Source organism: Triticum urartu, chromosome 5A (genome assembly GCF_056163025.1).
Source record: "Triticum urartu cultivar PI428250 chromosome 5A, HENAU_Tu73, whole genome shotgun sequence".
NCBI lineage: Eukaryota > Viridiplantae > Streptophyta > Magnoliopsida > Poales > Poaceae > Triticum > Triticum urartu.
The window spans coordinates 274169448-274240685 of record NC_141877.1 but is presented as its reverse complement, the minus strand read 5'-3'; the positions used below and the strand labels follow the sequence as shown (position 1 = coordinate 274240685).

The 71238-nt window shown below is 44.5% G+C and overlaps 4 protein-coding genes, 1 long non-coding RNA gene and 1 pseudogene across 23 annotated transcripts; 3 read left to right on the top strand and 3 right to left on the bottom strand.

Annotated features, from left to right (window-relative positions):
* Positions 1–35376: 35376 nt before the first annotated feature.
* Positions 35377–36167, top strand: LOC147971044 (protein FAR1-RELATED SEQUENCE 11-like). Its single transcript, XM_087523797.1, has 2 exons — positions 35377–35571; positions 35700–36167. The coding sequence occupies exons 1-2, from the start codon at positions 35377–35379 to the stop codon at positions 36165–36167; spliced, it is 663 nt and encodes a 220-aa protein (XP_087379923.1).
* On the top strand, positions 35585–38254 carry LOC125508318 (protein FAR-RED IMPAIRED RESPONSE 1). 2 transcript variants are annotated; one of them, XM_048672997.2, is made up of 4 exons: positions 35585–36390; positions 36491–36948; positions 37053–37349; positions 37630–38254. In XM_048672997.2, exons 1-4 carry the CDS (start codon positions 36234–36236, stop codon positions 38242–38244), a joined length of 1527 nt encoding a protein of 508 aa, XP_048528954.1. In that variant the 5' UTR covers positions 35585–36233; the 3' UTR covers positions 38245–38254. The 2 variants fall into 2 exon arrangements, with proteins under 2 accessions (XP_048528954.1, XP_087382013.1); XM_087525887.1 differs by lacking the exon at positions 35585–36390 and having other exon boundaries at positions 36477–36948.
* Positions 38255–38557: 303 nt separating this feature from the next.
* On the bottom strand, positions 38558–39633 carry LOC125531385 (uncharacterized). Its single transcript, XR_015604470.1, has 2 exons — positions 39153–39633; positions 38558–39067 (listed from the first exon to the last, which is right to left on the bottom strand). It is a non-coding gene; the product is annotated as an uncharacterized LOC125531385 (long non-coding RNA).
* A 6589-nt stretch (positions 39634–46222) lies between these two features.
* Positions 46223–58004, bottom strand: LOC125508314 (replication protein A 32 kDa subunit B). 18 transcript variants are annotated; one of them, XM_087525876.1, is made up of 13 exons: positions 57782–58004; positions 57571–57701; positions 55138–55297; positions 54814–55011; positions 54610–54694; positions 47921–48009; positions 47726–47833; positions 47550–47647; positions 47403–47444; positions 47237–47309; positions 47050–47132; positions 46848–46981; positions 46223–46576 (listed from the first exon to the last, which is right to left on the bottom strand). In XM_087525876.1, the coding sequence occupies exons 4-11, from the start codon at positions 54889–54891 to the stop codon at positions 47112–47114; spliced, it is 594 nt and encodes a 197-aa protein (XP_087382002.1). In that variant the 5' UTR covers positions 54892–55011; positions 55138–55297; positions 57571–57701; positions 57782–58004; the 3' UTR covers positions 46223–46576; positions 46848–46981; positions 47050–47111. The 18 variants fall into 18 exon arrangements, with proteins under 18 accessions (XP_087382002.1, XP_048528939.2, XP_048528937.2 ...); XM_048672982.2 differs by having other exon boundaries at positions 46848–46975; XM_048672975.2 differs by lacking the exon at positions 46223–46576 and having other exon boundaries at positions 47232–47309.
* LOC125508315 (uncharacterized) lies at positions 55257–57564 on the top strand. The gene is made up of 7 exons (XM_048672996.2): positions 55257–55330; positions 55417–55744; positions 55854–56049; positions 56137–56229; positions 56326–56588; positions 56686–56761; positions 56851–57564. Exons 3-7 carry the CDS (start codon positions 55951–55953, stop codon positions 56974–56976), a joined length of 657 nt encoding a protein of 218 aa, XP_048528953.1. The 5' UTR covers positions 55257–55330; positions 55417–55744; positions 55854–55950; the 3' UTR covers positions 56977–57564.
* Positions 58005–58591: 587 nt separating the features above from the next.
* Positions 58592–59580, bottom strand: LOC147971043 (NDR1/HIN1-like protein 1 pseudogene; annotated as a pseudogene).
* Between the last annotated feature and the right edge of the window lie 11658 nt (positions 59581–71238).

Below are 71238 nucleotides of genomic sequence, written 5' to 3'. Positions count from 1 at the left end.
AGCATGCATCTAATGTATTAAGTTCATGGAGAAACGGAGTAATGCAATAAGAACGATGACATGATGTAGACAAGATCTATCTATCTAGAGATAGACCCCATCATTTTATCCTTAGTAGCAACGATACATACGTGTCGTTTCCCTTTCTGTCACTGGGATCAAGCACCGTAAGATCGAACCCACTACAAAGCACCTGTTCCCAATGCAAGATAAATAGATCAAGTTGGCTAAACAAAACCCAAATATCAGAGAAAAAATACGAGGCTATAAGCAATCATGCATATAAGAGATCAAAGAAACTCAAATAACTTTCTTGGATATAAAAAGATAGATCTGATCATAAACTCAAAGTTCATCGGATCCCAACAAACACACCGCAAAAGAGTTATATCATATGGATCTCCAAGAGACCATTGTATTGAGAATCAAGAGAGAGAGATGAAGTCATCTAGCTACTAACTATGGACCCGAAGGTCTACAAAGAACTACTCACGCATCATCGGAGAGGCACCAATGGAGGTGGTGAACTCCATCCGAGATGGTGTCTAGATTGGATCTGGTGGTTCTGGACTCTGCGGCGGCTGGATGAATATTTCGTCGACTCCCCTAGGGTTCTAGAATTTTTGGGGTATTTATAGAGCAAAGAGGCGGTCCGGGGGGCACCCGAGGTGGTCACAAGCCACCAGGGCGCGCCTGGGCCTCCTGGCGCGCCCTGGTGTGTTGTGCCCCCCTCAGCCCATAAAAATTCTCCGTAAAGGTTCGTGGCATTTGGACTCCGTTTGATATTGATTTTCTGTGATGTAAAAAACACGGAAAAAATAGGAACTGGCACTTGGCACTATGTCAATAGGTTAGTACCAAAAATGATATAAAATGATTATAAAGCACCCAAGATTGATAATATAATAACATGGAACAATCAAAAATTATAGATACGTTGGAGACGTATCAAAGAGCTGAACCAGAAGCTTCACGAGGAAGCCACAAGCCTCCTTGGCACGCCCCAGGGGGGCGCCCCCTGAGGGCTTGTGGGCCCCTCGGGCACCTCCTTGACGTGAGACCAACGCCAAAAATTCTTTTAAATGCCAAATCCCCCTAAAAGAACCCTAGATTGGAAGTTCCGCTGCCGCAAGTCTCTGTAGCCATGAAAAATCAATCTAGGCCCTCTCCGGCACCCTGCCGAAGGGGGCCATCATCACCAGATGCCATGGAGGAGGAATTCGGAGGGAGCCATCATCACCATGGAGGCCAAGGACCAGAGGGAGAACCTCTCCCCATCTAGGGGGAGGCCATGGAGGAGGAAGCACAAGGGGAAGACTCCCCCCCCTTCGCTCGGTGGCGTTGGAATGCAGCTGGGGGAACCATCGCTGCGGTGATCGTCTTCATCAACATCACCATCTTCATCACCTTCCTCGTCTCTTTTAATTAAGTGGTCCACTCTCCCGCACCCCGCTATAATCCCCTACTTGAACATGGTGCTTTATGCCACAAATTATGATGCAATGATGTGTTGCCATCCTATGGTGTTTTGAGTAGATTTCTTTTGTATTTTTGGTTCATTGATGATCTAGATTGGTTTGAGTTGTATGTTTTATTTTGGTGCTATCCTATGGTGCCTTCCGTGCCGCACACATGTGAAGGATTCTCGTTGTAGGGTGTTACAATACATTCATGATTTGCTTATAGTGGGTTGCTAGAGTGACAGAAGCTTAAACCCGAGTAAGGGGGTTGTTGCGTATGGGATAAAGGGGACTTGATACTTTAATGCTATGGTTGGGTTTTACCTTAATGATCTTTAGTAGTTGCGGATGCTTGCTAGAGTTCCAATCATAAGTGTATATGATCCAAGTAGAGAATGTATGTTAGCTTATGCCTCTCCCTCATATAAAATTGCAATAATGATTACTGATCTTGTTAACAATTGCCTAGGATAATTCCGCACACCAATCCATCATTATTCCACACTCGCTATTTGTATTATATAGTAATATATTCTAACTTTATGTTTACAGCATCTATTTTTATATTTTAGCTCTCCATATCATGAAAAGCTTTCCTCTTTATACCCACAACATACTTTTATTTCTCGTTTCTAGATGGAATCAAATGTTTGGTGTACGTAGAGTCGTATCAGTGGCAGATGGGACTTGAGAGAATATTGATCTTACCTTTAGCTCCTTGTGGGTCTAACACTGCATACTTATCACTTTCATCGACAGGCCATCATGGGAACGGGGTTCCACCTGATAGGGGTGACGTCAAGGGCGGGATGGCAACAGTGCCGTGCCATGCGGAGATCTCGGCCGGTACGGGGCACTGTGGCCGCGCCCCGCCCTGGATATGGGGGTGATGGGCTACACTGTAGCCACATCCTATCTTGTCTTCTTTATGGGGGCGCAGACTTTGAGGGCGCCGTGGGCCGCCTGCCAGGAGCCGGCCTCCCTTGGGGGCCTGGGAGTTGGCCCGTCTTGGGGGCCGTCTTTTGGTGCTTGGTCGTCCTATGGCAGTCGGCCGCTTGAGCTAGCCAGCCACCAGAAGGCGCCGCTTCGTCCTTGACGCTTGAGGGGCGCAGCCGGCCCGATGTCTTGAAATTCCCACGGACTCGGGTTAGGCTACCCGTGGCCCATTACTCCGACAGTAGTCCCCGAAGCTGGTGAGGCGTCGCGGCTGACAAGTCGAGGTGCCTTGGCAATTTCCTTCTCTGAGTGCTCTTGCTGAATGCTCCATCCGTCTTCTGGTATGCCGCCCACTTGGAGTCGGCCATGACCAGGTGGATTTGACTGGTGATTTTGAAATGTCAAGGCGGGAATCAGGTGGCGTGCCTTCTAAGCCTCTAGCCCGCCGCCCGTTGCGAGCACGCCACGCAGCGCCGGCTAGCCGGGCCAGCCTGCCAGCCCACGCACGCGATGGGACATGACATCAGGCTGGGCCCGCCACAACTGGGCCTTGATACGTCAATTTTGCATCATGCTTTTATATTGATATTTATTGCATTATGGGCTGTTATTACACATTATGTCACAATACTTATGCCTATTATCTCCTATTTTACAAGGTTTGCATGAAGAGGGGGAATGCCGGCAGCTGGAATTCTGGGCTGGAAAAGAAGAAAATATTAGAGATCTTTCTGCACATCTCCAAAAGTCCTGAAACTTCACGGGAGCATGTTTGAGAATATATAAAAAATATTGGGTGAAAGAAGTATCAGAGGGGGGACACCCACCGTCCATGAGGGTGGGGGGCGCGCCCTACCCCCTGGGCACGCCCCCTGCCTCGTGGGCCCCCTGGTGGCCCTCTGATGCCCCTCTTCTGCTATATGAGGCCTTTCGTCCGAGAAAAAATGATAAGCCAGCTCACGAGATGAAACTCCGCCGCCACGAGGCGGAACCTTGGCGGAACCAATCTAGGGCTCCGACAGAGCTGTTCTGCCAGGGAAACTTCCCTCCGGGAGGGGGAAATCATCACCATCGTCATCACCAACAGTCCTCTCATCAGGAGGGGGTCAATCTCCATCAACATCTTCACCAGCACCATCTCATCTCAAACCCTAGTTCATCTCTTGTATCCAATCTTTGTATCCAAACCTCAGATTGGTATGTGTGGATTGCTAGTAGTGTTGATTATTCCTTGTAGTTGATGCTAGTTGGTTTACTTGGTGGAAGATCATATGTTCAGATCCATTATGCATATTAATACCCCTCTTATTTTGAACATGAATATGCTTTGTTAGTAGTTACGTTTGTTCATGAGGACATGGGAGAAGTCTAGCTATAAGTAGTCATGTGAATTTGGTATTCGTTCGATATTTTGATGAGATCTATGTTGTCATCCCTCTAGTGGTGTCATGTGAACGTCGACTACATGACACTTCACCATTGTTTGGGCCTAGAGGGAGGCATTGGGAAGTAATAAGTAGATGATGGGTTGCTAGAGTGACAGAAGCTTAAACCCTAGTTTATGCGTTGCTTCGTAAGGGGCTGATTTGGATCCATATGCCTCATGCTATGGTTAGGTTTACCTTAATACTTCTGTTGTAGTTGTGGATGCTTGTAATGGGGGTTAATCATAAGTGGGATGCTTGTCCAAGTAAGGACAGTACCCAAGCACCGGTCCACCCACATATCAAATTATCAAAGTACCAAACACGAATCGTATGAACGTGATGAAAACTAGCTTGACAATAATTCTCATGTGTCCTCGGGAGCGCTTTCCTTCATATAAGAGTTTGTCTAGGATTGTCCTTTGCTACAAAAAGGATTGGCCCATCTTGCTGCACCTTATTTACTTTTATTACTTGCTACTCATTACAAATTACCTTATCGCAAAACTATCTGTTACCGATAATTTCAGTGCCTACAGAGAATACCTTACTGAAAACTGCTTATCATTTCCTTCTGCTCCTCGTTGGGTTCGACACTCTTACTTATCGAAAAGGCTACGATAGATCCCCTACACTTGTGGGTCATCAAGACTCTTTTCTGGCGCCGTTGCCGGGGAGTGAAGCGCCTTTGGTAGGTGGAATTTGGTAAGGAAAAATTTATATAGTGTGCTGAAATTTACTGTCACTTGTTACTATGGAACATAATCCTTTGAGGGGCTTGTTCGGGGTATCTTCACCCCAACCAGTAGAGAAAAGAGTTTCTCCTCAACCTACTGAACCTGCTGAAAATGTTTACTTTGAAATTCCTTTGGGTATGATAGAGAAACTGCTAGCTAATCCTTTTGCAGGAGATGGAACATTGCATCCCGATTTACACTTAATCTATGTGGATGAAATTTGTGGATTATTTAAGGTTGAAGGTATGCCCGAGGATTTTATCAAGAAGAAGGTCTTCCCTTTATCTTTGAAGGGAGAGGCATTGACATGGTATAGGCTATGTGATGATATGGGATCATGGGACTATAAACGATTGAAATTGGAATTTCATCAGAAGTTTTATCCTATGCATCTTGTTCATCGTGATCGTAATTATATATATAATTGTTGTCCTCGCGAAGGAGAAAGCATCTCTCAAGCTTGGGGGAGGCTTAAGTCAATGTTATATTCATGGCCCAACCATGAGCTCTCAAGAGAAATGATTATTCAAGATTTTTATGCTCGGCTTTCTCTCAGTAATCGCTCCATGCTCGATACTTCTTGTACTGGATCTTTATCATGAAGACTATTGAATTCAAATGGGATTTATTGGAAATAATTAAACACAACTCTGAAGATTGGGACCTCGACGAAGGTAAGGAGTCAGGTATAACACCTAAGTTTGATTGTGTTAAATCTTTTATGGATACTGATGATTTCTGTGAATTTAGCACTAAATATGGACTTGACTATGAGATAGTAGCTTCTTTCTGTGAATCCTTTGCTGCTCATGTTGATCTCCCTAAGGAGAAGTGGTTTAAATATAATCCTCCCATTGAAGTAAAAGTAGTTGCACCTATTAAAGTTGAAGAAAATACTATCACTTATGATGATCCTGTTGTTCCTGCTGCTTATATTGAGAAGCCACCTTTCCCTGTTAGAATAAAGGATCATGCTAAAGCTTCAACTGTGGTTAACAAAAGTAATATTAAGACACCTAAACCCCCTGAGAAAATTAAAGTTGAACCTAGTATTGCTATGGTTAAAGATCTCTTGGCCGATAATATTGATGGGCACGTTATTTACTTCTGCAATGAAGCTGCTAGAATTGCTAGACCTGATGCTAAAAATAAACATAGGCCTGTTGTAGGCATGCCTGTTATTTCCATTAAAATAGGAGATTATTGTTATCATGGCTTATGTGATATGGGTGCTAGTGCAAGTGCAATACCTCATTCCTTATACGAAGAAATTATGCATGATATTGCACCTGCTGAGATAGAAGATATCGATGTTACCATTAAACTTGCCAATAGAGATACTATTTCACCAGTTGGGATTGTTAGAGATGTTGAAGTCTTGTGTGGGAAAGTTAAATATTCTGCTGATTTTCTTGTTCTTGGTTCCCCACAAGATGACTTTTACCCCATTATATTTGGTAGATCCTTCTTGAATACTGTTAATGCTAAGATAGACTGCAATAAGGATATTATTTCTGTTGGTCTAGTGGATATGTCTCATGAGTTTAATATTGCTAAATTTCATAGACAACCCCATGATAAAGAATTGCCTAGTAAAGATGAAATTATTGGTCTTGCTATTGCCGTGCCTCCTACTGATACTTTAGAACAATATTTGCTAGACCATGAAAACGATATGTTTATGAATGAAAGAAGGGAAATAGATGAGGTGTTCTTTGAACAGGGACCTATTGTGAAACACAACTTGCTTGTTGAAATTCTAGGGGATCCTCCTCCACCCAAGGGTGATCCCGTGTTTGAGCTTAAACCATTGCCTGATACTCTTAAATATGCTTATCTTGATGAAAAGAAGATATATCTTGTTATTATTAGTGCTAACCTTTTAGAGAACGAAGAAGAGAGATTATTGAAAACTCTGAAGAAGCACCGTGCTGCTATTGGATATACTCTTGATGATCTTAAGGGCATTAGTCCCACTCTATGTCAACACAAAATAAATTTGGAGAAAGGCGCAAAACCAGTTATTGATCACCAACGATGGCTAAACCATAAGTTGAAAGAAGTGGTAAGAAAGGAAATATTAAAGCTCATTGAAGCAGGTATAATTTATCCCATTGCTGATAGTCAGTGGGTAAGTCATGTCCATTGTGTCCCTAAGAAAGGAGGTATTATTGTCGTTCCTAATGATAAAGATGAATTGATTCCGCAAAGAATTATTACAGGTTATAGGATGGTAATTGATTTCCGCAAATTAAATAAAGCTACTAAAAAGATCATTACCCTTTGCCTTTCATTGATCAAATGCTAGAAAGATTATCCAAACATACACATTTTTGCTTTCTAGATGGTTACTTTGGTTTCTCTCAAATACCTGTGTCAGCTGAGGATTAAGAAAAGACCACTTTTACTTGCCCTTTCGGTACCTTTGCTTATAAACGTATGCATCTTGGTTTATGTAATGCACCTGCTACCTTTCAAAGATGCATGATGGCTATATTCTCTGACTTTTGTGAAAAGATTTGTGAAGTTTTCATGGATGATTTCCCTGTTTATGGATCCTCTTTTGATGATTGCTTGAGAAACCTTGATCGAGTTTTGCAGAGATGTGAAGAAACTAACCTTGTCTTGAATTGGGAGAAGTGCCACTTTATGGTTAATGAAGGTATTGTCTTGGGGCATAAAATTTCTGAAAGAGGTATTGAAGTTGACAAAGCTAAAGTTGATGCTATCGAAAAGATGCCATGTCCCAAGTACATCAAAGGTATAAGAAGTTTCCTTGGTCATGCTGGTTTTTATAGGAGGTTCATTAAGGACTTCTCAAAAAATTCCCGACCTCTAACTAACCTATTACAAAAAGATATTCCTTTTGTCTTTGATGATGATTGTGTAGAAGCATTTGAAATACTTAAGAAAGCCTTGATTTCTGCACCTATTGTTCAGCCACCAGATTGGAATTTACCATTTGAAATTATGTGTGATGCTAGTGATTATGTTGTAGGGGCTATTCTAGGACAAAGAGTTGATAAAAAATTAAATGTTATTCAATATGCTAGTAAAACTCTAGACAATGCCCAGAGAAATTATGCTACTACTCAAAAAGAATTCTTAGCAATTGTATTTGCTTGTGATAAGTTCAGACCTTATATTGTTGATTCTAAAGTAACTATTCACATTGATCATGCTGCTATTAAATATCTTATGGAAAAGAAAGATGCTAAACCTAGACTTATTAGATGGGTTCTCTTGCTACAAGAATTTGATTTGCATATTATTGATAGAAAGGGAGCTGAGAATCCTGTTGCAGACAACTTGTCTAGGTTAGAGAATGTTCTTGATGACCCACTACCTATTGATGACAACTTTCCTGGTGAACAATTAGCTGTCATAAATGCTTCTTGTACTGCTCCATGGTATGCTGATTATGCTAATTACATTGTTGCTAAATTTATACCACCTAGTTTCACATACCAACAAAAGAAAAGGTTCTTCTATGATTTAAGACATTACTTCTGGGATGACCCACATCTTTATAAAGGAGTAGATGGTGTTATTAGACGTTGTGTACCTGAGCATGAATAGGAACAGATCTTACGCAAGTGTCACTCCGAAGCTTATGGAGGACACCATGCTGGAGACAGAACTGCACATAAGGTATTGCAATCTGGTTTTTATTGGCCTACTCTCTTCAAGGATACCCGTAAGTTTGCCTTATCCTGTGATGAATGTCAAAGAATTGGTAATATTAGTAAAGTGCCTATGAATTATTCACTTGTTATTGAACCATTTGATGTTTGGGGCTTTGATTATATGGGACATTTTCCTTCCTCTAATGGGTATACACATATTTTAGTTGATGTTGATTACGTTACTAAGTGGGTAGAAGCTATTCCAACTAGTAGTGTTGATCATAACACCTCTATTAAGATGCTTAAAGAAGTTATTTTTCCGAGGTTTGGAGTCCCTAGATATTTAATGACTGATGGTGGTTCACATTTTATTCATGGTGCCTTTCGTAAAATGCTTGCTAAGTATGATGTTAATCATAGAATTGCATCTCCATATCACCCACAGTCTAGTGGTCAAGTAGAATTGAGTAACAGAGAACTCAAATTAATTTTGCAAAAGACTGTTAATAGATCTAGAAAGAATTGGTCCAAGAAACTTGATGATGCATTATGGGATTATAGAACTGCATATAAAAATCCTATGGGTATGTCTCCGTATAAAATGGTTTATGGTAAAGCATGTCACTTACCTCTTGAACTAGAACATAAGGCATATTGGGCCATTAAAGAGCTCAATTATGATTTCAAACTTTCTAGTGAGAAGAGGCTTTTTGACATTAGCTCACTTGATGAATGGAGAACCCAGGCTTATAAAAATGCCAAGCTGTTTAAAGAAAAAGTTAAAAGATGGCATGATAAAAGGATACAAAAATGTGAGTTCAATGTAGGTGATTATGTATTGTTATACAACTCTGGGTTAAGATTTTTTGCAGGAAAACTTCTCTCTAAATGGGAAGGTCCTTACGTCATCGCGGAGGTCTATCGTTCCGGTGCCATAAAAATCAACAACTTCGAAGGCACAAATCCGAGGGTGGTGAACAGTCAAAGAATCACACATTATATCTCAGGTAATCCCATAAATGTTGAAACTAATATTATTGAAACCGTAACCCCGGAGGAATACATAAGGGACACTTTTCGGAACATTTTAGACTCCGAAAAGGAATAGGTATGTGGTACGGTAAGGAAACCGACTCCAAAACAGTTCTAATGGCAATATTTCTCCGTTTTGGAATATATAAAAAATAGGAAAATAAGAAGCACACCGGAAAGGACACGAGGCTTCCACGAGGGTAGAGGGCGCGCCCTACCCCCTGGGCATGCCCCCTGCCTCGGGGGCACCTCGTGTGCTCTCCGTACTCCATTTTCTTGCACGATACTTCTTTTGGTCGGTAAAAATTCACTATATAATCTCCCGAAGGTTTTGACCACCGTATCACGCAAATATCTCTTGTATTTGTTTCGAGCTGTTTTTCTGACAGATCTAGGTCACCATGTCGTCTTCAAGTGCCCCCAAGGACAAGTTCTTCGAGAAGGTCATCAACCCCTACCTCGCGGAGGTGCTGCAACACCCTCAAACCATCGAGATGTGTGAGGGGTTGTTGCACATCCGCGATGTTGAGGGACCAACGAGGACCGGAAGCGTGGAGACAAGGCTCGAGGCAATGGAGCAACAAGTTTTCAAGTGTCAGGAGATGGTGGAGCGTGGACTCGATTCCAGTCACATAATGATCATGGAGTTCACCAACAACCACAAGCTGGACGCCAAGGACATTGGAGAGGCCATCTTCAAGCTTCATGAGAAAATTGAGCACCTCCAAGCCCAGATCTATGACCTGCAAAATCAAAACTGTTAGTATGAATATAGATTCAAGAGGATGAGTTTGGCTGCAGATTTAAGGATCCCGGAGACTCGATCATCCTTCTATGATGGTGAGCCTATGCCTTGGAAGAGGGACGACAAGCCTACATCATCAACAACTCCATCTCCTTCACCGGCAAAAGAGACATAATCACATGGGTATGGGCACTCCCCTTGGCAACTGCCAAGCTTGGGGGAGTGCCCCGGTATCGTATCACCATCACACCTTTTATCTTTACCCATTACTTAGTTCAATCCTTTTGATAATATCTTGATCTAGTAGAATAAAGTTTTAGTATGATCTAGTTGTGAGTTTTGCTTTATGATCTTTCTATGTAATCGAGTCCGTGAGCTATATATAATAAAGATTAGTGTTGAGTCAAGGGCTTGATTATTTTGCTATGATCTTGAGGGAATAAAATAAAGAGAAGAAATAAAAATAAATAAAGAGATCATATGGATCTTATGGAGAGTAATGAGCTCACATATAGAGAGTATGATGAATAAAAGTTGTTGAGAGTTGACAAACATAGTTTTGGTCATCGTTGCAATTAATAGGAAGTAATAAAGAAAGAGAGGTTTTCACATATAAATATACTATCTTGGATATCTTTTATAATTGTGAGCACTCATTAAAGTATGATATGCTAAAGAGTTGATGTTGGACAAGGAAGACAACGTAATGGGTTATGTTTTCTTACATCTGAGATAAATTATATTGTCATGGATCATCAAACATGTTGAGCTTGTCTTTCCCTCTCCTGCTAGCCAATTTCCTTGCACCAAGTAGAGATACTACTTAAGCTTCCAAATATCCCTAAACCCGTTTTTGCCATGAGATTCCACCATATCTACCTATGGATTGAGTAAGATCCTTCAAGTAAGTTGTCATCGGTGCATGCAATAAAAAATTGCTCTCTAAATTGTATGACTTATTAGCATGGATAAAATAAGCTTTATACGATCTTGTGATATGGAAGAAATAAAAGCGACAGACTGCATAATAAAGGTCCATATCGCAAGTGGCAATATAAAGTGACGTTCTTTTGCATTAAGATTTCATGCATCCAACCATAAAAGCGCATGACAACCTCTGCTTGCCTCTGCGAAGGGCCTATATTTTATTCTTGTATTATACTTCATGCAAAGAGTCATGGTGATATTTGTTGGATCACGGGTTCCAGCAAAACCCTTATGGTTTGAACACTGGGGTGCGCGCGAAGATTTCCCCCTACCGATCCACGTCCTAACTCAGCTGACATCTTACGAACTAACTTGACGAACTCGCAACACAAAGGACACAAGATTTATACTGGTTCGGGCCACCGTTGTGGTGTAATACCCTACTCCAGTGTGGTGGCGGTGGATTGCCTATGGGGCTGATGATGAATAGTACAAGGGGAAGAACAGCCTCCTGAGGTTGAGGTGTTCTTGTGCTTGGTGAACTTGTGTGTGTGAGGATCCGATTCACTCTCTCCTAGCGATGGTGGTGGCTAGTCCTATTTATAGAGGCCCTAGTCCTCTTCCCAAATATTGAGCGGGAAGGTAGCCAACAACAGCCAATTTGACAGGCGACAGCTAGTACAGCTTATCCTGACAAAAGTGGTATTCACCTGCAAAAGGCTCTGGTGGTGACGCCGCCTTGGGCTCCATGGTGTCCTCTGTCTTGCCGTCCTGCTGGTCTTGGTCTTGTTGCACCAATATGGAAACCTTTGCTTGATGCCTCGGTACTCCACGCCTGTGCTTGCCCCCTTAGCACCAAAGAGGAAACAAGGACGCTGCGTGCGCTGGCGCCCCCTGGCGCCCGCCTGGTCTCGATCGTCATTGCTTACGTCATGAGAACCTCGCGAGGTTTGCCGTGCTTGATCTCTCCGCCCCTCGTGAGCCTGCCTGGCGAGGCCGCTCCTGAGGAGGTCTTGTGTCGTTCGCCTCGCGAGGCTTGGCCCCTCGCGCGGGGTCTTGATTCCTTGCTGGTGAAGATGGGCCGTACAGGCCTGCTACCAAAGCCACGCCATGGGCCGCAGGCAGGCAAGTCTGGGGACCCCCATTCCCAGAACACCGACAGTAGCCCCGGGGCCCAAGGCGCGCTCGGGCTTGGCTTCGAGGCGAAGCCAAAGGTCAAGTGCATAGCACCGCGGGCCCCAATAGCCTGCGGCCTTGGTCGACGTGTGGCGGTTGATTGGGCGTGGGCGTCTCCGTTTCCCCACGCTCCCTCGGCAACTGCCCGACTTGACAAGTCCCTGCGACATGCAAGGAAAACCATCATTACCTATGATCATGGGGGGCGCTGGTTGGCCTTCTCCTGGTATAAATGGGAGGGGGCGGAGCCCCCGTCGCCCATCTTTCCTCTGCCTCTCCCACTTCTTCTCCTTCCCTGCTCCACTCCTTGCTTGTGCAGGCAAGTATTCGAGACTTGCATGTATCGCTATTTTCAAGATGATGACGAGATACCACTTTGTGTTGGATGATGATTATGATGAGACTATTTGTATGTTTATGCTATGATTACATTTGTGGTCTCGCAACCATTGGTATGTGTATCATGATGACATTTGTATCTGCTAAAGATTCTTCTATAAAGCCTGTTCAAATACAAAACAAATGTGCAGAAAAAACAAAAACTACTAAAATTAGCAGTACCGAGTGGAGAAAAGTTAGTAGCAGCGCCACGATAGCAGTAGCACGTCCAGGCAAAGCGCGCTAGAGCTATTAGCAGTAGCGAGCTTCCATGAAGCACGCTGCTGCTACACTTGTGTAGCAGTAGCGCTGGTGAGCACGCGCTACTGCTACGTGTTAGCTGTAGCGCCTTATTAGTAGCGCCGGTCCCCACGCTACTGATACACCTAAAACCAGCGCTACTACCAACCTTTTCCCTAGTAGTGATTACTCCACACATCGACCGTTATCCAGCATGCATCTAGAGTATTAAGTTCATAAGAACAGAGTAACGCATTAGGCAAGATGACATGATGTAGAGGGATAAACTCAAGCAATATGATATAAACCCCATCTTTTGATCCTCGATGGCAACAATACAATACGTGCCAGTTCCCTTTCTGTCACTGGGATCGAGCACCGCAAGATTGAACCCAAAGCTAAGCACTTCTCCCATTGCAAGAAAGATCAATCTAGTAGGCCAAACCAAACTGATAATTTGAAGAGACTTGCAAAGATGTCAAATCATGCATATAAGAATTCAGAGAAGAATCAAATATTGTCCATAGATAATCTTGATCATAAACCCACAATTCATCGGATCTCGGCAAACACACCGCAAAAAGTATTACATCGAATAGATCTCCAAGAACATCGAGGAGAACTTTGTATTGAGAACCAAAGAGAGAGAAGAAGCCACCTAGCTAATAACTATGGACCCGAAGGTCTCTGGTAAACTACTCACACATCATCGGAGAGGCTATGGTGTTGATGTAGAAGCCCTCCATGATCGAATCCCCCTCCGGCAGATCGCCAAAAAAGGTCCCCAGATGGTATCTCACGGGTACAGAAGGTTGCGGCGATGGAAAAGTGGTTTTGTAGTTCCCCTGGATGTTTTCAGTGTATAAGAGTATATATAGGAGAAAGAAGTTGGTCGGTGGAGCTACGAGGGGCCCATGAGGGTGGGGGCGTGCCTGCCCCCTGGGTGCACTGCCCTACCTCGTGGCCACCTCATGGCTTTATTGACCTCCACTCCAAGTCTCCTGGATTGCATTTGTTCCAAAAAAATATCCTCGTGAAGGTTTCATTCCGTTTGATATTCCTTTTCTGCGAAACACTGAAATAGGCAAAAAACAGCAATTTGCACCGGGCCTTCGGTTAATAGGTTAGTCCCAAAAATAATATAAAAGTGCATAATAAATCCCATTAAACATCCAAAATAGATAATATAATAGCATGGAACAATCAAAAATTATAGATACGTTGGAGATGTATCAGTACCTCGTGCACACCCGACTAGACATCATATTTGTTGTCGGGTACCTGTGTAGGTTCATGGAAGCCCTGGCCAGCGATCACTCGTTGTCGTCAAGCACCTATTCCGGTACATCGCGGGTACACTCACGCATGGATGCATGTATCGTCATGGCAATAGTGAGAACTTGCTCGCCTACAGTGACCCCGACCAGGCTTGGTGACGTGGAATCCCGAAAAAGTACCTTTGGTGTGCTATTCCTTCTCGGGAGTAGTCCCGTCAGTTTGCCATTCTCGCCACGTCTTCGTGCGAGGTGGAGTACATCATGACAGCTACAGCGGCATGTCAAGGCATCTAGCTTGCTCGCCTTCTTGGCGAGATGCTGAATCAAGACACCGCCCATGTACTCATCTTCGTCGACAAGAAGTTTATGATTTCTCTCTGCAAGAACCCAGTGCCTCACGATCACAACAAGAACATCGATCTCCGATATCACTTCATATGTGACTATGTCGAGAAAGGCACGCTGGTTGTGGAATTCATTCGCATTGGTGAGCAGAAGGAGAGCATCTTGACGAAGGCACTTGATCGCATCCGGTTCCTAAAGCTACGCGACAAGGTCGGCATCATCAGTATCAAGCTCCTTTGACAAGGTTGAGGGAGATTGTGGGCTCAACCATGTCTCCGATGGCATGCAACACTAGCGGTAGTGCTTACTTAGCTAGGAAGTAGCAGCAGTAGGTCGGCCAATTGTTTTTACTATTTACGAGATGAGGTCTGAAGTGATGTACCATCAACAAATAGGTAAGCCGCCCCATAGTTGGTTTGGTTTTTCCTATATAGTAAAATGCATCGGAAGTCACTGTTTTTGCGCCGTCTGCTCACTTCGGTCACCGTACTTAGGGATACACGCAATACAGTCACTATATACGACAAGACGTGATTATACGGTCACTGTAGCATGTATTGAGCTCGTACATCGCCTGTTGACCATGTGTTGACTAGTCGACCGCGCCAGGTGGTAGGGAGCGGCCGTCCGCGCGTCCATTTTGCACAAAACCCCCCATGTCATTGGAAATGGATCAAATCCCCTTGCATGTTCGTCTTCGTTACCACCGAAGCAGAGGGAGCCGCGCAGGGGAGAGGGAGGCAATCATCGCAGCGCATCGTCTCATCGGCGTCGGACGCGCCGGCGCGGGTGGAGACGCGTGGTTCATCAACCCCTGTTCGTCGGGGGTGCGCATAGGCGTGGCGGCGATGGCACCAGTTCGTCGCCCTGACGGCGCGCCGCCCCCAAAGTACAGTAAGTCCCAAATTTTCCCCTTTTGTCTTGGATTTTTGGGTTGTTAATCTCCAATATCTCGTTTGGGCATAAGAAATCTTTAGTTAGTTTTAGGGTTCCTCGCATTGGAGTCCATATTTCAGTAGGCTAGGGTTTTGTGCGTGATTTGGGGGTTCAGAGTAGGGTTTTAGGTTTAGTCTTGATTGTGACGAATTTATACCTACTTGGATGGGAGTAGGGCTTGGGCATCGTCAATATTGGGTTAGTTACATAGGACCAGCTGCACTGGACTTCTGATTCCGCTAGGGTTTAGGGTTCTGATTTGGGGGTTTCGGAGAATGGGTTTAAGGGTGGAAGGGTGATGCCTTGTTGATGTTTTTGATACTTCTGTAAATGTTTTATTTTTGCAAGGCGCACAGAGCAAAAAAAATTCAGTTCAGATTAACCATGGAGGATATTTCCTTGGGCGTGGTAGCAACCGTTCTTATGTGAATGCTCATGTTGTGTGGTATGATGATCTTGATGAAGTGACATGGTCTCCACTTATGGTTGAGAACATAGTGGAGAGATTGGGTGGGAAATGGCAGGCGGATTGAAGGTGTACTACTTGATTCCTATACTGTCAATCACACAAAATGGATTGAGAGAAATCAGAGGAGATGCATACACTAATCAGATGCTGACATTTTTGTCTCTTGGTCATACCTCTTTCAGTCTTTATTTGGACCACGATAACATCTTGGATTCCAACCGTTCTGAGGATGATGTGGTGAATTTCCCAATAGCTCACCTGCCTCCACTATTCAATCCTAGAAAAGCATGTAACAATGAGCCAGAGACTATTGAAGAAACAAATGTTGAAGCAGAGCATCCTATTCCTATACAGGTGGTCTACCCAGACAGTTTAGCAGATGATGTTAGCAACTATGTGTTTGCAAATAGGAACTGCTCTGTTGTCAATGATGAAGATGCAAATGTGGAAGATGCAGAGACTGTTGACATTCAACCAGCATAACCTAAGGCAGATAGACCAGAACCTGTGGCAGAAGAAGCACAACCTGAGATGGAACAACCACAACATGAGGCAGAACAACCACGACATGAGGCAGAAGAAGCAGAGGAGGAAAATGTGACCACCAAAACAAGAAGGCAGTGCAATTCTTCATATGCAATGGCAGAAGAAGAAGAAGAAGATACAGATGATGACAGTGATTCAGATTTTTATCCTGGTGCCATAGTAGATAGTGATTATGACATGAATGATGGTGATGATGATCTATATGCAGATAATGTTAACATGGATGAACCTGAAGACAAACAAGTGAGAGGGAAACACTCAGTTAAATATAGTGCAAAAGAAAAGGATTCAGATAAAGCTGGAGACAAAGGCAAAGAGAAGCAAGAGGATGAACTGTATGAGTCTGAAGGTGATGATCTATGGCCACCAAATGAAGATGATGAAGAATTGTACATGAAGTTCAATGCATTTAGGGAAGAGGACCTACACTGTCCTAAATTTCATGTTGGCCAAGTTTTCCAAACAGTTGAGCTACTGAGGACAGCCATAAAAGAGTATTGCTGCAAGAATAGAGTTGATGTTAAGTTGCCTGTGAATGATAAAAAAAGATTGAAGGCCAAATGTGATGATAACAGTACTTGGTATATGTGGGCATCTTATGATAGTAGAACCCAGTGCTTTATGGTCAAGAAGTATGTAAGTGAACACACCTGCACAAATAAGTGGAATATCAAGGCTTTCACTACTCCATTCATTGCCCAAAAGTATTTGGAGAGCTTCAGAGCTGACCAGGATATGAACTTGAGAAACTTCTCCAGGGTTGTGCAGAAGGAGTGGCACATGACCCCAACAAGGACCAAATTTCAGAGGGCTAGGTGGCTGGCTATGAAGATCATACATGGTGATGAGAAAGGGCAATACAAATTGCTATGGGACTATGGCAATGAGATCAGAAGGATTAACCCACGCAGCTCTTTCTTTGTGGCACTTGATGAACAAGCAAGGTTCAATAAGGCCTATATGTGTCTGGATGCTTGCAAGAGAGGGTTCCTTCAGGGGTGTAGGCCTATCATATTTCTAGATGGGTGCCACATTAAGACAAGGTATAGAGGACAGTTGCTATGTGCTGTGGGAATAGATCCAAATAATTGTATTTTTCCAATTGCAATAGCTGTTGTTGAAGTAGAGGACAAACCCAACTGGTGTTGGTTCTTGGAGAGATTGAAAATGATCTGGCAATCATCAACACTGCCCCATGGTCAATTATTAGTGACAAACAGTAGGTACAATACTTGTTTCTCTGACTTCTTGTCCATGAGATTCTTTCTGGCACTTTGTTTTTGATTGCTTCTATTTAACCATTACAGGGACTAATCAATGCTATGGATGAGGTGTTTCCAGAATCAGAACATAGATTCTGTGTGAGACACATGTGGCAGAACTTTCAGCAGCTGCACAAAGGTGATTCACTAAAGAATCAGTTGTGGAAGATTGCTAGAAGCAACACCGCTACTAAATATGAGCAACATATGAATGAGATGAAGGAGTTGAGTATGGATGCATACACTTGGTTGCATGAACTGGAGCCAGACACATGGGTCAGAGCTTTTCAAAGTGATTTACCAAAGTGTGATATCCTACTAAATAACATCTGTGAGGTCTTCAACAAGTATGTGCACTTCTTACTCATGTTCTTACAAATGTGAACTTCTTACTTCTTCATAGATATATCCTAGAGGCAAGGGAGCTTACTGTGTTATCCATGTTAGAAAGGATCAAAGGTCAATTCATGACAAGGCACTATACCAAACTGCAAGAGGTCGAGAAGATGGCAGGAAACATCTGCCCCAAGATCAAGAAACAGGTGGAGAAACTGATAGAGTGGGAAAGTACATGCTATGTGCATGGGGCAGGAGATGGAGTGTTTCAAGTTGGAGACAGAGGAACATACTACATTCTGGACTGGCATAACAGTGAATGCAACTGCAAGAGATGGGAGAAGAGTGGGGTCCCCTGTGTACATGCCATAGCTTGTGCAAGACATGAAAGAGTTGATCCTTTACAAGTAGTGAATGGATGCTACTCTGTTGAGATGTTCAAGAAAGCCTACAACAACATCATATACCCTTGCAAAGAAAGGACAGAGTGGGAGAAGATGAATGGCCCCCCACTTGAGCCCCCACTTTATGAAAAACAAGTAGGCAGACCAAGCACAAGCATAAGGAAAGCTCCAGGAGAGGTGATTTGCGGCACTGGTGGTAAGAAGTTGTCTCGGCATGGTGTGATCATCCATTGCAGCTATTGTGGTGAGGCGGATCACAACAAGAAGGTTTGCCCACACTTGAAGGCAGGGCTGCCTCCTCCACACATGCAGGCAAATCATGGGGAGAGTAGTCAACAAGAAAATCCAAACCAAGAAGCAAATCCAAACCAAGAAGCTAATCCAACTCAAGAAGCAAATCCAAATCAAGAAGCCAATCCAATTCAACAATCAAATGCCCAGGTCTTACTTTTATTTCATGGTTACTCTTATGGGTTAACAGCAAATGCATGCAGTCAAAAGTAGCTAACTTGGATAACTTACTTTTGTATTGACAGGAGGAGATCTCTACAGAAAACAATGCAGTCATTGAAGATCTTATGGTGGATCACTTGATGCAGCAGGTAAGGCTCACTAGTGTCTACAGAAAACAAGTAGGCATTCATTGATATTGCATTCATTCCTTCACTACTGTCTTATGTTGTTTGTTTTAACTTCATGTAGAGGCCAGTTCAAAGAGTGACTCAAGCAAGGCCTGTTCCAGAGTCCACATTCATCTCAGCTGTACAGGTTTTGATGAACCAATCATATCCAAGCTCTAGCACAACCACCATTCAGCAAGGAGAGTTAGCTAAGAAGTTGCTAGCATTGAAGAAGCAGAGGGACAAAGAAGTGGAGGACAAAAAACAAGCTCTGCTTGCAGCAAGGAGAGAAGAACAGCAGAAGAAAGCAGAAGGTATTGCCAGGAAAAGGCATGAGCAAGCTGAGAAGAAGGCGACAGTTGCAGCAAGGAAGAGGCAGGCACCAGCTCAAGAAAGGGAGAGGAGGAGAGAAGAAGCTGAACTAAATAAGAAGGCAGCACAAGAGACAATGAAGGTCATTTCAGCTGAGAACAAAGAAAAACAGGAAGCTAAAAAGAAGGCTGAGAGAGAAGCAACAGCTGCAAAGAAACTTGCAGAGAGGCAGGCTGCTGCTGCACAGAGAGAGGATGATAGACAAGTTGTTGCTGCAAAGAGAGAAGCAGAAAGACTAGCTGCTGCTGCAGAAAGAGAAGCTGCAAAGAAGGAGGAGATGAGAAGAAAAGTTGTTGCTGCAGGTAAGAGAAAGGTTCATGAAGACCAAGTGTTGCCTAACAAAGCCAAGAGAACATCTATGTTTGATGTTTTTAGGTGAACATACCAATGCTGGGCTGGGCTGGGCTGTGTTAGAATGATATGGTGTCTTTTGTGTGACTCAGGATGTAGTTCTATGTTGAGTACTCTTCTATCTTTATGTAAGACTGTCAAACTTGCAATGTTGTGTTTTGGTCACTCAGGATGTAACATTTGATCCATACTGATGTCAGTTTGTGAGTTTGGATCAATTGTTATGAATTACCCTTCAATGACTAGAGCCATTGTGCAATGAGCTTCTTTGAACTAGTATCAAAATATTTTGCAATGAGTTTGTTTGCTATTAAAAGTTTGAAATATTAAGTTTCCTTCTGCGTGTGCATGGTGTTCTTCTCACCTTTCAGCCACAAGTTGTTGGCAAATACACATCTTGTATTTGCTGATCACCACAAACTAAGAACAACACCAGTTTTAGCAACTTCTTATTTGCTGATGAGTACTCTTTCTTGGTCACCAGTGCATGGTCATCATCAAGCACAACAGCCACACTTTAGCCAGCAATATTGAATGTTAACTAACAGCCATCAGTTAACTATCAAATGAACAGCCATCAGTTAAGAGAAAAGTTAACATTTAACTTAACATGTCACATATCATTACCAGCTTCCTTTCAAAGCCACTACATCATCCCCAAAAGAGGTTTACATCCTGACCAAGCATTACAAACTGACAAAAAGAGTTTTGCAACCTATATAACAACTAGTCTAACAACTACATTACATCCTAACCAAGCATGAGTTGACATCATTTCTTCAGAAGAGAGATACCAAACATGACACACAACACTAAGACTGATCCCATCATTGCCTTCAAAACCAGAAGCATCTCTCTACCTAAACATAAAAGAGCATTTGCCTGTTGCTTGGTCATGGGACTGCCTGAAGGCCTCCTGTCATATATACCAGCTCCAATACCTGCAAGCCTAGCCCTTTCTTCCCTTTCTCGCAAGAGTTGTTCCCTCCTATCCTCTACAGTGCCAATTGCATCCACTGCTTCATTCCCATTGAGGAAATGATTGTCAACAAGATATACAATATACTCCAACTCCCAGTGCCAGAAACCACAAGGACCCTAGGTACACCACAAAAGAGAAAAACTTAAGCACACCAATAGATCCAACAAAAAAGGATGAAGAAAGGATGAAGATCTTACATTGATGCACTTGTAGAACACCCAACCCTCATGCTTGTCTGTGTTCGGCAGGTAGAACTTCACACGCGTGCGGCAATGAGGGCATCGGATGAGAGGGACCACCACAGCCCGGCCGCCAAGAGATGACATCGCCGAGCTCACGGACATGGCGGCAACGGCGGCAGCTGCGGGCAACTAATGTGGCGGCGGCGGCTGGAGAAGGGGAGGGGGGAAAGAGCAGGGGAGCTAGGGATTTGGAGAAGTGGAAGGGAATATAGAGCGGGGTGGAGAAGGGGAGGGGAACAGAGAGTGGGAATAAAAGACTTGGCGTTTTTGCACAACCCCCCCTGCATGCAAAGTGGGCCATATGGTGTGGAACCTGCGGACTAGTCAAGCGGGGCGGTGTATGAGCTCAATACGTGCTACAATGACCGTATAATCACGGCTTGTCATATATAGTGACCGTATTGCATGTATCCCTAAGTACGGTGACCGAAGTGAGCAGACGGTGCAAAAACAGTGACTTCTGATGCATTTTACTCTTTCCTATATAAGAAGCACCACACTCCGATTGTAAATTAGTCCATCCAGCTTCAATAACAGCCAAGCAGCCATTTGAGCTATACAAACTAGTACTACTTCATGAAGCAACTCACTGAGAGAATGAGAGAGAGTGAATTTCACTAGTGTGCCAAATAGTCTGCTTTGCATACTTAGGAACCTGTGTGACTCTTAGAATGGTACTAGCTGGTAAGCTACGTAGAAAAATAGTTCGGGATAAGAGGCCTCGCCCATCTCTTGACAGTAGGCGGGGCTTAGTTGAACTCTACCCGAGGTTCCACCTGACGCGACCTCGGGGTTTTTGATGGGCAGATCTGAAGCATGGTCCGACGGGGTAATGCTCAGGTCCGAGATGCCTGATGCTAGGACAGTTGCATTGGTGATATCCTTGGTTTGGTCTAATTAACACACAACCTGAAAAATCAAGTTCACCACGGGGGTGGGTGGCATATGTACTCCAGATTGCCAAACCTAATGGTCTGGCCTAGATTCTTGACATGGAAGAGGTGGCTAGTCGAATAGGCATGTAACACGATGCCTGCCGAGGGCAAAGGGTTGTTCGGGGAAGAATGTCTAGCCAATGTTGACATCAATCCAGAGATGAGCCATCGAGCCTTCGTGACCACATAGTGGGACCTATATGGGCCACCATTATCGGAGCTAAATCCGTCAGATCTCGGGTAGGGGGTCCCGAGTTGGTGATCTCGACTTGATGGTAATAAGAAGTAGAGAGACATAGTATTTACCTAGGTTTGGGCTCTCTCGAAGAGGTAAAACCCTACATCATGCTTGTATTGTATTGATTCTGGATGGGGTACAATGTACAAGATGATCTACCCCAAGATCGTCTAAATGAATCTAACTTGCTTCTACAGACCCAAACCCTCGGCTAATATAGGGGCCGAGGGGCACCTAGGGTTACACATGGTCAGTTACATCTGGAGATAAACATGCCTATTATTTGAATATGCCTTGAAGTACACGCCAAGTCTTCGGAGGATTCTATCTTGAGTACGCCGAGGGCCATCGCTTACGTGGCCCATTATTCAGTTGTCAATGGTCCTCGGGCCGACCAATGAAGGATAGGCTGACGTGATGAGAACCCCCTAATCCAGGACACCATTACATGCTATGAACAAATGGCATATTATAAATAACAAAGGTTGTACTATGAAAGATGAAACAAATAAAATCATTACCAGCAGTTTCTTCTTAATGTTCGTCTCGATTAAAGTGTGCATCAGTAGCTTGTACGGTGCAGAACTTGGTTCATGTGCGTATATTTGCACAAGTGAGTCAACGGAGTCAACAAAAGTGACAACATACCGCATCTCTTTTCACGTACATGTGGTTCCAACAGGGAGTTGCATGTTGTCCATTATCTCTTGTGTTTCTTCCGACATAGCATAGTAAGCTGAGCAGATATACATAAAAAAGATTGAGAACATGTGCAGATATTCATATTTCAGACTATTAAGAACAAGCAAGTCAATGTAAGCAAGGTATGTATGTTTGAGAACACTTACAGGGATGAACGATTGGAACATTGTCCAAATCCACATCGATTTGAGGTCCATGTGTGCTAATATCGAAGTACAACTTCATACCAACTTGGAATTTGTATACTTTGGCAAATTCTCTCCAAGTTGGTCCAGCGAAAAACGCTTTCCCTTTGTAGTTTATGAGAGAACAATAGAAAAGAAAGACATGGTTTGTTTTAAGTTGAGGCTTAGCAAAGGTCTTTGAAAATGAAAAAAAACCGGCCAACTTCTTCAAGACTTGTTTTTTTTTCTGCAAAGTACGAGAGGAATTGTGGATAAATGGAAGAATTATAATAGTTACACTTAGAAGTCATAAATAACTACATATACCAATTGTCCTTTAATTCATAGTGGACTATGTGAGCATGTTTACAAATTTATCGATGCCTTACTCTTTTTACATACTTGCACAAAATAACAAGATGAATGTGCAAGAGATCAATATGCCTATTCAAGCATTAACAAAAAAAGTGCAGTATGTGGCATAAATTTCACATAGCTGTAATGTTCTATTTTTAGCATTTGTCCTAATTTTTATATGGTTAGCTATTGTTAGGATTTTTCATAAAGCAGTGTGAATGATCTAAAATCAGATCAATACTCTTTTGTAATTATGAAGCAATCATCAAAACTAGCTGCATGTATGTTTACATACCAATTGGATTGTTTGTCAGTTCCATCCAGGCTGGCATGGTCATGACCTGAACAATGACCTAACTCATAGACCAATAGTACAGTTTCATCAAGTAACTAAAAGCAATTTGGGCACACCATGATTGACAGAACAACCAATGTAAAAAACATGCATTATGTGGCCATTATCGCACAAACCATTGGTGTCCAAACACTTTTTGGACTGTGAATCCAAACCATTGCACACTTGATTTAAATCGGAATCGAAGACACGGAAGAAGGATTTACTTGCATTTTGTCTCAATGATTCAGCATGCCTAGGGTTTCTCGAGGTCGTCGACGTGGTCGACGGCGATGAAGGCGGTGGCAATATTCTTTGGAGATGAGAGGCGGCAAAGTGGGCGGCAGTCCCGGATGGGAGTCGACGGTTAGAGGGGGGTTTGGGGATTAGAATGGGGAGCGGAGATGGCTTAGTGTGGAAGAAGAGTGGTGCGACATTGATGTGACTATAGGTGAGCGTTTCCCTGCCCGAGGCCACTTGACAGTGACAAAAGAATAAATGAATAACATATCATTAGGAAAAAATTGACTTCACTTCCTAGAGTAGAACCAAGGACCTGGCGCACTTACGTATTTGCACTTAACCAATTGGATCATATACGAGTAGATCCACTCTAGGGTACCATCCCATGCCCATGATCACCGTCTGAAATTGGATGTCGGTACCCTGGTGACCACATGTGTTGCAATGTCGTGGTCACCGCTTGAAATTGGATGCCAGTGGCGTGGTGATAGCATGAGTTGCATGCCAACGGCATGGTCACCGTGTAACATCCTGGTTTTTACCCTTTTTCTTTCTTCTTCTTCAGTTGGCTTTTCTGCTCACTGCTCTGATTCTTCTAGAATCAACTCTCCTGGACATGAGAGGGACTATCCAACTACCTTTTGTTCTTGGACATGGGATCACAGACACAGGGTCCCCATTTGTACTTTCTGTCGAGCTTCACCAAATCTCATACCATGGGAGAGGTGCCTAGGATCTCGTATTTGCCACCTAACCACCAAACAGAACTCCAAAATTCTAGTACTACTACAGTTATCAAACAACTCATTTGCATTGTCCCGTGATCATCAAGTGATTGATTACCAAGATAATTGTTTTTTAGGGAACCAAGATAATTGGTTAATTTCATGAGGCAGAGCATGCATCACTAGAGTTACTAAGCTCCCATGAAATAAAGCTCTCTAGTTGATCAAGGATGTCGAATGCGTGTGGGACCAACATGCCATTAGGTGAAAGAGAGAAATTTACCGCCTAGGCCCAAACTGTGTGACCTGTTTAGACTGGGCCTCACAGATGGTGGGTAGATTTGTTTTGCCCAAATTCTAAAACATGCGCGCACACCTTTTTGCTTAACTGAGCGGCCGGATCTCGATCGCTCGTTGCGAGCGCATCGTGCGGCACGAGACCCAGGTGTTTCCTGGTCGGAGATAGACATGCACTAAACGACAAGAAACACCTCTACTAGAAAATTGTCCTTCTCTGTCTTCCATCCGAGTTTTCTCGCCTGCCTTCTTCGTGTGCATTTATTTCAAGTTCTTAATTTTTTTTAAAAGACACATCTTTCAAACCGTGCGTCGGAATTCAGCTCTGCTTTCACCTATGGAATCCTCGCGATGAGATCTTTAAAACTAGATCTCATATGGGTATGTTTTGACGAAATTTTTTTATGCCAACTTTTATGCTATATGGTGCAACTCTATTACTACATGGTGCAACTCTATTACTACATGGTGCAACTTTAGTATTGCTTGGTGTAACTTTTTTGAAATCCAATTTTAGAGCTGCATGATCTAACTACCTATGAGGTTCCAAACTAGTAACCATGAAAACCAACTTTTTATAATGTGCAACTAGTCTATTGCCAGACAAATACCTAGTAGTCGATGTGGAACCCCTCCTCCCTACTCATAGGTGTATAGTTTTTCACTGCTGGCACATCCTGCCCCACCCTACTTGCAATATGTGCAACTTAGTCTATTATTCCAACCAACCGCCTAGTAGTCGATGTGCAGCTACTTCCCCTTTCCACTTGTGGATGTCTAGTTTCAGTTGGCTGGGGCAACAGACGAAGTTGTACATAGTCTGTTAGGCAGTTGGTCGGGGTAACAGAGAAATTTGCACATCTCACTGGCAGGGGTAGTTGGATGATGGAAACTACACATTCATAAGTGGTACTAAAAAGTTTCATATAAACAAAAAAGTAAAGTTGCATATCTCACTAGCTGGGGTGGTTGGGACGGGATGCTAGCATGAAAACTACACTTCCAAGGGTACAGGAAAAGTTGCACATCACTGTTAGGCAATTGGCCGAGGCAGCATCCGAAGTTGCACATCTACTATTAGGCGGCTGGCCAAGGAAGCAAACAGGGAAAACAAACATCTACAGACAGGGGAAGTTGCACATCAACTACTAGGAAGTTGGCGGAGGCAGCAGACGAAGTTGCACATCTCACTAGTAGGAGGTAATTTAGTGAAAACTGAACGTACACTAGTAGGGAGAAAGTTGCACATCGACTACCAGATAGTTGCACATTGACTACCAGTCAGTTGCATCGAATGGGGCCAAAGTTGCACAAAACAAGTTCATCAAAACATATCCATGCGGGATCTAGTTTCAACGAGCACGTCGCGACGATTCTAACAATGAAAACGGATCTTAATTTCGATGCATGGTTTGAGAGTTATGCTTTTTTTATTTTTCAGAATCATGAATTAAATGCATAACAGAAAAAACACATGCACCTAGGATGACCGCGGAAGCATGCAACCGATTACCAACAAAAAGCAAACTAGATGAAAAGGCTTTCCTAATTGAGAAACGAGACATAATTTTGCCTATAATGATCGGCTGCTGTGGAGCGCTAGCGGGCAGTCGTTTGCCCGCTAGACGCGTCCTTTTGTTTCGATCCACCTTCTCTGCTCTCTCCTCTCCCGAGACCGAGAGGTTCTTGCACGTTAGGGTTCCCAGCTGCCGCCGGGCAACTCCGATCTCATCTGTTCCACCTCCCGCCAGCATACACTTCTCGAGCGCCGCCCCAATTCCCCGCTGCTCCGCCCCGATGAAGTTGTGATAGAGGTAAGGGTGTCCCGATCTTTCGATGAGATGATAACTATTGATTTGGTGGAGTCGACTTTGATGACCCGACTACCACGACGTTGCGCCTTAGCAATCGCTAAACCAATCTCCCGAGGTTACTGACGATGCCGGAAGCACGGTCAGCCTGACCACGAAGGTCTATTCCTGCAAGCAATCGAAGAACGAGCAAGAATATGATAAAGCAATCTAAATATTGCGAATATATATGAAGCATTGATAATGGTGGGGATCCGTAAGCGGTCTTGGTCTGGTCATTGGACACAAACGAATTACACGAAGTTGCAATGGCTAACTTTTAACTAAACAAATCCCCCAGGAAAAAGCTACTAGATGGATCTACTTATATAGGAGCAAGGGTGGCGGCCAAGGAGGTGGGAGGACGTCCCAAGGCAGCCTAAAACTAACCCTAGGTCGTACAAGGCTCATGGGCCCAAGTGAAGGTGATGCAAGACCTTTGGGCTTGTAGTTTAACTCGAATTCTGCTGCAACGTCAGATTGTTTCGTCCATAACTCAACGCTCCGGACGAATTTGAAGGTGAATTCAATTGGGTTGGAAAGATAACGAAATCTAGTTTCCAACAAAAAAAGAATCACCGAATTCGGAGTCCGTACGAAAAAGTTGTTGGCGTTTTGAGTCAGGTATGTCTGTGCAGTCCGAATTTGAATCCAGAACGTGAGAGACTTGGACTCTGTCTTCTCTTGGCCCAAAAGTGACGTGAGAGGACTTTTTGAACAGAACCTAAACTTCTCCTTTTCTCTTATCTTCATATGTGGATTGTACAAATATCCCATACACCTGCAATTAGACAAAACACAAAAGTGTGTGAAGTATTTTTGTTCTGGATAACATAAATAGATTATTGAATAGTTTGCATTAGAAATCACCTGACAAATATGCATGTATGCAATATTTTTGGTCGTGTCCAAGGTAGTCATGTCCTCATCAGCTTCGTTTTTCTTGATGTTGCTCTGATTATCGCTCTTGCCGATTGTGCACGTAGTCTGTTTGTTCCTCAGCCAGCATTGTGGATCGAGCATCTGGCTGACCTTTGTTTGTTGTACGTCTGTGTGGGATTCTTTCCGCTCGCTATTCCAGTGAGGCTGGTCATGCGTCACAAGCAGGTCGCCACTGTGGTGGGTTCGGCTCCTCCTCCTTTTGACTCTTTGTTTCTTCTATGTGTCAATCTCTCTTACCCGTTGATGGGTGTTGTTTGTTGCTCCTTGTGTTTCTTGCAGGCTGTGTGGGTGCACGTTCAGAACTGTACGAGACGTGTCGCGGACGACATGAAATTCGTGGCCTATGGTTGTTATATATGAAGGTGTTCTATGGCGAACACGATATCTCCACACCTTTGTCCTCCTCGGCGAACTCTTGGCCTGCATCTTCTTGCCTTCACTTCTGGTCCTTGTCAGCCTTACATATGGATGGCAAGTGTGTAGTTGAGTTCTTATTCCAGTTAATTTTAGGACAACGCTCTATAAAGAAGCATCCATTAGCAGATTCAGTTTATAAAAGATTGAGATATACTTCCACACAACAAATTCTAGCACCTCTTCTATTTTTTTTTCCGAGAGTGCTAAGTCATTTTGGAACATTACATGATTTGTATAGTCTACATCTCTCTGTTTCTTACAGAAAACTGCGTGTTTTTTTGGGATTTATTTTTCTGATAGTGCTCACCCAATGATCCAATAGGATATGTTTATCTTAGAAGCACAAACTATAATCTGTTCCGATGGAAATTTCTGATAGTGTTTTTGCAGATATGGAGTCTATATGCATTCAAGAGTTCAAGAAGGTGGCAGCTTAGAAGTATTTACTGAAAGCAATAGGGGATCAAAAAATGATGCTCAAGTTAACCTCATACTAAAAAGTAGCGATGAAGCCATACAACTCCTTGGCACCCTTGGTATTCATCACCGATCACTCTTACACCCACTCAGCAGGAAAAGTAGCCATATATCACTAATTTCACTGCTTCGGATAATTTTTACTCATATTTTATTTTCTATAACAGTTAGCCTATCATAGTCATTCATATTGCGTCCACAACTTTAATCTTGAGTTCGTCCATCTATTCTGTACTTAAACATAAGAACCGCTTCAATGCGTGTTGTGGGCAATCATGAACAAGTGGTGTAGATAATGTTTAATCTGTTACTTAATGATCTGTTCCACTTTTCCATTTCTTATATACTCATCTAATCCTTTTACAATTACTTTGGGTCACCTTCTACCTCTTATTTATATGGTATGGCTTTTACCATCTGCTTTTATTTTGCTGTAGATGAACTATTGTCAGCACCATAATATCCATCTACAATAATTCCCCTCTTAGATAGCTTTCTTGGTAAACGCAACATGTCTGTTTATAGAGTATATTTGGGCACAATTATACTGCTAATCTTATTTCACCCTGAAATTGTGTGTTCAAACTTCAAACTGAAGAGCACATATAATATGTTGTAAACAGTCTCCACAGTTTGGTTTCATATTGTATTTCTCAGTTTGGTTTCATATTGTATTTCTCAGTTTGAAGTGGACACAAGTACCTTCTAATTTCCTGTTGTTGGGTGCAAAGTTACTCTTGGGAAGAGTTATATCAAATGCTTAGTTTCTTCCACAGTTTAGTTTTAAGTCTTGTGATTTTATTCATGCCTTGTGACTAATTTTGTATTGGATCAGTGTGGGAACTGGCAGGGAAAAGTATCCTTTGATGGAGAGTAGAGTTGTGTTGCATTACTGCATTTATAGTTCCACACTTCGTCCCTAAGGAATCATATCTATTCATCTTATGCTTCGTTGTTTAATGTAGTGTGACCAAGTCACCCTGAGACAAAACCGTGAAGCCATGGATGACTAAAGGAAAACAACACCGAGGATAGAGAGCGGGACCGCAGAGAGATAGGATCGATTCTTAAGTTACACTCTGGCATATATGACATGTATGTGTGCTGAAGAATAGGATGATGGTGATTGCAAATTTTCAGTACACTCCATGCATGCAGTCAAATTACACTTACATAAGCACAACCTTTTTTAAAAGACAACATAACTTTATAGGTCAAAAGTGGCAACTAATTTAGGCCATTAGCTTCACATATACTATGATGTCATATGATACAAATTCCGTCCATTTTGGTTCATGCTCGGAAGATGGAAATAAGTTATTTTAGGTCAGGACAACCTAAAACATTACATAACCGAGTATTACAAGCAGTTATTTGGACCTCCGGAGGATAGTTGTGTGTCCCTCGATGAGTCCAGGACTGGGGATGTGCCTCAACTAACTGCCGCTGATAATGATATTTTGGTTGCCCCGTTTTCGGAGAAGGAGGTGTTTGATGCTATAGCACAAATGAAAAACAATAAGGCTCCCGGACTTGATGGTTTCTCGACTGAGTTTTACAAAAAGTGTTGGCACATTATTAAGGGGGATTTGTTACCAATGTTTCATGATCTTTTCTTTGGACAGCTTCACTTATTTCACTTCAATTTTGGAACAATAACACTGCTTCCTAAGAAAACGGATGCTGTGAGAATAGAGCAGTTCAGGCCGATCTGCCTTCTCAATGTTAGTTTCAAAATCTTCACCAAGGTTGGGACTAATAGGTTCACACAGATTGCGCATTCTGTGGTGCAGCACTCCTAAACTGCTTTCATGCCGGACAGAAACATCCTAGAAGGGGTGGTCGTCCTTCATGAAACGCTCCATGAAATCCATTCAAAAAAATTAGATGGTGTTGTTTTTAAGGTGGATTTTGAGAAAGCGTATGATAAAGTCAAATGGCCATTCCTCCAACAGGCATTGCGTATGAAAGGTTTTGATGAAGTCTGGTGTCGCCAGGTTGAATCGTTCACGCAAAAAGGGAGTGTTGGAATTAAAGTGAATGGCGATATCGGTCATTATTTCCAGACACATAAAGGCCTGAGACAAGGTGATCCGATTTCCCCTATCCTGTTTAACGTTGTGGTTGATATGTTAGCAATTTTGATAGGAATGGCTAAGGAGGCTGGTCAAGTAGGTGGCTTGGTACCTCATCTTGTTGATGGAGGTGTGTCCATCCTGTAATACGCTGATGACACAATCATCTTTATGGAGCACGACTTGGCCAAAGCGAGAAATATGAAGCTGGTGTTATGCCTCTTTGAACAAATGACCGCTTAAAGATTAACTTTCACAAAAGCGAGTTGTTCTTCTTTGGTAGAGCCAAGGACGAACAAGAGGCTTATAGGCAATTGTTTGGGTGCGATTTGGGGGCTTTACCTTTCACTTATTTAGGTATACCAATCCACCACCGTAAGCTGACAAACAGAGAATGGAAGTGCATCGAGGACCGATTTGAAAAGAAACTGAGTTGCTGGAAGGGCAAGCTCATGTCATACGGAGGCCGATTAATCCTGATAAATTCGGTTCTCACGAGTATGCCTATGTTTCTCTTGTCGTTCTTTGAAGTCTCAATTGGAGTCAGGAAAAGACTGGACTTCTATCGTTCGCGTTTCTTTTGGCAGGGTGATGAACTAAAAAGAAAAATACCGTCTAGCTAAATGGGATATCATCTGTAGACCAAAAGACCAAGGGGGTCTTGGTATTGAGAATCTTGAAGTTAAGAACAGATGCCTTCTCAGCAAGTGGCTGTGGAAGTTATCGAGTGAGACTGATGCCACATGGGCGCAAATCCTCCGTAGCAAGTATCTTCAGACCAAAACTTTGTCTCAGGTGACAGTAAGGCCGACTGACTCGCCTTTCTGGAAAGGGCTTATGAAAGTCAAACAATCCCTGTTTAATAGGACAAAGTTTTTGATTGGTAACGGTGCTAGTACACGATTCTGGGAGGATACTTGGCTCGGAGAGACACCCTTATCCATTCAATACCCGTTCTTATATCGTATTGTTCAACGACATGAGGTGTTCGTTGCAGCGGTATTTCAATCTATCCCCTTTAATATTCAGTTCAGAAGGTCGCTAGCGGGCAATCGTTGGGAAGAATGGCTCCGTCTAGTAAGTAGACTGATGGAGGTTCAGCTTTCTCAACAACCCGATGAATTACGCTGAAAGCTTACTAAGTCTGGAGTATTTATAGTTAAATCAATGTATATTGATGTTATCAATTCGAGCTTTATTCCTAGTTCCAAGCATGTTTGGGCTGTCAAAGTTCCATTGAAAATAAAAGTGTTTATGTGGTTTGTACATAAAAAATTATTTTAACCAAGAACAACTTGACAAAGCGTAATTGGACAGGTCCTACTAGGTGTAGTTTCTGTGATCGGGATGAGACGATCAAACACCTTTTTCTTGATTGCCCGCTAGCCAAAGTTTTATGGCGGACGCTTCATATTGCTTTTAATATTACTCCACCGAGTTCTATCAACACGTTATTTGGGACGTGGCTTAACGGGATAGAGCCCGACTTAGCGAGACATATTCGCGTAGGAGTCTGCGCCTTGCTGTGGGCTATTTGGAATTGCAGAAATAATTTGGTTTTTAACAGAACAACACGCATTCATTTTTTACAGGTTATTTTCCGAGCCACGGCGTTGATCCGTTCATGGTCGCTACTTACTCCGACGGAGGCCAGGGAGCATTTGGTTACTGGATCTATCCGCTGGGAGATGGTAACTCGGGATATCTTCAACCGGTTCGGATGGCAGTCATGTAATAGGATAGGCAATTAGAGCAACTCCAATGGGACGACCCATTTCGTCCGCGGCCGTCCGTTTAGGTCGGCGCGGACAAAAAAGCCGACCCAACGCGCCGACCCAAACGGACGTGCTTCCGCTTTCGTCCGCCTGCCGACCCATTTTGAGCCTGATTTGCGTCGGCGCGGACATAAGACGGACGCGCGCTCGCCCTCTTTCTTCACCGGGCCCGCTGATCGGTGGCACATTGGATTCACACACTCGCCCGCCTGCTACGTCGCCGACGCCGCCGGCCGTTTTTTTCAGATTAAAATGAATACATAGATAGTTCTAGCTTACACAGATAAAAGAAAAAGACCACTCTCGTCGCTTTCTGAGTCCGACTCGGTAATGTCCTCCTCTGACGTTTGAAGGTAGGCGTCAGCAAGCTGCTCGTCTTCAAAGTCCCAACCCAACATTTCTTGTAGCTTCAGTTTTAATTGAGTTGCCTACTTCCGCGAACGCTTATCCTCCCGATAGGCGGCTCGCTCCCTCCTCCTCGCGTCCCTCTCCGATCTCAATTGCTTGTAGAACTGGCGCCCGTCGATGATGTACTGCGGGTAGCCTCCGCGCCACAGCACCAAGGCTTCCACGTCATTCTCTGTGATGGCGAGGCGACGCTACCGCCTCCGGTGGACACGACGATCCTCGTCGGTGAAAAGCCGCAGGAGAGGCGTCAGATCCTGCGCCCGCTGGCTCGACACGTCGGGAAAATTCATATCCCGACGAGGCCTCAGGAGGCGCCACGCCGCCGCGTCGTGCGCCCGGGCCGCCTCCTCTGCGGTGTCGAAGGTGCCGAGGATGAGACGTTTCTCGCGAAACCAGATCTCGGCGGAGAAGGCGCCGGAGCGGCGCTCGCGGACTCCGCGAAAGTCCGAAGCGCGCAGGCGACGGATCGACATGGTGGCGCAGAGGCGGCGAGAGTGGGCGGCTGACAGAGTGTGTAGGGAGCGCCTTCTTTATAGCGAGCGCCGGCCGCGGCGCGCGCGAACCTTTCCCGCGCGCTGGAGCGCCAAAATCTGGGCGACTGCACGATGTTAAACGCGTGCGGTCATGAAAATGGGTCGGCCCATTGGGCGCACTACCGACCCAAAACTAAAAGAGGGCGAACGGCGGGCGGGCGACCGACCCAAACGGACAAAAAACGGACAAAAACGCCGTCCGTTTGGGTCGGCCCGTTGGAGTTGCTCTTAGTTTACCTATTTCTCTGTTTTGCCAGCCGTTTGTGGCTTCCTTTATTTGGCTAGTTTGTATTCTAGCTTTTCTGGCTCTGAGTGAGCTCTTTTTATTGTCGTTAGGAGACTTTTAGACTTTTAGACCTGTCTAGAATATTTTTATTTGATTAATAAGAGGGCCGTATGCATCGTTCTGATGCAGAGATCGGAGCATTCTCCCTTTTTGAAAAAAGAAAAGAAATCAACCAAACGTGAACCCTCTACACAAAGCCCACCCGACACTGCAATGACGTACAATAACACCAAATATGGCTATTCCTAATTAGTTAGACGCACAACTCGAATCGACGCCGTCCGCTTGTCTTGTGGATCAGCGCAGCAGGCCCCACACGGACCCACCAGGTTTTGCCTATTTCCAATTTTCTCAGCGCATACGGAGAGAATACACGTCCTATCGTATCTGCCATCCTACCTACACTCGATGTGTAGCCTGTACTCGCCTACAACCCCGTCCACTACCCCGTGACCAGGCACCCTCCCCCCGACCATACCCATCCACAATTCAAAATTCGAACCGAAGCAGGTAGACGCAGCTGAATCGAGCGGACGAACCACGCCCTACCCATCCACGCGCCTGGATCCCTAGGTCGCTTCAAGATTCACCGATGAATCTCGGTGCCGAGTCATTCACGGATCTCCTCTTCAGGTATCTCCTCCTCTTGTGGATCTTATTTTTTGTTCTTGCGTTTTCTCGGGCAAAATCCTCATCTTGCGAGTTGCCTGCGGCAGATTTTGTTCCCAGCCGGCTGCAACAGATGGCGTCCCAGATCTTGGATTGCTAGAGGAGGAGGAGGAGGGAGGAGGGCGAAGAGCGCGTCCATCCTAATTTCAAGAACCATTCTCCTTCTTCAAGCCACGATGGAGAGAAATATGGTGCCACAGATTCAGGAACTCCTGAAGATCAGGAGGCTATGCCAGATTTCCCCAACGTCCCAGATATTGACGACGCAAAAGAGACCCAGCCTGAATCGCATCCCATTCCAGTTCCGTGGACTCAAAGGTACTAGCATGCTGAATATTAAGTTTCTAGTTTTTAGTTTTGGCATTGATGAATGTTAAATTTAGCTGAAGAGGAGAAGTAGGCAAGTTTGTCTAAAGTCAGGACTGAATACCATAATATTCGATGTAGCGTGTTCAGTTGTTTGCTGTCAGAACTGTTTACTAGCATGCTGAATATTAAGTTTCTAGTTTTTAGTTTTGGCATTGATGAATGTTAAATTTAGCTGAAGAGGAGAAGTAGGCAAGTTTGTCAAATGTCAGGACTGAATACCTTAAGATTCGATGTAGCGTCTTCAGTTGTTTGCTGTCAGAACTGTTTTTAGTTGTAGCACGTTTAGTGGGATGACAGTAACAGTACACTTGCCCAAATTTCTCATCCATGTGACAAAGAATCACGAATCTGGGCATGTGGTCACAGTAAATTATATTGACAGTTTTCTGCTCTCCTTTTTTTAAGAAATTGGGGTGGGCACGGGCATGTACAGCAGGACATTTTTTAAGAGGGACGAAACTTATCATAATACACGGTTAAATATTTCAGAATGCTTGGATTCAACAACTGATACTTGTCATGTACACAAGAGGCCGACATCTCCGAGTTGTCTGAATTCATCATTGTGTTTTCCACAATGCAAATCAGACACTTATGATCCAAGTCATTAGAATGTGCATATTCTGATCGTACTTGCGCTATTTTGTTTCCATTTTCTTCTGCGGCTTACATCTCCGATTTACTTAGGGTCCGACTTGGCAAGATTCCTGACAGCCGTGCCACATTATCGGGAAGGAAAAGTGCTTTGGAAAAGGCCATGAGAAATTACGCTGATAAGAAGTCAGAGTTCGTCGTCAAGCCAGAGATCGGCCAGGAATTTGATTCTTTGGCCGAAGCTTACGACTTCTACAACCTATACTCGTGGGAGATTGGTTTTGGCATCAAGTATGGTCAATGCAGAAGAAACGTCGAAAAGTGCAAGACGGTCCAGGACATAGTTTGCGGATGCGCAGTGAGTTATATCATCCATTGTGCACACATTTGCAATTGCATTCAGTATGATGTGTACAGTTTTTTGATTTTTTGGCTGAAAAGTCCATATTTAGGACTCACTGCTTTTGTTTACCACCATTTTATCAGGGGAAACCACGCAGGGAAAATTCACATTCAGTATGCTGCCAATGTCCTGCGCTTATGAGGTTGCATCGCACGTCAGACCATGGTTGGTTCATCCATGATGTGAAACATGAGCATAATCACAGCATGGCACAAACATGTGGAGAGAAGTTGCACTGGCCATCTCACAGGCACATTGATGCCCATGCCAAAGACATTGCCATGCACCTTAGGAACAACAATATATCATTAAGCAAGACTTTCGGTGTGATTGGAAGCTTTTTTGGAGATATGGAAAACTTGCCCTTTAACAAGAGATCTCTGCGTTATCTCTGCAAGAGAATGAATCAGCAGCAGGGCGATGATGACATCAGAAAGACGATACAACTCTTCTCTGAATTGAAAGAGAAGGATCCAAACTTCGTCGACAGTGTGCTTGTGGATGAAGGCAGCAAGATCAGGGCATTGATGTGGACAGACGGTAAGAGCTGACACCAGTACAAATTCTTTGGAGATGCAATAACATTCGACACAACATATCGTACGAACCAGTACGACATGCCGTTTGGTCTTTTTGTTGGTGTCAACAATCACTTTCAGAGCATCATCCTTGGAGGAGTGTTGCTTCGCGATGAAACAACTGAGACTTTTGAGTGGGTGTTCAAGGAATTTGCATCTTTGACGGGAGGGAAGGCTCCAAAAACAATACTCACGGGTAATTTAAAATCACCAACAAATTGTAACATTAATTCCTTGAATTACTATTTCTTTTTGCATACCCCTCACCGTGAATGTCATTTCTTCATTTAACGCAGACCAAGCCCGTGCAATGGAGAGGGCTATATGTTCCCAGTGGCCTGATACAACTCACAGATGGTGCAAATGGCATGTATTGCAAAAAGCAAGGGAACATCTAGGTTCTGTTTATTCAAAAAACAGTGATTTCAGAGACGAGTTTCACAAACTTCTCGAGTATATGGTCACAGTAGACGAGTTTGAAACCGCATGGGCCGGCTTGATTGAGAAATATCAACTTGCAGAACACCCATGGCTCACTCAAATATATGAAGTTAGAGCAAAATGGGCAAAGCCATATTTTGCAGGAGTGTTCTGCGCAAGGATGACGAGCACACAGCGTTCTGAGAGTGCAAACCATATGCTCAAGAATTACGTGCAGCCGGCATCGTCCATGAACAATTTTGTGAGGCAGTATCAAAAATTATTGTTTGATCGACAATCAGAGGAAGATTTTCAAGCGAAGAAGACTCGTGTGGTAAGCCATAGACAAATCATCATACATAGCATGGTTATTTGGTTCACGAAACTGCATGGGTTCATATATGTTATAGTTAACTCATTGGCAACTGATGGTTTCAGGGTGGCGTTGCCTTCAACCCGGGAGTGCCTCTAGAATACCATGCAAGCAAGGTCTACACTGCGGCTATGTATGAGCTGTTCCAACACGCAATTTACTTGTCAGGGTCATTTGTGTTACAAGAGGCCTGGCAGACAGAACAAGGCATGGTCTACGTCGTTGACCACATCTATGCAGAGAGGAGGCAATCATGGTCCAGGACACAATATCATGTTCTGTTTCATCAGGGGTCCGGAGGATATTTATGTGAGTGTGGTCTTTACTCACATATGGGCATGCTGTGCTGTCATGCTATTCGGGTATGTCACAATACTCATGCTATCTTCATCTGACGGAGCTTACTTGCGATAGTTCCTGAATCCTAAAATCTCAGTTTTTTACAATACACTCTCTATCAGTTACTGAGTTTTTTTTGTCTGCTCCAAGTTTGCAATATCCTTTTTAAGCAAAAATGGTACACCTAGATTCAGACATGTGATCCTCATAGAATGAATGTAACTGAGACATTTTTACATAAATTATTATAGAATCCATATATGGAGATTTATTCTGACCAAGCATTTTCTTTGTCTTCGACAGGTGCTGCTACATCTCGGAGTTAGGGAGATCCCAGAAGTACACATCATGAAGAGATGGACGAAGAACGCCTGGGAGAACCTGCCAGAGCAACTGATGATATATAAAGCATGCAATTCTGCACTGAAGGACGCAACTTATCGGCACTCTTCCTTGTACAGTAAGGCGCTCGAGATTGTCCAAATGGGGGATAAGAACACTGAAGCTTACGGAGCTGCAATGAAGCAGTTGCTGGACGCAATAAGTGTTCTAAATGATATCAACCAGGAGAGCGATGGGCGAGGGTTAAATGATCAAGCCACTGCTCAAGCACATGACCAAGATGTCCCTGTGACACCAGGAGCAAATGGTCTGTCAGGTTCAATGAATGTTGTATCACGCAAGAGGGATCGAGGCAGGCCAACAAACGCAAGAGCAAAGCCAGGTTATGAAAATGTCAGCAAGCCAAGAACAAAGTTTTGCTCAATCTGTAGAGGGAGGGGTCACAAAGCATCGGGATGCCCCTCATATGGAGGTGTAGCAAAGAAACAAAGGAAAGTTCCAAAGTGTACAAAGTGCGGCCTGAAAGGCCACAAGAGGAATAACTGCTCAGGAAGAATGTTCGGCGTCTTCCAGTGATTCGATTGCACTTGCAACTGGTTTACTTTTACTCTTGGCTTGTGCATTTTTGGTGTGCAAATGACCTCATTTGCTGTTAAGGAAGATGAAAAATGATGTTGTAGTGAACATTTAGGGTTTTTTTGCGGCCATGTAGTGATCTTTCAGTTTCAAGACATTAAAACTTGGCACTGCTTCAGATGATGTGCAAGTAAGAAGATAGCCATTGTACTGATGCGAGAAAGGACAAGTTCATCTGAAATTGAAACGGGGCTTGTCTTTTGTCTAAGAAACTTGTGTATGCTATCGTTAATTTTGTGATGCTCTGCCAATATGTTATGATACATGATTTCCTCCATGTGCCATACGTACCATGTTTAAAAGAAATTACATTCTTCAGTTTGACATCATGAAACAGCAGCGACAAGCACAATAGTAAATATATGGCACATCCAGAGCACAACAGCAGAAGCAGTGCATCTCTAAGTTCATCATACTAAGCAGCAAGCTTGCTAACTAAAAACACAAGCATCACTATCAGAACTACACTAAAAAGCATCCGCTTCTGATGACCATTGTTTTTCACATTCAGCAGGCATTCAGTTTGCCCCAACTTCTCTTCAAGAGCCTAATTTCGTTCCTTCATCTTGCGCAATGCATCCCGCAAAGCATTATTCTGGGTGCTTCGATCCTCAATCCCCATTTCCAGGTCTGCATTGACTCCTCTGAGCTGAGTGCTCTCCCTCCGGAGGTTGTTCACCGCGTTGCGCAGATCGACCAAAAGTTGGCAAAGAAAGGGCGTAGTAGGGTCATCAATCCATCGCCACCACCTGCAACCTCCGACCTGGACAAGAAAGTGTGCCAAATATATGAATGGGAGAAAGATCCAGCAAGAACGGAGAAGGAAATACTGGCAAATGAATGCATACCCGAGATCTCTGGCAGGTCAGATACCTACGACCAGGATTTGCGTTGCTCCAGGAGATCCATCTCGCCGCTTTCTTATGGCATGGGCAATCTTCAGATGGCTCGTACGCTAGCGGCTGCTCACGATAAGGAATCGGGGAAGGGTTGGGAGAATAGCCAGGAGGTCCACCATGGGAGGACGAGCGTGCTCCAGTTGACGAGGAAGAGGATGCCATCTGGGAGACCACAAGCTGCGAAGATGCCCACCACGGATAAGGTTAGGTTTGGTGAGGAGGAGGAGGGGATTTTGTGGCTGTGGCATCTCGTTCGGGAGGGGGTGAGGGGTGGGGAGGATATATGAATGTTGGCACTAGTTTTTGCCCTTGCGTTGGATGTGGGACAGCACACAGGCCATACGTATGATGATTTGCTCTTCTGCAAATGTTGTGCTAAACAAACTACAACAATCTGGCCAAAAGAGTAAACAAACTATATGACAGTGAAGGCCGGGTCATTTTTTTGGGCATTTTGGGATAACCTCACTATGGTTTGATTTAGAGAGAAGTGCATATTGGAAGGCTGAGATAATTATAAATTAATAACATAATTTCGTGTTTTATCAGGTGAACAGTAAATTCAAAATGATAAAAGAATGAAAAAAAATTCCGAACGCACGGCTGATGTAGAATTTTGTGTGTGATGTCCGTGTCATTTTTCAGCTTGTTCGGACATCCGAATAGTTCGCAGCAAAAAAGACAAATGTGTGGTCAATGAAACAGTTAACCGTTCATGCACTGTTCACATCGGATTTGTTTTTTTGTAAAACTTTAGTTTTTTTAGTTAAATGTTCATCCGGTAAAAAAGTCAAAGTTATTTGTTGATTTCTTTTAAAAAAATCAGTTTACGGTTCACCCAGTCAGCGGGTCAAAAAACGATCAACTGGATCAAAACCGGTCAACGAGGAAATGCATGTATGATAACTTCGGGCCATTCATAGTACCGTACACCCGCATGACCGGCAGGGGCGGAGCAAGGTCTCAGGTAATCACTATAGTAATCAAAGGAGTTGGGCCACACGCACCGGGCCCAGGCCCTGAGGACCTGGGTCCTGTCTCCGCCCCTGTGACTGGTGCTCATGTCATGTCTGAATATAGGACTTTAATAGTTGATATCGATGAAATATAAGCATAGTCGGTGCTCGTTTACACACGCATGACCGGTGCTCGTTTTAATCGAAGTGAAGGACTTTATCAAACGATATCAATGCACATGTATGATAGCTTCGGGCCGGGTATAGTACTTTACACCCGCGTGACCGGTGCTCATGTCATTCTGAGTGAAGGACTTTAGCAGCCGATGTCGGTGTCACGAAAGCATAGTCGTGGCGGTAATGTGGCTAGTACTAATGAGATTTTAATGAAATGCATGCTTTAGTCGGTGTTGCGGCATATTTTGTTTCCCGCCCCGTTAATGTTACAAGGCCATAAAATAATACTTTAGTAACCGGTCACTCAGCGTGTGATTCAATAAATGCACGATACTTTTACTAAGCTCTCGGCAATAGTACTTTACCCACCGATGACTAGTGCTCATGTGATTCGAGGTGAAGAACTTTATCATGCGATCCAAGGAAACACACACATGCGCGATGTTCGTGTTATTCAAAACAAAAGACTTTAGCAAATGATATCAATGCACATGTATCTCGGTTTCTGCCGGCTATAGTACTTTACACGCCCACGCCCGGTGCTTGCTTTAACCAAAACGAAGGACTTTGGCAATTGATGGCAATGCACATATATTTTAACTCCGGCCCGGTTTTAGGCCCGAAAAATGTACTTTAGTAACCGATCACTGGTGCTCATGCAATTCGGGATGAAGGACTTTAGTGTGTGATTAAGGAAATGCACGATGACTAGTGCTCGTGTGATCCATTAATGTTACAAGGCTCCAATATATAGTTCATTACTCATAGATGAATAGCTCTCATGTGAATCGAGTTGAAGAAGTTGATATCAATGCGCGTGTATCATAACCTTGGCCCGGCTATAGTACTTTATACACACACGACCAGTGCTCGTTTCATTAAAAAGAAAGGACTTCAGTACTTGATACCGATGCACATGTATGTTAACTTCGCCTTCGACAATAGTACTTTACACACGCATGACCGGTGCTCGTTTTAATTGAAATGAAGGACTTCTTCAAATGATATCAATGCACATGTATGATAACTTCGGGCCGGTTATAGTACTTTACACCCGCGTGACCGGTGCTCATGTCATTCATTACGAAGGACTTTAGCAGTCGATGTCGGTCTCACTGAAGCATAGTCGTGGCGGTAATGTGGCTAGTACTAATGAGATTTTTAATGAAATGCATGCTTTAGTCGGTGTTGCGACATATTTTGTCCCCCCCCTCCCCCCCCCCCCGTTAATGTTACAAGGCCAGAAAATAATACTTTAGTAACCGGTCACTCAGCATGTATTTCAATAAATGCACGATACTTTTACTAAGCTCTCGACAATAGTACTTTACCCACCGATGACTAGTGCTCGTGTGATTCGAGGTGAAGAACTTTATCATGCGATCCAAGGAAACACACTGATGCGCGGTGTTCGTGTTATTCAAAATGGAAGACTTTAGCAAATGATATCAATGCACGTGTATATCAGATTCGGGCGGCTATAGTACTTTACACGCCCATGATCGGTGCTTATTTTAACCAAAACGAAGGACTTTGGCAATTGATGGCAATGCACATATATTTTAACTCCGGCCCGGTTTTTGGCCTGAAAATAGTACTTTAGTAACCGGTCACTGGTGCTCATGCAATTCGGGATGAAGGACTTTAGTGTGTGATCAAGGAAATGCACGATGACTAGTGCTCGTGTGATCTATTAATGTTACAAGGCTCCAATATATAGTTCATTACTCATAGATGAATAGCTCTCATGTGAATCGAGTTGAAGAAGTTGATATCAATGCGCGTGTATCATAACCTCGGCCCGGCTATAGTACTTTACACACACATGATCAGTGCTCGTTTCATTAAAAAGGAAGGACTTTAGTGCTTGATACCGATGCACATGTATGTTAACTTCGCCCTCGACAATAGTACTTTACACACGCATGACCGGTGCTCGTTTAAATTGAAATGAAGGACTTTATCAAATGATATCAATGCACATGTATGATAACTTCGGGCCGGTTATAGTACTTTACCTCCGCGCGACCGGTGCTCATGTCATTCTGAGTGAAGGACTTTAGTAGCCGATGTCGGTGTCACCGAAGCATAGTCGTGGCGGTAATGTGGCTAGTACTAATGAGATTTTAATGAAATGCATGCTTTAGTCGGTGTTGCGGCATATTTTGTTTCCCGCCCCGTTAATGCTATAAGGCCATAAAATAATACTTTAGTAACCGGTCACTCAGCGTGTGATACAATAAATGCACGATACTTTTACTAAGCTCTCAGCAATAGTACTTTACCCACCGATGACTAGTACTCATGTGATTCGAGGTGAAAAACTTTATCATGCGATCCAAGGAAACACACACATGCGCGGTGTTCGTGTTATTCAAAACGAAAGACTTTAGCAAATGATATCAATGCACATGTATCTCAGTTTCGGCGGGTTATAGTCTCTACACGCCCATGACCGATGCTTGTTTTAACCAAAACGAAGGACTTTGGCAATTGATGGCAATGCACATATATTTTAACTCCGGGCCGGTTTTAGGCCCGAAAATAGTACTTTAGTAACCGGTCACTGGTGCTCATGCAATTCGGGATGAAAGACTTTAGTGTGTGATCAAGGAAATGCACGATGACTAGTGCTCGTGTGATCCGTTAATGTTACAAGGCTCCAATATATAGTTCATTACTCATAGATGAATAGCTCTCATGTGAATCGATTTGAAGAAGTTGATATCAATGCGCGTGTATCATAACCTCGGCCCGGCTATAGTACTATACACACACACACGACCAGTGCTCGTTTCATTAAAAAGGAAGGACTTCAGTACTTGATACCGATGCACATGTATGTTAACTTCGCCCTCGACAATGGTACTTTACACACGCATGATCGGTGCTCGTTCTAATTGAAATGAAGGACTTTATCAAACGGTATCAATGCACATGTATGATAACTTCAGGCCGGTTATAGTACTTTACACCCGCGTGACCGGTGTTCATGTCATTCTGAGTGAAGGACTTTAGCAGTCGATGTCGGTGTCACCGAAGCATAGTCGTGGCGGTAATGTGGCTAGTACTAATGATATTTTAATGAAATGCATGCTTTAGTCGGTGTTGCGGCATATTTTGTCCCCCCCCCCTTAATGTTACAACGCCAGAAAATAATACTTTAGTAACCGGTCACTCAGCGTGTGATTCAATAAATGCACGATACTTTTACTAAGCTCTCGGCAATAGTACTTTACCCACCGATGACTAGAGCTCGTGTGATTCGAGGTGAAGAACTTTATCATGTGATTCAAGGAAACACACTCATGCGCGGTGTTCGTGTTATTCAAAATGAAAGACTTTAGCAAATGATATCGATGCAAATGTATATCAAATTTGGCCGGCTATAGTACTTTACACGCCCATGACCGGTGCTTGTTTTGACCAAAACGAAGGACTTTGGCAATTGATGGCAATGCACATATATTTTAACTCCGGCCCGGTTTTAGGCCTGAAAATAGTACTTTAGTAACCGGTCACTGGTGCTCATGCAATTCGGGATTAAGGACTTTAGTGTGTGATCAAGGAAATGCACGATGACTAGTGCTCGTGTGATCTGTTAATGTTTTCGGGCCTAAAATATATAGTTCATTACTCATAGATGAATAGCTCTCATGTGAATCGAGTTGAAGAAGTTGATATCAATGCGCGTGTATCATAACCTCGGCCCGGCTATAGTACTTTACACACACACACGATCAGTGCTCGTTTCATTAAAAAGGAAGGACTTTAGTGCTTGATACCGATGCACATGTATATTAACTTCGCCCTCGACAATAGTACTTTACACACGCATGATCGGTGCTCGTTCTAATTGAAATGAAGGACTTTATCAAACGGTATCAATGCACATGTATGATAACTTCGGGCCGGTTATAGTACTTTACACCCGCGTGACCGGTGCTCATGTCATTCTGAGTGAAGGACTTTAGCAGTCGATGTCGGTGTCACCGAAGCATAGTCGTGGCGGTAATGTGGCTAGTACTAATGAGATTTTAATGAGGCATATTTTGTCGTTCCCCCCCCCCTCCCCCCGTTAATGTTACAACGCCAGAAAATAATACTTTAGTAACCAGTCACTCAGCGTGTGATTCAATAAATGCACGATACTTTTACTAGGCTCCAATATTTAGTTCATTACTCATAGCTGGGGCAACTATTACTCATGTTGTTCGAGAAGGATGACTTTAGATAGCAGGAAGCCATTACGATCCACATTGACGAAATATAAAACAACCTAAATTATATATGAGGCGAAGTGATAAACCGATACATAGATTATGGTTCCTCAATTGTTCATCTGTTACAAACAGGGGGGAAATGCAAAATCATAGTCTCATGGACACACCGAGTCCATTACAAATGCAATACAATAGCATCATGGACACAAGGATCCCATTACATACACAACATAATGGTTGGACCATGATAGTTGCTGAACAAACAGTGGCGGAGTCTTCAGTCACGGAAAGTCGGTGGCCAACGCTCTGTCAAGGGGAATGCTTGCCTCATGTTTCCATCCTCGGGCAACCAGTGAACCTCATTAACAGTGCCGTTAACAGTGTCCACGACAAACATGCCATGGTCGAATGCGAAGGTTAGCAGAACAACTGATGAGTTCTTGCTGGCTGATCTGATCTGAACGGAGTAGAAATCACCAGGGCCAACCTCCCCGTACTCCATGCCAAACGTAGACTGCCATATGATAGGTCCACCCCTGCTAGAAAATGCCTTTACTAAATCTAATCTTGAGCAACAGCTCCACTGCAAGCGGTCGTGTACTAGTTGAAGCAGCGAGCAAGCCATGGGAACAGTTAACAAGAGACAAGATGCCAGACTCGTTTAGGGAAACACTGTAGTCGAAAAAACAGGACCTGGCTGATATTGGTAGATGGATAACAGTGAATGTAGAGCTAGGAATGTCGAAACAGACTATCATGCCCACGACATACATCATGTATAATGAGCTCCCGGCTAAAACGGAGTAAGGATCTAAGTGAAAGATGCAAGGAGAACGATATTCAAAAGGAGCCGACACAAATCTTGACCAAACCCCACCTCTGAAAACACATACATGTACGTGGAAATCAGATTTGGACCTAAATTTAATACCATCGTAAGTTTTCAGAAAAGGGCCGGCTGCGTCCTTGACAAAGAAAGAGAACCCGGTCTGACCGGCTGCTGGCAGAATGCCAAATTGGCCGTAAAAGTTTGGGGTGTGCTGGCCATGCATGCGAGGGACTCGAGGGATACGAGACGCAACAAAGTAGTATACTGGTGGAAACGAGCTAGGGAACAAGGTGTAGTAGCCATCGACGACAGTCTCGCCCGTTTCAGAGGAAACGAAGGGAGGGTTGATAATACTTACTAGCAGCTCACCAGATTCAGATGCTAGTATGCGTTTCCGTGATAGGGAATAATCATCTATACGGGAACGAACCAGAGCTCTAGTCGACTCACCTTGAAAAGCTAATGCATCCACGACACGAAAATGGAGACTATAACCACGCTCGAACTCTGCCAAGAATCCGAGCACTGCCGGGCGATTGCGACGAGAATAGGCCTGAAGGAAAGACTGAGATCTAGATACAGACATCCATTGGGGATTAACAGCTGAGCTGCGTATAAGTGAACGGGTGCATGATAGCCTAGTAAGGATTTCTACCAGAAGGTTGTCATTGTCAAGAACCGATGTGGGAATGATGCTGGACATGAACAAGCGAGGGTGGGAGTTGGTAGCTGGATGGAGAGGAAACAGGAGGGAACAGAAGGTGAATGGAGAGGAAACAAGAGTGAACAGGAGTTGGTAGTGTGGCTGTGTGTTGCAAATGGGGGAGCGAGCAATGAGTAGGGAATAGTAGCACTATCTGTAGAACCAGAGTAATCAAGGAGTGGGATTACATCTTTACACAAACATGTGGAGCAATGAAGTGCAAAAATAATCCTTCCCAATGGGGTACAAATAGCCCTAGCAAGATAATAGTACTTAGTTGATAATTATTATTACAAAATAATATGGGCTTAATTAGACTGAAACCAGCAGATCTGCAAGGGGGGCGTTGGGGCTGGTGACAAAATGAAGTATCACCCATAGCATTACGACGATACAATGAACGCCTTCAGTTTGAAGACTTCAAATGGCGTTCATCGATAGTAGTGTACATCTCACCGAGTCGGATTTGCTCTGTTATTACTTTCCTGAAATTGAAATAACAAGCATCACCGCACGAGTCACTTTTAGCAGGCAAGTATTAAGCAATGACATTTGGCATGTTTTAAAAAGACATTTGGAATTTTTCATTACATGATATCGTCTTGACTTGCGCCAAGTGCGCTGCGAAGCAGCTTTAGACTTACTCCATGATCCATGTCATTGCATACAGAACTTTATATTGTTAATGTGCAGAACTTTACTGCAGTATGGGGTAATAACGGATGGGGAGGGGGGGAGGGGGGTCGGCGTGCTCACCGGTATGCTGGGTCGCGCAAAATGGAAAATATCTTGTCCTCAAGGCTGCAATCTTCTGGTATCTGGCTCGGAGCAATCTGATACCTTGGCATGACGGTTGATGCTGACGGGGTGGCAACGGAATTTTCCTGAAGCTTAATATACACAGTTTTTTAGTTAGAGACGATGGAATAATAAGCAAGATGATTTTAGCACCTCAAACCTTTAGTCTGCTCTGCTTAGAAATATCGATATGGGCCTTGATGCAGTAGATAAAGTGATGGGTTATATCATTGAAGTTCGGTCCTGGCATATAGAAATTGAAGACAATATGCAATCAAGCACACTGATAATGAAAAACTCATGCATTTTGGAAACTTGGAGACTAACAACTTGATCATTCACCTGACCATGTAGGCTTTGATTTGGAAAAATTGCTCCAAACTGGTAGCCCTCCCAACAACACGTACATACATGCCTTCGCTGTTTGTACGAAGAAAATGAGTGAAAAGGTATGGTGTGAAATAACTGCAATGGATTAACCGAAGGTGTTAATAATGGAAAATATATGCTAACTTGAACGACCAAGCATCCTTGGAGTCTTGACGGCCATCAAACCTGGTGTCAACGAGGATGGTCAAATCATGTCTTTAATATTTGCACTCTACAAACTGGTTACCCCACTATGAGTCTGTAAGCAACGTGGCTTGATTAATATCTTACCAGAAGTATACATTAACGGACCCAGTGCCATCATATAGGTCAAACGTGCAGTGATCCATGCTAAGTGATTTGTTTCTGACCATGCCTATCAGATCCACCTGAATTTAATTCAGAAATAGTTCAGAAGATTACATGATATAATATATGACGCTAAATATGTGTGCGTGTGATTCTACCGATGACACTGGCATGCCGTCGATGATCAATGGATAGCGTTCAGTGTCCTCGAAGAAAGAATCAAGCAGCATCTTAATAGTTAGGGGCCTTAGAGACGATGGAGTGGTCTGTGGAGTTGGGGAGCAGAGATTATATAAGATATTAAGCATTCTACTTTGAACACCACCACAAGATTAGTTGCGACATGGGCTTACATTGATGGACGATGTACCAGATGGGTTGGGGCGCGGATCCATAATTGCTTGGCCGGTGAACAGCTCAGGGGTAGAGTTGGCTCGATTTGCTGACATAGATGAAGCTATGAGGGTGGAGGGGCACGCCACCTTATACTAATGCCCATGCGCAGCGTACTAGTACCCGCGCGGCGCGGTCCAGTACGGCCAAGGCATGGCGATGTGCACATCAGTCAAGAGTCACAGAGCTGAGACGCATGGTGCGGCCAGAAGGGTGGCCAAGGGAGGCATCTACCGGGGGAGGAGGCACCTATCCATCTCTCATGTATGGATGGAATCCAATGTTAACACAATGGGAGCAGGCACGTGGCTACTATAGGCTACTGTAGGCCACATGTGGCTACCAGGGAGCCAAGTGGGCATGGGGTCTTAACAGATTTTAAAGAACTTTCTTGTTGCAAGCCGCAGAACTTAATAAAATTTAAAGAACTTTCTTGTCAGCGGCCACAGAACTTAACACTGTTTTTTAGATCCTTCACTACGAGACTTGTGTGTTATTGACTCATCATCGGCCACACTGATTGTGAATGATTCAATTAACTTGTTATAATTGACGCTGATGGTTTGCTAGCTTCCCCTGCGATGCAAAGCACACCCGTGAGCCCCATCCAAAGTGAGAGATTCAGGCCAGAGGCACATGCAGGAATCACTCCCTCCCGGAGTGCCAGTACAGCACGCGCATAAAGTTGGGATTGGACATGCACTGCTGGCGAAGTGGCATGAACAGTGCAATGCAGCCTGATAGAAAAATGACTACACAGTTGGTTCCTGCGCGTGTTAGGAGCAGGAGTAATGGAAAAATTAATGTACGGGTACACAAGGTTCTCTACAAAAAGGGGTGTGAGCTCCGTGGGAAAGACAACACTTGGCAACGAACTCGCAGCAATTCTATAGAGAACCTGCTTCCACCCATAATCCATTCTCCTAGTGCACGGGAAGCAGTGGGATGGCCAACGTGCAGACCTTCCACAGGTTGCACTGTGCGTGTGGCAGGCAATGCGCAAGGCGCAGTGGATCCTCAGTGGCTAGGCGCGACAAAAGTTCTATCTGAACTGTGTCAATTACAATGTGAGCTTTTGGTAAATACAGTCTCCATCTGTGCACATATCGACCCTTTTTCTCTAACACTATTTCCTCTGTCCCTTGTATCGTGTGTGTGCAGGTAGAAGGTGCCAGGTTTTGCGAAGTGTACCTCTGGGAGGATGACCTCGACAGGTACACGAACCAGCGTTACCAAGCTGCTATTGATCTTGCCAACTACCACAAGACTCGTCACGAGAGGTGCGAGGAGAAGCTGGACGAGGTTTATGAAGAGCTCGAGGAGGCAAATGCTGAGATAAGGAAGCTCAAGAGGATGAACAAGGCACTCCAGATGGCTTTAGCGGCTACTGCACCAGTCAGCTGCAATCATAGCGATCACGTCTGCATGGGTGGCTAAGTGAGACAGATGTCATTGACCTAGAGATTTGGTGGCCCATACACCATCTATTTGTATCTTACTGCTTTTTAAGTGTCCACTTGTTAGGAGCTTGGAAGTTTTGTTTCCTACTAAAGGCTCAGTGCCTGATGTAGTGTATCAAGCGGTGGTAGCAGTTGTCAGTCGGCAATTTATTTATTTTTTCGAAACGGAGGCAAAAGATTTGCCTCATCCATTAAATAAGAGGAGAATAGAGTTTAGAGTTTTTACAAGCGCCCTTGCAACACGGCATGGCAATTACTCTCGTACAACAAACCACCCTAGTTTCTTAGCACCTGCCGTAACCCATAATTTTGCCTCAAGCACGATATTTTGGAGCAGGATAGGCGGCGGCGCGCTCTTGTTACGAAACACCCGCGCGTTTCTCTCGTTCCAAATAGTCCAAGAGACGAGCATGGTGAGGGAGGCCATCGCTCGTCTATTGGGGTTTCGCATGTCGGTCCTTTTATCCCACCATTGCATGAGGGAATCCTCAAGGTGCCAATTGGAGGTGTCCATGTGCACAAGACCAAACTTGTCAATGACCGATCGCCAGAGCCTAATGGAGAAGCGGCACTTGACCAAGAGGTGGATGCCCGATTCTTGCTCACGTTTGCAAAGAGGGCAAAGCCCACAGTTATCCCAACCACGCCGCACCAACCGGTCGGCGGTCCAGTTCCGGTCTTGCAAGGTCAACCAGGCGAAGAATTTAACCTTAGGGGGGCCCCAAGCTCTCCAAATCATGTGGTGAATGGGCGAGTGCGTCAGGCCAAGGAATTGCGCCTTATAAGCTGTGGACGCCGAGTACTGCCCATCATCAGCATGTTTCCAAACAATGTCGTCCTCAACGTGATCGTCAAGATGGAAGTCATGCACAAGTGCCCAAAGCGAGAAAAGTTCCCGGATGTGTGCGGCGGAGACAATAGTGGCATGCTTGATGTGGGTCATCCAAGCGTTCCCTCGCAGGGCCTGGCGAAGCGTCGATCTCTTCCTTTTTGAGGCTTGAAAAATAAGAGGGGCAATATCCTTGGGCTTGCGGCCAAGCAACCACGGGGAGTCCCAGAACGGTGTTTTTGCACCATTGCCAACGATGATTGTGGTGGAGGCATAGAAGAAATCCATATCTTCGTCGGTGCACGGGTTGCCCAAGCCAACCCAAAGCTTGGTAGGCTCCTTCCATTCGTACCATGGCCACCTTAGTCGCAAGGCCCGAGCAAACTTGTCGGTGTTGAGGATGCCCAGGCCTCCATAGATCGTAGGCCTGCAGACCATGTCCCAATTGACCTTACATTTTGCGCCGGTCGTCTTGTCCGACCCTGACCAGAGGAAGGCCCTCTCAATCTTGTTGATATTATGAAGTGTGCCCTGTGGCACGATGAGAGATGTGATGGAGAAGACCGCTTGAGAGGTGATGACTGATCTGACAAGGGTAGTGCGCCCAATAGTTGTGATGCTTTGTCCCTCCCAAGTTACTAATTTTCCGGCCGCCTTGTCTTCAAGATACTGGAAGTCGACCTTCCGAAGTTGTCGTACTGAGAGCGGGAGGCCCAAATATTTGATTGGGAAAGCGGCGCGGGTCGCCGGAATGCTACTCAGAATATGCTCCAGAGGAAGGTGGCTGCATCGAATGGGCACAACCGAGCTCTTGCGGAAGTTGGTGCAGAGTCCCGTCACCTCGCCGAAACCCCTTAGGATGACTGAGAGGTTATCAATGTGCTGCTTGATTGGGGCCATGAAGATGGCCGCGTCGTCCGCATAGAGGGAGGTTCTCATCATGACGCCGCGGCCGCGGATCCTATGGATGATGCCCTTGTGAGTTGCGATGTCGAGGATATGTTGAAGGGGGTCAATTGCAAGGACGAACAGTAGAGGTGAAATTGGGTCCCCTTGACGAAACCCGCGGCCGTGCTTGATCGGGGGGCCCGGAAGCCCATTGAGGAGAACGCGCGAAGAGAAAGATGAGAGTAGAGCGGCGATCCAATTCCGGAATTTGAAAGGGAACCCCTTGCGTTGTAATAAGTCGAGGATGTATTCCCATTTGACCGAGTCGAAAGCTTTTCTAATGTCAAGCTTGAAGAGGAGGGCTGAAGTCGGCAATTTATATATCACTGTACTATATCATTTCAGAATGGATTAGTAAGCATTATCCACGTGTTTGAAGAAAATCCTAATCTATCAGACCGGAGAGAGTTGAGGTGACATGAGACGCGTCAAGTAGATAGTTATCGTCCTTGCGTACTACATCCGAAAGTAACAAAAGTAACTTGCAAATCTTTACTATGCCAGCCTAAAACAACTGTTCTCTCTCCAGCAACCGTGGGCCAGCCCACCAGGCAGCAACGTGGTAAAAGCTGTGGGTGAGTGCTTGGGGCAAGGGCCAGGGTCTTTGTTTCGTCCCCCTCCACACCGACAGCCTCCTGGACAGAGAGCAAGAGCAGCTACTCATCTCTGTTCGAGCGCAGGTCCAAGAACTATAGCAAGTTGGGGATAAAGATTTGCAAAAGGTATGGCCAAGGCTCCTTGTTCTCCCCCTCGATCTTAAATGAATCCTTTGTGGAAGATTTATGGCCATTTTTTTTGTTTTCCACCTGCTATGCATGTTAGCCCCCGCTCATGAGAGAAGAAATTGGTCTGAGCTTGTTATAACGATTGGGTTTACACCCCAAGTTTGGGTGGAACCAGCTCGCTGTTCTTCGCAGTTCATCCTAGCTAGATTATTTGGAAATGCATGAATCTATGTTTACTGTTTCCCCACCTAATAGTGTTTCAGTTAGGGCAGCAGAGTCTGAACCTACCTTTTTACATTACTTTCTACCATCCAAACTAAGATATTCCGAGGTGTTTTAAGTGAGTTATTTCATGAAGGGGCGTTTAAATGTGCATGAATCTTCAATTTCCCACCTACCAGCTAGTCGTTCTTTGTAGTTCATCCTAGCTGGGTCTTTTTGAAATGCATGAATCTATGGAAGCTGATTCCCCATCTACTAGTGCATCAGTTAGGGCAGCAGAGTCTGAATCTATGTTTATCCGTTACTTTTCGCTACCCAAACTAAGGTGGTCCAAGGTGTTTCTGCGGGTTATTTCAATAAGGATCGTTTAGTTGTGCATGGATCTTCAATTCCCGACGCCTACACTCCTGATACGTAAACTAGCCAAATTTAACAGTCCATAGTACATGCTCGTACAACTAGCGCTAATTTGCTTCAGGCATGGCTGTTGGGGAATCATATTGGGGTTATACTTTCTAAAGTGTGGTAGAGTAAGGTGCTCATGCAATTCGAACTTAAACCAACAGTTTGAATATGAATTGAACCGCCACTTACCATTGTTGACCATCAAGGTTATAGAAACCACGGTAAATGAGTTGTTCATGAAACATGATTATGCATTTGTTATTACATTCAGATGTTTTGGCCAGAATTAAACTTTAGGGTATGTGGCATCATGCAATTACCTTCATTTTGTAGAGTTATGAATTAATTCTCATGCTTATATTTTCACTACAGGTCATGGCCTCAGACTCGTCAGGATCAATGTACCAGGAATCGGATGAAGATGACTTAGATGCATTTGATGTGTACCCAACTACTGAAGCAGGTCCAAAAGATGATGAATCCGAGTCTGACGGTTGCGGAAAGGGGAAAAAAGGGGGGAACATGTGCGATAAACTCCAGGGGCAGCGTGAAGAGGTTTAAGAAGCTGAATGATGGTTTGTCAGAGGAGAAAAAAAGGCTTGTCGAGGAGATGAAATTAGGTGGTTTAATGCATCTGCCGAAAATTACTAGGACCAATAGGCACCAGCAAATGTGGGTTCTCAGCAAGGTTGATGAAAAAGCTTCAGCAATAATTGTGGATGGTAGAAGGGACACTCCATTTGATGACAAAGACGTTGAGAGGGTTCTAGGTGTGCCTGGAGAGGGAGCAACTATAAACAAGAATCCAGCACCCCATGTATTATCTTCAGTTAGGCAAACACTAGGGATAAGCAGCAGTGAAACAAGGATTACAGTGATTGAGGAAATCGTGAAGAAAGAATATGGTAGGGCAATGACCAAGGCGGAATCTGATGCTTTCAAGGTTGCCTATGTTATATGTGCAGTTACATATGTTCTCGCGCCATCGTTGAAGCACAACTACTTCCTGACGGAATACTGGGGAGGTCTGCACACCCCTGATCTCATACACATGTACAACTGGGGTAAGTATGTCCGGGAGGAAGTGCTTCTATCAGCTGGGAGGGTCAAGTCAGAGCTCCTTGGGGGCAAAGTTAAATCAAACATTTCTGGTTGCACTTTCTTCATTCAGGTATGGGTAAACTAAGCTGGTTTGAGTCTTGTGCATATGAAGATGCATATGTGATGACTAATATTGTAGATAAATAACGCCACAGGTGTTCTATCTGGACAATCTTGATCTTGAGGACGAGAACCTACCACACGACGTCTTCCCAAGATGCAAGGTCTATGATCAGAAAAAGATTAACATGGTTATTGAAAAGGACACAAGCACAGGAAAAAACGCAGATATTGTTATATACGGACTACTTCTGGTACGGTCCTAAACGTTGACCCTACTCATTTTGGTTGTTTTTCAGATGTTATCTTTGCATTATGTTTGCAACTAACTTGCAGTGAATATTTGTTGTTCAGCCAAGGCCGGCGCACACAGTGTGCTATAGCAGGAACAGAGCTTCAATGTCCTTCATTAGCAAGATTGCTGATATCGGAGCCGGGTCAAGCAGATATCAAAGAGCACCGATGATCGAGGAGGTACTAAAGTTACCGCAATATACATATTGACATACGTGCTAGTGTGTTCAGAATGCTGAATGATGTATATTCAGTGCTGATTTCCGTTTTGTGTAATATCAGATTGTTACTATACTTGTGGAAAAAGTGGGCCAATATTCATCTAGATGCCGAGCAGCGTTGCAAGTGGCTTCTAAGAAAGGGGCAAAGATAAACAAAAAGCACGCGGATGGGTGGGATGGTGTTGTGAGGGAGACTGGAAATTTCATTGAAGAAGAGACCTCTAAGATTCTTGCAGATATTGATGAAATATCAGATACTGTAAGGCAGAACAACAAAAGGCCAAGGGAACAAGACTACCAAGGTAAACGAGTTATGCTATGAATATGACCAAGATTACATGGACCAGGACTTGATGAATCATATGTTGCGCTTGTGATTGATACCTTTGTATTGACGATACAGGTGATGATGTCTCACCTGAAGAGTCCGGAGAAGAGTCGCCATTTTCACCACGTTCGGCCATTTGTCCTGCGAATACAGATAATCGGAATGTAGATGCTGGTAATCCTAGCCATAGGTCAAATGACAATCAACGGGGTGGTTCCCCGAAAAGAGCAAGGGTCGAAGAGACAGAGGAGGATCCTGACCCGGCGATTAAGAATCTGGAAGAACTGGTCGCGGCAGCAGACCAAGACAATGAAGTAACCAATGACACTGTGGTGCATGAACAAATGCCAATTCAGGCCAAATCAGCAGATGGGAGGCAATGGGTTTATGGCCCTAATGCAGCGCTTAACACAGAGGTTCCCTCATATGACCTCGGAATAGACAATGTTGAGCCAGTCCTGTCATCGGGAAGGGAATTGTCAGTTGTGGCTAAAACTCAACAACCGTTCCACATTCAGCATCACATTGCCCAGGCCGGTCCAAGCAGATTCAAAATAGATTTCACAGGGTTTAGGAGCAAAGACCTGATGGATGATTTCAGCGGAGCGGTGACACCAGAAGGTAAATTGATTTTGTCCCATGGGATGTACGATACCTCGCCAGTCACCTTTCAAGATTCCTGTACCTAACATGCTCTGTCAATAGTTGCAGGTACGAGCTCCGTGCCATCAGCTAACACAACACCTGCATGAACAGATGGGAAAAATGAACTCCAAGGTGATAGAACATGCAATGAATAATACTAAAACATTGTGTGATGTTGTATTTGGATCATGCTGATGTTGGGAAAATGTGCATTGCAGGCTCAGGGCTTGACATAATATGCACTCCTGTGCACAGGGCGATAGAGCCGAATAAGGTGGCGGGAACAACACCTGTTAGCCTGAACAGGGAGATCGCGACACAAGAGTTGGACGTACGTGAGGAGATGGAGGAGGCAGCAATCAACCTGAACGTTCGACAGACACAAGATGGGCTCAGTACACAGCCACAACGAAAAAGAACAGTTAAGCCAGGCAAGGCTGCACGGTCCCCTTTCGTTCTAGGGTACGATCCTCCCGTAAGAGCACCAGCTAACGTTGAAAAGGTCTTCAAGATGTTTATGAAAGAGCCCGCAGCTGCAAGGAAAGAGTATGTACTATTTATGCGGCATCCAACAAGATTTCCATAGATTTCAATCTTTTTCTGGGGTGCTTGTCACGCGCGATTCTCACATTATCATGTGTTTTTACATTTGCAGCAATTGGGTTATAAGCACCCAGCCAAAATACATCGAGCTCACTGCCGAGTGAATCAGGACGAACCTTTCAGAAGGGGGTGCGATAGATAATGATTTGATGACAATAGCAGTTAGAAGATATCAGCAGATTGACTACGCTTTTGCATTGGATAAAGATGAAGGGTGCTGGCGACATTGGCTTGAGCCAGACTTTGTGGTGAGGACCGCACTTTATGCTTAAGTAATATGTTTTTTTGATATGCTCAAGCAACTCCGCCTAACGATTTGTTGTTTGTTTTGACAGAACCATGTGAGCAGAGGAGACGTGATTGTGAGGTATGTGCAGGACATGTTTATTGGGGAACATATCAAGTATGACGTGCACAGATGCACAGAGGTAATTCCTGAAAACAATATTGTGATATCATGCCTAGATTTTTCTATATACAGGACGGGTATTTTGATGCATATGCATGTTTGATGTCTTCTCTAGTTCTTACTCAACGTCAAGTTCAACTTCACATGGTCGACCTACATTTGGGATTTCCTGAAGAGGAGGATAATCGTTCTTAACCCAACAATTAACAACGGAGACGAATCTGACAAAGTCATCCAGAGTAGGCACAGAAAGGTTGCAGACAATCTTCATGAAGCATTGCAAAGGTGCATTCAAGCATTTTTTCAAGGTTGGGCTCCTGACATGACGAGATGGAATACAGTGTTCCTGAAAGGGATAAACGCTGGTCTATGCAGCGGGTAATGTTGACAACTCAAAACTAATCGCATTGATGTTGTGAGGGGGGGGGGGGGGGTCTTAAGCGCATGTGTTCACATTTTATCCGACCTTTCGCAGGCCAGACAGCGGGGTATATGCACTGCACTATGGCCGAAATTGGATGGGAAGCAAATTCAAGAGAGACCTGAACCCGGTTCGTACGAAGCTGAGACAATTGTTTTATGATATATTGCTGAAACACTGTGATTATGAACTGATAGTTAATGTTTTGATCCTATACAGCAAAACGACGGGGTGCTCCATTCCAGGATGAACATACTGGTAGATGTGCTTGGACTGGAGGGGAACATTGGACACTTGCCTGAGAGATACAGGAAGTGCCTTGTTAGGAACAAGGAGGCTGCGTGATGATTATTGCTCTAGCAAACTATCTGCGCTTGTTTGGTCGAGAATCGAAGCTGCAGTTTGAACTTTTATATGTATGAGACGACCTAATCTGCAAGCTTTATGCTTTTGGGCAGTCAAGAAAACTGAATTTAGCGGACTGTAATATTTTGTTATTTCAAACTTGAACCATTTGGTGCAACCAGTTATGTCCTATATGTGTTTGAAAAAACTGTGCCCAAATTCACATTGTTGTGGATTTTATTCAGAACTCTGCATTTTAGACTGACGATAACAACATATTATAATGACTTTCCAACCCATCTATTACACGATTCTTCTCCTGCAGACCCAAATAAGGTTTCCACGGGTAGTGTGTGTATACTCCCCAATTTTTTTGAAGTGTTTTCGCTTAAACAAGTTAGTATATCAAGCTAAAAAAATTCGAGGCAGCGCTGCTGAACATATGTACTAGAATCACATATGGGAAGTACATCATCTTAAGTGGCTCACATACGAACTATAATGAGAATCACAAAGTGGTTTCCATGAAACTGAAGTAAAGGAATCAATCACAAAAAGAGCAGTAAGTGGTGGTGTATAAGTAATTCCCCTGACCTTCATCTAGAGCGGGGCGACAGAAAACTGAATGAGACCGACGGCCTGTCGGACGCTCGCCGTTGACGCCACCCCGGTGGCCGCGTCCTCCGCCCCCGATTTTTTAGCAGAGCTCGGCAAAGAATTGGGGACTATGAGATGAATATAAATCAGTAGCGAGATGGATATTTCAGATCGGGTACGGGTTTGACGAGTTCTGTTGATTTGTTACCTATATGCTTTGCCGGATCGACTTTGCCCCAATTCGATCTGCCACACCGCCGTCGGCAGTGCCTCTGAATCGTCATAGCAGTTCTTAGCGTCGGCGCCACGACGGAGGAGGAGCTGAGTGGCGGAGGAGATGGATAAAGGGGAGGAAAGCTGCGGAGGTGTGGGGGGAGGGGGGGACTGTGCGCTCTGCCCCCCTGAACTTTACTGTCTTTCTCAACAGAACTTTATGGCGAATCTACGGAAAAAGGCTTGGCTGGTACCGCGACGTAATTAACATCTGTGTTAAACATAGGGTCATTAATTATCGGGCATCCTCTAACCTCAAACGTAACGTGTATTGTGGATAAACGAGCACGGGTATAGCACGTCGCTGCGCACGTGAAGAGTCTAAAGAAAGTAGCCTAGCAGTACTAGTTGGCAGGAGAATCTATAGACAGCTGGCCCACAATACATCTCCATATACATACAACAAAACAATCACATGCTCAGGAATACGCTGCATGGCTGGGACAGCGGTGGGGTAGGTTGATTTGACTGCACCGGAGATGGACGGCAAAGATACGAGTTATGCGCGCAACTAGTTAGACAAAATCCACATCCTCAATAACACTCCAACGAAAGGGAATCTGAATGTGGACCCCATGGCTGAAAAATGGCGCAGCAAAGCGCGCGTATCCCACTAGTACTCCTACATCCCTATGCGCGAGACAGGAAAACAGTGAACGGCAAGACTTTTTTCTCTTAATTGTGCCACAAAAATGGTTTATTGACAATTAAATTTTGAAGTAGTAACGGAAGAGTAACCAGCTCATGAAGGCGGCATATAAGCATCGTGTTAACTTCCCAGTAAACGGTAAACCATGCACCCCTGCTTTACACTTATAACCCCACATGATAGAGTAATTATTACCACCGATCTGAGCTTGTGCGGTCACTATGGAGTATGGAGTGGACACAAGCCAAGAAGAAACTACCTCTCGCCGGCGACTAGACCGCCGGAGCTAGCTGTGATAAACTAGACCTCTACGTGGCAGCCAGTGGTTTTCTGGAACTTGAACCCGCTTGCTCCTGGTGCGCGGTTTCCACTGACGGTGTCGAGCAAGGCCTGGCAGGTGACGAAGAGGTGGTAGTGGCCAGAGATCCAGCTGCCGACCTTCCACCTGACGCGGCCGTCGATCTTGACATGGAGCACGAGGTGGCCAGCCTGGCAGTCCTGGGAGATGGCGCTGGCGAGGTACGGCGCGAAGGGCACGTTGGGCCCGTCGAGCACTGGTGACCATACGTCGACGTCGCCGTGGCCCTGGTAGACCGCCGGGAGCGAGGCGGCGACGGTGATCTGCTGGTCCTTGTAGGAGGCGTAGACGTCGAGGCGGTCGTAGTAGACACCGACGCGGTCGTTGGGGTTGCGGGAGGCTACGGTGACCTGGAGGGAGGTGGAGAGGAGGCCCGAGGAGTTGGAGAGGTCGAGCTGCCGGAGGGAGGCGTCCTGGAGGAAAAAGCCCGGGTGGGTGGGGCGGAGCACCAGGTAGACGATGAGGGCGATGACGGCGACGATGAAGGCCAGGCCCAGGAGCACTTTCAGGAGGCGCCGGCAGCCGTTCCGGAAGTGGTCGTGGTGGTGGTTGCCGCAGTCCTTGCCCATGGCTAGCTGTCTGCTTTGATCAGTTGGTTCGCGTTTGTGTCTCCGATGAGCTCTTATTCTCTGTAGTGAGAGGAGGATGGAAAGGTGTGGTGCTGGGGCAGAGTAAGCTGGGCTTACGGCCGGGTCACACCATTAATAGGCTCTCTCCTCTGAGTCCCACGGTCATGGTGGGGGCTGCTCAGCGACGTGCCTACTAATTGTCGTTAGACGACCATAACGTAAACCTGCTTCTTTTTTTAACTTTGCTTCTTGAACCTCTTTGGAGCTTAGCACAGTGTACGCAGGCAGGACGGATTAGAAAGCAGAGTTGGCACGTAGTGGGTTGATGGATGGGTTATAAAATGGTTGCGTTGGAGAAGAGAATAGAAGCGTGCAAAGGACAGAGAAGACGGTGCAGAATCTTTGGCACGTAACGGGGACTCGATTCGTTGGACTCGACCTGCCTGCCACCGCCAGATGTGTACTTGCGCAACTGCGCATGTGTTTGTCTGTCTGGTCTAGGCAAGTAGGAGTGGTAGAAGGTGCCAATCATGTCGCCGATTCCGACGTACCGGAACGGCGATTTCTTTACTGTCTTTATTTTCGGGTTTGATATGTGTCTTGATCGCAGCAGGTGGTCAATGAGTCCAAGCTGCTCTTGGTTGACTGGTCAAGGTGCCTGGTAATGGTGAGTAATAATAAACAGATAAAAGGGAGATAGGAGTACTCGAGTCGGGAGGATCTCCTAGGCAGAAACAAGAATCATAAACGTTCTCGCTAAATCAACAAAAACTGTGTAGGCTCTCTGGTTGAGATAATTAGGTGGACAGTGCTATCCTTAACCCATCAGGATTTAAATCCTGGTGCTCGCATTTATCCTGAATTTATTTCAGAAATTCCGGTGATACGTTTTCAGTGGGAGGAGACGTTCCCGTCGACTACGAGACGTCTACGGTGACTTCGTAAAATCTCAAGATGATATGCCGGCTCAGTCTCTCGGAGGTGCTCATAGAGGTAGGGTGCGCGTGTGTGCATTCATAGGGGTGAGTGTATACGCGTTTATATGAGCGCTTGCATCTGTACTGTGTTAAAAAAAATATAGGCTAAAACAGGTTTCCACGCGCATTTGTTGACGTGCATGTGCGCCACATCCGCAGGGAGTAAAAACGTGCGGAACCAAGAAACTTCGTGCGCGCCGACCACCCAGGGCTACACGTACTCGGCGAGCGCATGTGGGGGCAACGCGGAGGTAATGCTAAACAAAGGCGCAATTTCTCGCGGCGAAGATCTTTAGGCAAAATGTCAGCACACAAAAACACATTCCTTGTTGTTCTTGCTACAAGGAATTGTTATTCACAGCAACTTGTAACGCCGACCACCCAAGGCTACACGTACTCGGCGAGCGCATGTAGGGGCAACACGGAGGTAATGCTAAACAAAGGCGCAATTTCTCGCGCCGAAGATCTTTAGGCAAAATGTCAGCACACAAAAACACATTCCTTGTTGTTCTTGCTACAAGGAATTGTTGTTCACAACAACTTGTAACCTCTTGTACTTGATTTTCGTGTTCTATAAAAAATATGATACATCTAGGCGTACTTTCAAAAAAAATACATTTCTTGACGTCTGGAGTGATGCACCGTATCTCATGTGCAAGAAGACCCAGCTGGAAGCGCGCTACACAGAACATCCCATGGGCATTTTTGTCGATCCGAAGCCCCGCTTGCCTCAATGGGACCTGTCAGGGCTCGCAGGGCTATGCGTTACTTTTTTTGACCCAAAAATCGTAGAACCGTTGTCCTAGGTATATTTTCATTAATAAAAAGTAAAATAATGTACAGGCCGATTCACCCGTCTTTAGAGCCTCATGGATACGCAGCCCTCCGGCATGAAGAACTTACAAAAAAATGAGAAGCATGATACAAGGGTAAGAGATAAAATAGATGGAAGAAAATGTAATTGATAGATTGATTCGATTGGTATTGTTTAATCAGCTGTCACCTTTTGTATATATGTGAGGTGGTCGGGCTTCCCGTATAAATAAAGGACTCATCTAGACTTTTCTTACAAGAAAAGTACATTAATTCACGTCATAAAATGTACGTTTTTCCTAATCAAGACTCTTGCATGGATTCGTAGCACCCTTGAAAGGATCGATATGGTTGACTAGAGGGGGGGGTGAATAGGCAACTACCAATTTTTAACTTTTCTTTATCAAATTAAACTTTGCATCAAAGTAGGTTGTCTAGATGTGCAACTAGGTGAGCAACCCATATGATGCAATAACAACAAGCATACAAGCAAGCAAGAGAAGTAACACTAAAGAGTTTGCACAAGTAAAGGTAGGAGATAACCAAGAGTGGATCCGGTGAAGACGAGGATGTGTTACCGAAATTCCTTCCTTTTGAGGGGAAGTACGTCTCCGTTAGAGCGGTGTGGAGGCACAATGCTCCCCAAGAAGCCACCAGGGCCACCGTATTCTCCTCACGCCCTCACACAATGCGAGATGCCGTGATTCCACTATTGGTGCCCTTGAAGGCGGCGACCGAACCTTTACAAACAAGGTTGGGGCAATCTCCACAACTTAATCGGAGGCTCCCAAGAAAACCATGAAGCTTCACCACAATGGACTATGGCTCCGTGGTGACCTCAACCGTCTAGGGTGCTCAAACACCCAAGAGTAACAAGATCCGCTAGGGATGAGTGAGGGAATCGAAAATCCCTTGGTGGAAGTGTAGATCGGGGCCTTCTCAACCACTCCCGAGCAAATCAACAAGTTTGATTGGCTAGAGAGATAGATCGGGCGAAAATGGAGCTTGGAGCATTTAATGGAGCTTGAGCATTAATGGAGCTTGAGGGGGAAGAGGTGGGTCAAAGGGAAGAAGGGGACCCCCTTTTATAGTGGGGGCAACAATCCAACCGTTGCCCCCACCAACCAGCCCCGCACAGGGCGGTACTACCGCTAAGAGGGGGCGGTACTACCGCTAGGTCAGCGGTACTGCTGTTGGGTTTCGTAGTAATTTCAAAAAAATTACTACGCACACGCAAGATCATGGTGATGCATAGCAACGAGAGGGGGAGTATGATCTACATACCTAGTAGATCGACAACGGAAGCGTTTGGTTGATGTAGTCGTACGTCTTCACGATCCGACCGATCAAGCACCGAAACTACGACACCTCCGAGTTCTAGCACACGTTCAGCTCGATGACGATCGCCGGACTCCGATCCAGCAAAGTGTCGGGGAAGAGTTCCGTCAGCACGACGGCGTGGTGACGATCTTGATGTACTACAGCAGCAGGGCTTCGCCTAAACTCCGCTACAATATTATCGAGGACTATGGTGGCTGGGGGCGCCGCACACGGCTAAGGAAAAAATCACGTGGATCAACTTGTGTGTCTCTGGGGTGCCCCTGCCTCCGTATATAAAGGACCGAGAGGGGGAGGCCGGCCGGCCACATATGGCGCGCCAGGAGGAGTCCTACTCCCTCCGGGAGTAGGACTTCTCCCCCAATCCTTGTTGGAATAGGATTCATGAGGTGGAAAAGAGAGAGAGAGAAGAAGGAGGGCGCCGGCCCCCTCTCTCCTTGTCCTATTCGGACTAGGGGGGAGGGGCGCACGGCCCAAGCCCTGGCAGCCTCTCCTCTTCTTCCACTATGGCCCATTAAGGCCCATATAGCTTCTGGGGGGTTCCGGTAACCTCCCGGTACTCCGGTAAAATCCCGATTTCACCCGGAACACTTACGATATCCAAACATAGGCTTCCAATATATCAATCTTTATGTCTCGACCATTTCGAGACTCCTCGTCATGTCCGTGATCACATCCGGGACTCCGAACAACCTTCGGTACATCAAAATGCATAAACTCATAATATAACTGTCATCGTAACCTTAAGCGTGCGGACCCTACGGGTTCGAGAACAATGTAGACATGACCGAGACACGTCTCCGGTCAATAACCAATAGCGGGACCTGGATGCCCATATTGGCTCCTACATATTCTATGAAGATCTTTATTGGTCAGACCGCATAACAACATACGTCATTCCCTTTGTCATCGGTATGTTACTTGCCCGAGATTCGATCGTCGGTATTCCAATACCTAGTTCAATCTCGTTGCTGGCAAGTCTCTTTACTCGTTCTGTAATACATCATCCTACAACTAACTCATTAGTTGCAATGCTTGCAAGGCTTAAGTGATGTGCATTACCGAGAGGGCCCAGAGATACCTCTCCAACAATCGGAGTGACAAAACCTAATCTCGAAATACGCCAACCCAACATGTACCTTTGGAGACACCTGTAGTACTCTTTTATAATCACCCAGTTACGTTGTGACGTTTGGTAGTACCCAAAGTGTTCCTCCGGTAAACGGGAGTTGCATAATCTCATAGTTATAGGAACATGTATAAGTCATGAAGAAAGCAATAGCAACATACTAAACGATCGGGTACTAAGCTAATGGAATGGGTCATGTCAATCAGATCATTCACTTAATGATGTGATCCCGTTAATCAAATAACAACTCATTGTTCATGGTTAGGAAACATAACCATCTTTGATTAACGAGCTAGTCAAGTAGAGGCATACTAGTGACACTTTGTTTGTCTATGTATTCACACATGTATTATGTTTCCGGTTAATACAATTCTAGCATGAATAATAAACATTTATCATGATTATAAGGAAATAAATAATAACTTTATTATTGCTCTAGGGCATATTTCCTTCAGTCTCCCACTTGCACTAGAGTCAATAATCTAGATTACACAGTAATGATTCTAACACCCATGGAGCCTTGGTGCCGATCATGTTTTGCTCGTGGAAGAGGCTTAGTCAACGGGTCTGCAATATTCAGATCCGTATGTATCTTACAAATCTCTATGTCTCCCACCTGGACTAGATCCCGGATGGAATTGAAGCGTCTCTTGATGTGCTTGGTTCTCTTGTGAAATCTGGATTCCTTTGCCAAGGCAATTGCACCAGTATTGTCACAAAAGATTTTCATTGGACCCGATGCACTAGGTATGACACCTAGATCGGATATGAACTCCTTCATCCAGACTCCTTCATTTGCTGCTTCTGAAGCAGCTATGTACTCCGCTTCACATGTAGATCCCGCTACAACGCTTTGTTTAGAACTGCACCAACTTACAGCCCCACCGTTTAATGTAAACACGTATCCGGTTTGCGATTTAGAATCGTCCGGATCAGTGTCAAAGCTTGCATCAACGTAACCTTTTACGATGAGCTCTTTGTCACCTCCATATACGAGAAGCATATCCTTAGTCCTTTTCAGGTATTTCAGGATGTTCTTGACCGCTGTCCAGTGATCCACTCCTGGATTACTTTGGTACCTCCCTACTAGACTTATAGCAAGGCACACATCAGGTCTGGTACACATCATTGCATACATGATAGATCCTATGGCTGATGCATAGGGAACATCTTTCATATTCTCTCTATCTTCTGCAGTGGTCGGGCATTGAGTCTTACTCAACTTCACACCTTGTAACATAGGCAAGAACCCTTTCTTTGCTTGATCCATTTTGAACTTCTTCAAAACTTTGTCAAGGTATGTGGTTTGTGAAAGTCCAATTAAGCGTCTTGATCTATCTCTATAGATCTTAATGCCTAATATGTAAGCAGCTTCACCGAGGTCTTTCATTGAAAAACTTTTATTCAAGTATCCCTTTATGCTATCCAGAAATTCTACATCATTTCCAATTAGTAATATGTCATCCACATATAATATCAGAAATGCTACAGAGCTCCCACTCACTTTCTTGTAAATACAGGCTTCTCCAAAAGTCTGTATAAAACCAAATGCTTTGATCACACCGTCAAAACATTTATTCCAACTCCGAGAGGCTTGCACCAGTCCATAAATGGATCGCTGGAGCTTGCACACTTTGTTAGCTCCCTTTGGATCGAAAAAACCTTCTGGTTGCATCATATACAATTCTTCTTCCAGAAATCCATTCAGGAATGCAGTTTTGACATCCATCTGCCAAATTTCATAATCATAAAATGCGGCAATTGCTAACATGATTCGGACAGACTTAAGCATCGCTACGGGTGAGAAGGTCTCATCGTAGTCAATCCCTTGAACTTGCCGAAAACCTTTTGCGATAAGTCGAGCTTTGTAGACAGTAATATTACCGTCAGCGTCAGTATTCTTCTTGAAGATCCATTTATTCTCAATTGCTTGCCGATCATCGGGCAAGTCAACCAAAGTCCATACTTTGTTCTCATACATGGATCCCATCTTAGATTTCATGGCTTCAAGCCACTTTGCGGAATCTGGGCTCACCATCGCTTCTTCATAGTTCGTAGGTTCATCATGATCTAGTAGCATGACTTCCAGAACAGGATTACCGTACCACTCTGGCGCGGATCTTACTCTGGTTGATCTACGAGGTTCAATAGTATCTTGTTCTGAAGTTTCATGATCATTATCATTAGCTTTCTCACTAACTGGTGTAGGTGTCACAGAAACAGTTTTCTGTGATGCACTACTTTCCAATAAGGGAGCAGGTACAGTTACCTCGTCAAGTTCTACTTTCCTCCCACTCACTTCTTTCGAGAGAAACTCCTTCTCCAGAAAGTTTCTGAATTTAGCAACAAAAGTCTTGCCTTCGGATCTGTGATAGAAGGTGTATCCAATAGTTTCCTTTGGATATCCTATGAAGACACATTTCTCCGATTTGGGTTCGAGCTTATCAGGTTGAAGCTTTTTCACATAAGCATCGCAGCCCCAAACTTTTAGAAACGACAACTTCGGTTTCTTGCCAAACCGCAGTTCATAAGGCGTCGTCTCAACGGATTTTGATGGTGCCCTATTTAACGTGAATGCGGCCGTCTCTAGAGCGTACCCCCAAAACGATAGCGGTAAATCAGTAAGAGACATCATAGATCGCACCATATCTAGTAAAGTACGATTACGACGTTCAGACACACCATTACGGTGTGGTGTTCCGGGTGGCGTGAGTTGCGAAACTATTCCACAATTTTTCAAATGTACACCAAACTCGTAACTCAAATATTCTCCTCCACGATCAGACCGTAGAAACTTTATTTTCTTGTTACAATGATTTTCAACTTCACTCTGAAATTCTTTGAACTTTTCAAATGTTTCAGACTTATGTTTCATTAAGTAGATATACCCATATCTGCTCAAATCATCTGTGAAGGTGAGAAAATAACGATATCCGCCACGAGCCTCAATATTCATCGGACCACATACATCTGTATGTATGATTTCCAACAAATCTGTTGCTCTCTCCATAGTACCGGAGAACGGCGTTTTGGTCATCTTGCCCATGAGGCACGGTTCGCAAGTACCAAGTGATTCATAATCAAGTGGTTCCAAAAGTCCATCAGTATGGAGTTTCTTCATGCGCTTTACACCGATATGACCTAAACGGCAGTGCCACAAATAAGTTGCACTATCATTATCAACTCTGCATCTTTTGGCTTCAACATTATGAATATGTGTGTTACTACTATCGAGATTCAACAAGAATAGACCACTCTTCAAGGGTGCATGACCATAAAAGATATTACTCATATAAATAGAACAACCATTATTCTCTGATTTAAATGAATAACCGTCTCGCATCAAACAAGATCCAGATATAATGTTCATGCTTAACGCTGGCACCAAATAACAATTATTTAGGTCTAATATTAATCCCGAAGGTAGATGTAGAGGTAGCGTGCCGACTGCGATCACATCGACTTTGGAACCGTTTCCCACGCGCATCGTCACCTCGTCCTTAACCAATCTTCGCTTGATCCGTAGTCCCTGTTTCGAGTTGCAAATATTAGCAACAGAACCAGTATCAAATACCCAGGTGCTACTGCGAGCATTAGTAAGGTACACATCAATAACATGTATATCACATATACCTTTGTTCACCTTGCCATCCTTCTTATCCGCCAAATACTTGGGGCAGTTCCGCTTCCAGTGACCAGTCTGCTTGCAATAGAAGCACTCAGTTTCAGGCTTAGGTCCAGGTTTGGGTTTCTTCTCTTGAGTAGCAACTTGCTTGCCGTTCTTTTTGAAGTTCCCCTTCTTCTTTCCTTTGCCCTTTTTCTTGAAACTAGTGGTCTTGTTGACCATCAACACTTGATGCTCCTTCTTGATTTCTACCTCCGCAGCTTTCAGCGTCGCGAAGAGCTCGGGAATAGTCTTATTCATCCCTTGCATATTATAGTTCATCACGAAGCTCTTGTAGCTTGGTGGCAGTGATTGGAGAATTCTGTCAATGACGCAATCATCTGGAAGATTAACTCCCAATTGAATCAAGTGATTATTATACCCAGACATTTTGAGTATATGCTCACTAACAGAACTGTTCTCCTCCATCTTGTAGCTATAGAACTTATTGGAGACTTCATATCTCTCAATCCGGGCATTTGCTTGAAATATTAACTTCAACTCCTGGAACATCTCATATGCTCCATGACGTTCAAAACGTCGTTGAAGTCCCGATTCTAAGCCGTAAAGCATGGCACACTGAACTATCGAGTAGTCATCAGCTTTGCTCTGCCAGACGTTCATAACATCCGGCGTTGCTCCTGCAGCAGGCCTGGCACCCAGCGGTGCTTCCAGGACGTAATTCTTCTATGCAGTAATGAGGATAATCCTCAAGTTACGGACCCAGTCCGTGTAATTGCTACCATCATCTTTCAACTTTGCTTTCTCAAGGAACGCATTAAAATTCAACGGAACAGCAGCACGAGCCATCTATCTACAAACAAGCATAAACGAGCAAGATACTTATCAGGTACTAAGTTTCATGACAAATTTAAGTTCAGTTAATTTACTTAAAGAACTCCCACTTAGATAGACACCCCTCTAATCCTCTAAGTGATTACGTGATCCAAATCAACTAAACCATGTCCGATCATCACGTGAGATGGAGTAGTTTCATTGGTGAACATCATTATGTTGATCATATCTACTATATGATTCACGCTCGACCTTTCGGTCTCCGTGTTCCGAGGCCATATCTGTATATGCTTGGGTCGTCAAGTATAACCTGAGTATTCCGCGTGTGCAACTGTTTTGCACCCGTTGTATTTGAACGTAGAACCTATCACACTCGATCATCACGTGGTGTCTCAGCACGAAGAACTTTCGCAACGGTGCATACTCAGGGAGAACACTTATTGATAATTAGTGAGAGATCATCTTATAATGCTACCGTCAATCAAAGCAAGATAAGATGCATAAAAGATAAACATCACATGCAATCAATATAAGTGATATGATATGGCCATCATCATCTTGTGCTTGTGATCTCCATCTCCGAAGCACCGTCGTGATCACCATTGTCACCGGCGTGACACCTTGATATCCATCGTAGCATCGTTGTTGTCTCGCCAAGCTTGTGCTTCCATGACTATCGCTACCGTTTAGTGATAAAGTAAAGCATTACATCGCGATTGCATTGCATACAATAAAGTGACAACCATATGGCTCCTGCCAGTTGCCGATAACTCGGTTACAAAACATGATCATCTCATACAATAAAAATCAGCATCATGTCTTGACCATATCACATCACAACATGCCCTGCAAAAACAAGTTAGACGTCCTCTACTTTGTTGTTGCAAGTTTTACGTGGCTGCTACGGGCTTAAGCAAGAACCAATCTTACCTACGCATCAAAACCACAATGATAGTTTGTCAAGTTGGTGCTGTTTTAACCTTCGCAAGGACCGGGCGTAGCCACACTCAGTTCAACTAAAGTTGGAGAAACTGTCACCCACAAGCCACCTCTGTGCAAAGCACGTCGGGAGAACCGGTCTCGCGTAAGCGTACGCGTAATGTCGGTCTGGGCCGCTTCATCCAACAATACCGCCGAACCAAAGTATGACATGCTGGTAAGCAGTATGACTTATATCGCCCACAACTCACTTGTGTTCTACTCGTGCATATAACATCAACATATAAAACCTAGGCTCGGATGCCACTGTTGGGTTTCGTAGTAATTTCAAAAAAATTCCTACGCACACGCAAGATCATGGTGATGCATAGCAACGAGAGGGGGAGTATGATCTACATACCTAGTAGATCGACAACGGAAGCGTTTGGTTGATGTAGTCGTACGTCTTCACGATCCGACCGATCAAGCACCGAAACTACGGCACCTCCGAGTTCTAGCACATGTTCAGCTCGATGACGATCCCCGGACTCCGATCCAGCAAAGTGTCAGGGAAGAGTTCCGTCAGCACGACGGCGTGGTGACGATCTTGATGTACTACAGCAGCAGGGCTTCGCCTAAACTCCGCTACAATATTATCGAGGACTATGGTGGCTGGGGGCGCCGCACACGGCTAAGGAAAAAATCACGTGGATCAACTTGTGTGTCTCTGGGGTGCCCCTGCCTCCGTATATAAAGGACCAAGAGGGGGAGGCCGGCCGGCCACATATGGCGCGCCAGGAGGAGTCCTACACCCTCCGGGAGTAGGACTTCTCCCCCAATCCTTGTTGGAATAGGATTCATGAGGTGGAAAAGAGAGAGAGAGAGAAGAAGGAGGGCGCCGCCCCCCTCTCTCCTTGTCCTATTCGGACTAGGGGGGAGGGGTGCACGGCCCAAGCCCTGGCAGCCTCTCCTATTCTTCCACTATGGCCCATTAAGGCCCATATAGCTCCTGGGGGGTTCCGGTAACCTCCCGGTACTCTGGTAAAATCCCGATTTCACCTGGAACACTTACAATATCCAAACATAGGCTTCCAATATATCAATCTTTATGTCTCGACCATTTCGAGACTCCTCGTCATGTCCGTGATCACATCCGGGACTCCGAACAACCTTCGGTACATCAAAATGCATAAACTCATAATATAACTGTCATCGTAACCTTAAGCGTGCGGACCCTACGGGTTCGAGAACAATGTAGACATGACCGAGACACGTCTCCGGTCAATAACCAATAGCGGGACATGGATGCCCATATTGGCTCCTACATATTCTACGAAGATCTTTATTGGTCAGACCGCATAACAACATACGTCGTTCCCTTTGTCATCGGTATGTTACTTGCCCGAGATTCGATCGTCGGTATTCCAATACCTAGTTCAATCTCGTTGCTGGCAAGTCTCTTTACTCGTTCTGTAATACATCATCCTGCAACTAACTCATTAGTTGCAATGCTTGCAAGGCTTAAGTGATGTGCATTACCGAGAGGGCCCAGAGATACCTCTCCGACAATCGGAGTGACAAAACCTAATCTCGAAATACGCCAACCCAACATGTACCTTTGGAGACACCTGTAGTACTCCTTTATAATCACCCAGTTACGTTGTGACGTTTGGTAGTACCCAAAGTGTTCCTCCGGTAAACGGGAGTTGCATAATCTCATAGTTATAGGAACATGTATAAGTCATGAAGAAAGCAATAGCAACATACTAAACGATCGGGTGCTAAGCTAATGGAATGGGTCATGTCAATCAGATCATTCACTTAATGTTGTGATCCCGTTAATCAAATAACAACTCATTGTTCATGGTTAGGAAACATAACCATCTTTGATTAACGAGCTAGTCAAGTAGAGGCATACTAGTGACACTTTGTTTGTCTATGTATTCACACATGTATTATGTTTCCGGTTAATACAATTCTAGCGTGAATAATAAACATTTATCATGATTATAAGGAAATAAATAATAACTTTATTATTGCCTCTAGGGCATATTTTCTTCAACTGCCGCTCCAGCCAGTGGTACTGCCGCGCAGAGAAGAATAGTAGGGAATAGGACCCAGCGCGGTACTACCGCGGTGCTAAGGGCGGTACTACCGCTCCTGAAGCGGTACTACCGCCTCT

Coding starts and splice junctions, on each gene's coding strand:
- LOC147971044 (XM_087523797.1), top strand. CDS start 35,377: ATGAGAAATTACGCTGATAAGAAGTCAGAGTTCGTCGTCAAGCCAGAG. Junction 35,572..35,699: donor ACATAGTTTGCGGATGCGCA/GTGAGTTATATC, acceptor CCATTTTATCAG/GGGAAACCACGCAGGGAAAA.
- LOC125508314 (XM_087525875.1), bottom strand. CDS start 51,191: ATGATGAGAACCTCCCTCTATGCGGACGACGCGGCCATCTTCATGGCC.
- LOC125508315 (XM_048672996.2), top strand. CDS start 55,951: ATGACAATAGCAGTTAGAAGATATCAGCAGATTGACTACGCTTTTGCA. Junction 56,589..56,685: donor AACGCTGGTCTATGCAGCGG/GTAATGTTGACA, acceptor GACCTTTCGCAG/GCCAGACAGCGGGGTATATG. Junction 56,762..56,850: donor TCAAGAGAGACCTGAACCCG/GTTCGTACGAAG, acceptor GATCCTATACAG/CAAAACGACGGGGTGCTCCA.
- LOC125508318 (XM_048672997.2), top strand. CDS start 36,234: ATGCCGTTTGGTCTTTTTGTTGGTGTCAACAATCACTTTCAGAGCATC. Junction 36,391..36,490: donor TCCAAAAACAATACTCACGG/GTAATTTAAAAT, acceptor CATTTAACGCAG/ACCAAGCCCGTGCAATGGAG. Junction 37,350..37,629: donor TGTGCTGTCATGCTATTCGG/GTATGTCACAAT, acceptor TGTCTTCGACAG/GTGCTGCTACATCTCGGAGT.